General features: G+C 52.2%; 2 protein-coding genes across 9 annotated transcripts; one reads left to right on the top strand and one right to left on the bottom strand.

Moving 5' to 3' along the window:
• Nucleotides 1-13,627: 13,627 nt before the first annotated feature.
• On the top strand, nt 13,628-50,357 carry ADAR (adenosine deaminase RNA specific). 8 transcript variants are annotated; one of them, XM_084866707.1, is made up of 16 exons: nt 13,657-13,742; nt 28,514-28,687; nt 34,075-35,519; nt 37,417-37,600; nt 38,182-38,330; nt 38,858-39,002; nt 39,135-39,325; nt 44,325-44,550; nt 44,791-44,962; nt 45,529-45,622; nt 46,030-46,152; nt 46,402-46,532; nt 46,859-47,041; nt 47,332-47,444; nt 47,764-47,891; nt 47,992-50,357. In XM_084866707.1, exons 3-16 carry the CDS (start codon nt 34,792-34,794, stop codon nt 48,227-48,229), a joined length of 2,805 nt encoding a protein of 934 aa, XP_084722833.1. In that variant the 5' UTR covers nt 13,657-13,742; nt 28,514-28,687; nt 34,075-34,791; the 3' UTR covers nt 48,230-50,357. The 8 variants fall into 8 exon arrangements, 7 of the variants coding, with proteins under 7 accessions (XP_084722836.1, XP_084722833.1, XP_084722835.1 ...); XR_014793406.1 differs by lacking the exon at nt 13,657-13,742 and having other exon boundaries at nt 28,536-28,691; nt 47,992-49,766; nt 49,837-50,357; XM_084866706.1 differs by lacking the exon at nt 13,657-13,742 and having other exon boundaries at nt 28,536-28,691; nt 34,075-34,314; nt 34,441-35,519.
• Nucleotides 50,358-61,310: 10,953 nt separating this feature from the next.
• CHRNB2 (cholinergic receptor nicotinic beta 2 subunit) lies at nt 61,311-69,454 on the bottom strand. Its single transcript, XM_084865442.1, has 6 exons — nt 69,303-69,454; nt 68,067-68,212; nt 67,846-67,890; nt 67,109-67,218; nt 64,951-65,935; nt 61,311-61,630 (listed from the first exon to the last, which is right to left on the bottom strand). Exons 1-6 carry the CDS (start codon nt 69,367-69,369, stop codon nt 61,460-61,462), a joined length of 1,524 nt encoding a protein of 507 aa, XP_084721568.1. The 5' UTR covers nt 69,370-69,454; the 3' UTR covers nt 61,311-61,459.
• Nucleotides 69,455-69,760: the final 306 nt, after the last annotated feature.

The raw sequence follows: 69,760 nt of genomic DNA, 5'->3' as shown, positions 1-69,760 counted from the left end.
TCCGAGAAGGTCTGCCTGTCACAGCGCAGACATAGCGCTCCTTCCCTGGGGACCAGCATCCCGGGAGCGAGAACCCACCTCCCCGGAGGAAGCTAGCAAGAGGAGTTAGTCTAAGCATCTTCTAGAAACATTCCTAAATCTCTTCTTAAGCCAATGCTCGTCCCCTTTCCCCCCAACCGGAGGCACTCACCCCGAGGTGAGCGAGGAGGAATTGCGAACTGCGATCTCGGCGCCGTGAGTCGATATGTACCCAGAAACAGTTATGTCCTAAGTTAATGGCTTTAACCTGTTCATTGTAAAAAGTGCCTTGGACTTCAATCTAAAGAGGTCAGTATAAATATGTGTGTGTGACGTATGTAGGCAAATATTTACATATGTGTACATACCTAGGTGCACACACATGTACCCGCACACTCATATATGACGTATATGTGCATATATAAGCGCTTCATAATATATTCTATTGCTATTTGCAGCTCCATTTCTTTTTGTCTGGTTCTATGTTTATTTGTTTAGTGAGACCTTTGCATAGAGGGGTTCTATTCAGGACATCAATGTATTTTTTTTGTTTATTTTTTACTTTTTATTAAAAAGGTAAAGGATATTAAAAAAAAAAAAAAGAAAAAAAGTCAAGTGCCTGCAGGTTTTGAATGGGGTTGTGGCGCACTTCCTCAGGTCCACAGAGAGGAAGCCGGTTTTTCCTTTGGGAAACTTTTTCCTGTTTCAGCAACGATGGTTCCCCTTGGTCAAAGTGACTTGGAAATTCCATTATAACCCATTTTTGCGGTCCCCTTAACGCAACGGCAGAAATTTTGTTCCGTCTAGTGACTTATTGCTGTCACACATCAGCATCAGAAAGGCCTGCCCCTTCCATCCTGTGCTTGGTTTTGTCAGCACCAGGCAGACTCCATTCAGGGGAATGGGGTTTCGATCGGCTGTAAGCATTGCTTCCTCCCAGGAGAACAAATGGGACATTCCCTCCCTGGACCAAGTGGGAACCTGTCTTACGAGACCAGCAGGGGGCCCCAGGGAGCTAGCAAGGCTCTTGCAAGCTGCCTTTCCAGAGTAACACAGTCACCTGTATCAGCGGGGCTGTTAGCCAAAGGGCTTCTCTTTCTGTGGTGACAGCTGGTAAGGGACCAACCCGGCTGGTGAGAAGCCCTCAGACTCCAGGGGGCGTCAGCAGGCTCCCATCGCTCTGCTCAGGAGCTCAAAGAGGCTGCTTTGAACCAAAGCAATCGAACCTGGGACCCTCCAGTCCGCAGGCCGACGCTCTATCCACTGAGCCAAACCGGTTTCAGCAAAACAGGGATTTTAAAGGAGGGGATCTCCACTGAGACCGGAGACAGAGGCTCCTGGGAACAGGGACCTCCTTAGCGAGGCCAGAATGCCCGGGAGCCGAGGCAGCTGGCTCCGGAGACCGGCCCTGTCGACACACAGACACATGATCGGGTTTAACCCCGAACTCCGTTTGGACAACCGAGAGAGAAAGTGAGAACCGCTCCTAAGATGAGCAGCTGCTCACAGCAAGGCTGTGCAGACACGCCGAGGTGCGGAGGGCAGACTCACAGCCGTGTTCACATCAAGGCTCAGGCCGCTGAACACGACAGTCCTTTCATTCATCCGGGCAGAGGCCTCGGCCCTGGCTTCTCCCTAGAATCAGCTCAGAAGCTCTTGAAAACACCCCAGCCAGTGCCCTCCACCCCTGCAGACGCCGCAGGCAGAGGCGAGGTGGCCCTGGGCATGGTCCAAAGCTTGCTGAGGTGAGACCCCACCCCCAGCTCCCAGCCTGGCAAGTGCTCCCCAAAAGGTTTAAATGCCCTTCCTCCCCTCTCCTCCCCCCCCCCCCCAAGTTGGCAGGGAGCGGTGAGAGAAGGGAGAGTCCAGGGGCGGGGAGTGAGGTTTTTACAAAGACGGCGAGTTGCTTGGAGCTCCATCCCTTTTCCTCGTGCCCTCGTTTCTCTTCCCTTCTGGCCCCAGGAACCTGAGCTGATTTGCATTCAGGCTCCACACTTATTGGCAAACGAGGCTGCCGGGTCATTATTCACTCGGCATCTCTCTGCTCGCCGCCGCGGCCGCCCGCCTCCTCCCGGCGCTCTGTCGGCGCCGTGTCTCTCCGTGGCCTCTGCGCCGGGCCAGGGCGGGGAGCGCCATCCCGGCCTTCCCCATCGGGCAGCCGACGCCCAGCTCAGCCACGGCCCTGCTGGCAGGTGTCTCCCTGAACCCAACACGGAAACGGCCAGGGGGACCCGCCAGGCTGCTCGAGTGGATCTTTCTCTGACTGTGTCTAACCAGGAAATGAGGTGTCGCCTTCTGTCTTCGGGAGCAAAGGGCCCATCGTTGCGTTATGCACGGCGGGGATTGCGGGCAACGCAGGGCCGTAGAACCCAAAGGCGGGCCGGGCCTCGGAGCGGAATCGGTCTGCTCAGCGCAGGGCCCCTGAGGGAGCCACTCCCCGCAGTTCAGACATCCAGCCGCTCAGGGGCCGTGAACCTTCTCCAGCCCGGGGACACCCCTTTTTGTATGTCATGTCCCTTGCTTTACACTCAGGCCATGGGAGGCCGAGGGAAGGGATTTCCCCCAAACCCAGGGGAGAAAGGGAGCAGCAAGTGGGCGAACGTGGCCACGCCGTGCGGAGGATCCTTCCGCGCTGGCGTGGAGGCCGAGGCCTGCCCAGGGCCTCGCCGTGTTCTCCGGAGATTCATAGGGTTTGCAAATGTTAGATAAAAATAAAGGCCCCTGCTCCTCCCGCACATACACACAGGTACACACACACACACACACACACACACACACACGCACGCACACGCACGCACGCACGCGCGCGCGCACACACAGCTCATCAGTCTCTCACTGAAAACAAAGATATGCATATTATAAAAAGGCTAAATTAACGTGTCATGTATTCTATATTCTAGAGGTTTTAATCATTTTCAAATTTACGTGCCTTTAGTTTAAAGAATTTAGAGCATGCAAAGCTACCAAAACAAGCAAACAAGCAAAAAAAACCCACTGGTTAGGAAACATTAAATCACATGATTTAAATAACGCAATTCTATAGCCAGCATTACAGTGGATTATGCTAATGGCGGTCAAGGTTATTCATCTTTATTTCAGTCACGACTGAAAACAGTACATAAAGATTCGCCCACATTAGCTTAATCTTTTATTTATTTATTTGTTTATTTATTTATTTTCTGTAGCGTGAGTTTGAAAAGTTCCCTTTTTTTTTTTTCTTCTGGGGACACGTCACACCCGACAGCATTTCCTGAGATGCAATCCTGTCCCCCGGAGAGGCAGAGGTGGAAAACGCAGACGTGAGCACTGCCTACTGGCCATTTCCTCTTCCCTCAGGCAGATCTGCTGCTCTCCAAGCCTGCCGTGCCTCCCACGCCCAGCAGTGGGTACCGCTGCGCGCAATCAAGTATTTCTCCAGAAAGAACACGTTCCCACACCCGCTCACTCACCGGAGATGCCAGGTCTGCTGTGCGCTCCTGTGCCCCGTGATTCTTCACCTCCCACCCTGCTCACCTCCCACCTCTCGGAACGGGAAGGCAGATCCAGGGCTCCGTCAGAACGCTGGGAGGCAGGGATGCTGATTGACACGTAGGATTTCCTGGAGGATTTTTTTTTTTTCTTCTGAGAATGACAAGGCCATGTGTACTTGACTCACACGTTGGTGAGCCTGGGACCCCGCTTAGTTTGGGTTTGAATGAGAAAACAACCATCCAGCTTTGTTCTGACGTCTAACACCCGCAGTGCTCACGTCGAGACTCTAGTGAGAGAAAGCCACGGAGGACATTTCCTCACGACGTCTACAGCACCATGCCTCCGATTCCCAGGCAGCAAACAGTGTGTGGGTTTTAATTTATTTTTAATATATTGATTTTTCACAGAGAAGGGAGAGGGATAGAGAGCTAGAAACATCGATGAGAGAGATACATCAAACAGCTGCCTCCTGCACACCTCCCACCGGGGATGTGCCCGCAACCAAGGCACATGCCCTTGACCGGAATCGAACCTGGGACCTTTCAGTCCGCAGACCGACGCTCTATCCACTGAGCCAAACCGGTTTGGGCAGTGTGCTGGTGTTAATCTGGTGAGTTCCCGCTCCCTGGCCTCCACTCTGCGTTGGGGTAGGACTGATCCTGCAGGCTTAGGCCACTGAGGGAGCCCTGTCACCCCCCACCACGGACACATGGCCCCCACCGGGCCCACAGAGCAAATGCATCCGGAGCCCAGAGCCTGGGCAGCAGTGCCCAGGAAGGACGGCCTTCCCGGAAGTTGTGGAGTGAGGATGTTGGCAGGAGCGGATGGGACCGTTTTGTTTCGTGAGGGGAGAGGGTGGCGTGGGCAGGGGGCCGCCATGCAGCACACAAGGTGGAGGCCCAGACGACAGGAAACAGAGCGGGGAGGAAGGAAGACATGGGGACCTTGGTGGCATCTTCGGAGCCACTGCATCTAATGGCCTGAGCCAGTCGCTTTGCTTTCTGGGTCCGCCCTTTGGAGGTGGGCTTGCTGCCACCTGCAACATAGAGTCCCGAGCCAAAACCGGTTTGGCTCAGTGGACAGAGTCAGCCTCCGGACTGAAAGGCCCCAGGTTCGATTCTGGTCAAGGACATGTACCTTGGTTGTGGGCACATCCCCTGTGGGGGGTGTGCAAGAGGCAGCTGGTTGATGTTTCTCTCTCATCGATGTTTCTGGCTCTCTAACCCTCTTCCTTTCTCCCTGTAAAAAATCAATAAAAAATGAAATTTTTTTAAAAAGCGTCCCGAAGGAGAGAGAGCGAGCTTCTGTGCCCATGGTGCTGTTCTAGAGGAGCAGTCGGCGTGGCCTTAAATCCCACTCGGTCATTCTGACATTTAAAGTTCAAAACACAAAAACATCCATGGAACTACAAGGAGACACAGACAAACCCACAAGCATAGTAGGCAATGTTAACACACCTTTCTGATTAAGATAAAGCAGGCCAAAAAATACAGGACAAAAATTGGGATAGCATAATTAATCATCACAAGATTTATAGTACATATTTTTTCCCCCAGTACACAGAACATTAATAAAAATTGACCACTTAATGGGCCACGAAGCCAGTTCAGCAAATTTTAAAGGACTGGTACCGTACAAACAACATTCTCTGACTACAAAAGCAATATATTAGTATCCTACAAATCAGTAAAACTAAAAAGTGTAACAAAAATTCCTTGGGAAGTTAAAAAACAAAGGATGAATTAACATGTTCTCAAAGGACAAAATTCATTTAATAAATAATAGTTTTTAAAAGATTAATTAATTCAACACTAGCTAATTTTTTATTTTATTTTTTTTTTTAAAGAAAACTGAGCAGCCCTAGCTGGTTTGGCTCAGTGGATAGAGCATTGGCCTGCGGACTGAAGGGTCCCAGGTTCAATTCCAGTCAAGAGCACATGTAACTCAGATACCTTGGTTACAGGCTCAATTCCAGGCGGGGAAAGTGTGGGAGCAACCAATGTTTCTACCTCTCTCTCTCTCTCTCTCTCTCTCTCTCTGTCTCTCTCTCTCCCCACCTCTTTCACTCTCTCTACTAAGCAGTGGAAAAGGGTGAGTGTTAAAAAAAAAAAAAAAAAAAAAAAAAAAAAAGGCAAACAGATACGTCATGAACTGCCTGTGGAGAGGGTCAGGCACAGGGAATTGTGGGCAGCCTCTAGGAGCTGAGGGGGGCCAGTAAGAAGTCAGGGCCCTGAGTCGCACAACTGCAAGGAAGTGAATTCTGTCGACAATGAATGACCTTAAGAAAAAAGACCCTTCTCTAATGGAGCCTCCACGCACCCTGGTGAGGCTGAGTCAGTGACCCTGCTAAGCTGTGCCCACATTTCTGACCCATGGAAATCAAGATAATAGATGCGTGTTGTTTTTCGCCATTAAATTTGTGGTAATTGTTGTGCAGTAATAGAAAATTAATGCAAAAGGGAACTTCCTGAACCCAGTAAGTGGCATCTACAAAATATTATCTTCCTAAAACATCCCTAATGGTGAAATCCAGATGCCTGCTATTACCACCTCTGCAGTGGAGGCCCTCCCAGTGCAATGCGGGAGGGCCAAGGATCAAAACAGAAGAAAATTTTGCCATTATTTGCAACTGATATGATTGTCTGCTTGTTTACCCAAAAGCATCTGAATATAAATTATTAGAATTCATGAGACCATAGTTACTGGATACAAATTCAATAGATTAAAAATTAATTACATTTCTATACTCTATCAATAAGAAGCTAAAAAGTAAAACCATTTATTATAGCATGCAAAAAATATTAAAATCTATTGTAGCAATAAACTAACAAAAGGCATACTAAAGCTTTACAGAGAAAATGATAATTATTATTAAAGAAAAGGACAATAAATAAAATGAGGACATATGCACGTTCAGGATTGTAAATGTGTTTCTTCTCCCTCAAGCTAATCTACCAATTTAATCAACGCCAACCAAAATCCAAATAGGTTGTTTTTCTTTTTGTGGAAATTGACACGCTGACTGTAAAGCTGATTTTTAAAAAGAAACAAAAGGAGGCCTTGACACTTCTGAAGCAGAAAAGGTGGAAGGGCTTACCATAAATAAAAAATGTTTGTCAGAAAACTAGTAGCTAAGACAATGTGCGCTGGTGCAGGGAGAGGGAGACAATGGAACAATGGAGCACAGCAGAGAGCTGGCAGACTCATACATTTACAGAAACTCGATTTATTATAGAGCTGGCCTTGCAAATCAGTTGGGGGGGAAAAATGGACCATTCAGTGACTAGCACTGAAACAATGATACACAAAATTAATCCTGATTGGACTCAAAACACAAATGTAAAGAAAAAGTGCGACATTTTCCAGAAGACAATAGAAACTATTTCTTCAACAAGACTCCAAGAGCTCAAACCATGATTGACAAATTTGAGTCTATTAAAATGAAGACCTTTTATTCCTTTTTTTTTTTTTAAAGTGGAAAGTGAGTTACAACCCCTATACTTACAAAGTCAAGCGAGCCAAGAGGAGCAGGGAGGCGGAAACAGGCAGAAGACAGGGAAGTCCACAGAAAAGGAGCCACAGATGTCCACGAACATGAAAAGGTGGTCAACTTCATAAGTAACCAAGGAAATGCAGACAAATCGCAGGTTACTATTTCACACCCACTAGAGGGACAGAAAAAAATCTGAAAATCAGATAATGCCAGTGCTGTGAGTATGTGGAGATCCTGGAACCCTCGCCCACTGCTGGTGGAAGTATACATTGCTGCAACCACTTTGGAAAACAATTGGCATTTTAAAAAATATATTTTTATTTATTTCAGAGAAGAAGAGAGGAGGGGAGAGAGAGAGAAACATCCATGATGAAAGAGAAAGGAAGGAGGGGAGGGAGGGAGGAAGGGAGGGAGGGAGGGAGGGAGGGAGGAAGGAAGGAGGAAGCACTCAGGAGCCCTCAGGTGTGGGCCAGGCTCTGGGGTTCAGATCCAGCAGATCACACAAATGGGTTTTTCTTGAGAGACCACTGCTCCAGGCAGCAGGCGAGACTTGCCTGGAGGCGGCTGGAGGTGGGCAGCGTGGCCGTGTCCTCTCTAAGTGCAAAGGCCCCCAGCCTGCCCACCTCTGCCCCTCCATGGGCTACTACTAAGTCTTCTTTGGCTGCATTTAAAAGCCAAGCACACCTGGCCAGTGTGTCTCAGTGGTTGATTCCCCATCAAGGCACCTGCCCAGGTTGCAGACTCGATCCCCAGCAGGGGGCGTGCAGGAGGCGGCCGATCAATGATTCTCTCTCATCATTGATGTTTCTCTCTTGCTCTCTCCCTCTCCTTTCCTCTCTGAATGCAATACAAATATTTATTTATTTATTTATTTATTTATTTATTTATTTATTTATTTATAAAGAAAGCCCAGCAGGAGCATACCTGTTTGTTCTGTTTGGACCAGACAGGTGAGACCTGACTGCAGAGGAGAAATGGGAGCCACCGAAGGGAGGGGACCACCTGATTCACGCAGACTGGCAGCCTCTGCTTTAGCCGAAGTCGTCTCTCTCTCTTTATATCCTCTTCCTCCACGTCCCACCCCTTCTTCACAAATATGTAGAATAAAATCCGAGCTATCAGGTTTAATGTTTTATATAAAATTAGGGGAAGAGAATTGGAGGCAATTGGTGCCCGAGTGATAACTGCAGCACAGATTCTCAGCACAGCCTAGGCGGACACATCAGGGACTCCACCACTGCTGGAGCCCGGAGCCATCGGACAGGGGCTGGTTTAAAGAACGTGGCACGCAGCACGTGCTCAATAGTTTCGCTTCCCTCCTTTCTCTTTAAACAGAACCACAATCCTTTGCGCCAAGGACTCAGGTGAAACGGGGAGGTGGTTCCAGCCTCCTGGGTCGCTTTCAGCGAACACACAAGCTCTTAACAGGCCTTCCGGGACGGATGCCCCGGGTCCCAAAACCTCACCAAATTCACCCCCAAGAAGCCATCCTCCGGGAAGCACGTTGGAGAAAGGGTGGGCAGGGAACAGGGGGCACGATTTCCTGTGTTTCCCTCCTGGAAGGAGGTTCCCTCATTGCAGGAGGAAGCCGGTGCTTTCCCATTCCCAGGCAGCCGGGCCGCTGCTGGGGCGGGAGCCTCGACTAAATGCTGCCATCCTGTGGGCAGGAGCGAGACACGGTGCGTGACCACCTGGCCCTCCAGCCGGCCATGCTGAGTGCCTAGCACACACCAGGCTCCAGTCTGGGACCGGACAGGTCCAGGGTGTCGCCGTGGCAGCGCCTGGCCTGGGCAGCTCTTAAAGAGACCTGGAGGGAGGTGCCCGTTCTCAAGTGCCGGAGTAGACTCTCTTTACACACATAGTCTGTCCGCTGAGGGCAGCAGAGAATTTGCAGAACTATTCATAACTTTTCACCGAACAACAAATACACAGATTTTTTTTTTAAAAAAATAAGAACCTGAAAATGGAGTCACAAATAAATAAATAAATAAATAAAACCATTCAAAGGCTTCTTCTAAGGAGAGTCTCCTGATGGAGAACACGGGGTGCGGGTTCATTTCTCCTGATATGACAGACGCTCTCATTGATCAGCCGGGACTCTCATTTGTGTCTGTTCACACCGCATGGTTTAAAATCCTGGGAGGATGTTTCATTTTAACTCCGAATGCCATTCTTAGAGCGAATATAACTAACTTGAATTCTGTATATACCTAATTCAGTCTTTCAGAAAAATAAAGAAGACTCATCTGTCTACCGGAACGAGAAACTGGCTAAAAGGATGGGGGAGCATGTCAAAAAGGTTTGGAAGGCAGCTTACAGGCACTCCCAGTGAGTGGGCAAATCTAACAACAATGAAGGCATCAAAATAATGATTACAACTCATTGAATAAAATAGGAAACCTGAGTCTAAACTGATCTAAATAAATTAAACAGGAAATTTGATGAAGAATAGGATATTTTTAGCCCTGGCCAGTTTGGCTCAGTGGATAGAGCATCGGCCTGTGGACTGAAGGGTTCCAGGTTTGATTCTGGTCAAGGACATATGCCCAGGTTGAGAGCTCCATCCCGGGTAGGAGGTTGGTAGGAGGCAGCCGATCAATGATTCTCTCTCATCATTGAAGTTTCTATCTCTCTCTCCCTCTTCCTTCCTCTCTGAAATCAATAAAAAAATACGTAAAAAGAATAGGATATTTTTAAAATAATTTATTTTTACTGAGGTATAATCAACATACATTATATTAGTTTCGGGTGTACAACATTATGATTCAATCATTTATATACTGCAAAATGATCATTACCATAAGTCTAGTTAACATTTGTTACCATACATAATTATAGGATTTTTTTCTTGTGATGAGAACTTTAAAGACTTTGTTCGCAGCAATCAAATATGCAACACAATATTATAAGCAATAGTTGTACATTATATCTCCATGATTGATTGATTTTATAACTACAGGCTTGTATCTTTTGATTCCCTTAACCCATTTTGTCCCCACCCACACTCACACCCCACCTCTGGCAATCACCAATCTGTTCTCGGTATCTATGAGTTTGGTATCTATGAGTTTGGTGTTTTTAATTCTACATAACTGCAATGATATGGTGTTTTTCTTTCTGTGTAACTTATTTTACTTAGCATAGTGCCCTCAGGGTCCACCCATGTTGTGGTAAATGCCAAGATTTCATTCCTTTTTGTGGTTGAATACAATGCTTTGCAGTATAGTTTGATATCCAGTATTGTGATTCCTCCAACTTTATTCTTCTCTCTCAAGATTGCTGAGGCTATTCAGGGACTTTTTGGGTTCCATATAAATTTTTGGAATATTTCTTCCTGGTGCTGTTAGTACTTCGATAGGGATTACATTGCATCTATAGGTTGCTTTGGGTAGTATGAACATTTTAAGGATGTTAATTCTGCCAATCCAGGAACGTGGCATATGCTCCCACTTGTTTGTATCTTCCTCTATCTCTTTCTTCAACATTAGTCAAGCATTTTAGAAAGCTAAACTTCGCTGCAGTTGTGGAGAGATGTTCTGGAAAGGAGCAACAGTTAACAGGCGGTTTCATAAATCCAGGAGAGAAATAAGAAGGGCTTGGAATAAATTAGAATTGGTGAGAGAAGTGGGCAGATGGAAGAGAAGGAAGCAGGACTCATGGGATCAGTGCTTGGAGTATCCGAAGAGAGGGAGCGAGGAAATGTATTCCAACAGCCACTGACATGATAGTGCATTGTCCTACCCATGAATGTTTTATTTGTTTAATTCTTTTTTTTTAATATATATTTTATTGATTTTGTACAGAGAGGAAGGGAGAGAGATAGAGAGTTAGAAACATCGATGAGAGAGAGTCATCGATCAGCTGCCTCTTGCACACCCCCGACTGGGGATATGCCCACAACCAAGGCACATGCCCTTGACCGGAATCGAACCCGGGACCCTTCAGTCCCCAAGCCGACACTCCATCCATTGAGCCAAACCGGTCTTGGCTATTTGTTTAATTCTTATTGTCATTCAGTAATGTTTTGCCATTGTCTTCATAGAGGGCTTACATTTCTTTTGTTTATTCCTATATATTAACAAAAGTCTTGCTATTTTAAATGGTATATTATCTTGGTATTTTAAATGGCACCTTAAAGCCTCAATTCTTCTTCCCAAGCTGAAGGCGGGAGAGCGGGGGGGGGGGGGGAGGCAGCTATAAGCAAAATGGCCTGTTTTATAGTTGGGTCAGATGCTCAGTCGCTTTGGGATGCCAGCATTTAAAGAAAAAGACCCGCATGATCCAGGGAGGCAATCTAGTGGTCAAATATGTCCTCAGAGACAGCCCGGCACCACAGCAGCCCGCGGCAGGTGCCAGAGCTGTAGTCAACTGCAGGGGGAGCTCTCAGCACAACCTCCAAGGTGGGGGAGAAGAACCGCCAACACCAGGAAAAGAGCAGCTCCCTGCCAGACTTCTCTCCAGAAAGGAGGGCTCTCTGCTACCAGGCAGCTCATTAGCATCAGGCACTGAGGAGGCCTTTGGCTTTCAGCTGGTTCCAAAGGCAGAAGGGAAACACGTTACCTGTGGGTGTCTAAAACCGTGCCTAACGAGGTTTGTTGTGGTGATGGTTTCTTTAAGAAAACTAGCTGCTCTGATGAATCTGCATAGAAGTGACAGCCTTGTGTATGTATTTTAGTAATTAGGTGTATAAATTCTAGCAAATGAAGGAATTATTTTTAGAGTAGTTGGTAAGGCACATTCCCTCTTCTTATCTGTGATGTTGGATCTTGCTGCTAATCCCATGAGTGAGCAGGGTCAAGGTCAATAGTCCTGTGATGGAGATGTGGAAACAGGCTCAGAGAAGTCCTGTGGCCCACCTCAGGTCCCACAGCTGATCTGAAAGTGTGAGCCCTCAGTCTAGCTCAGTGGTCGGCAAACTCATTAGTCCACAGAGCCAAATATCAACAGTACAGTGATTGAAATCTCTTCTGAGAACCAAATTTGTTTTAATTTAAACTTCTTCTAACGCCACTTCTTCAAAATAGACTCACCCAGGCCGTGGTATTTTGTGGAAGAGCCACACTCAAGGGACCAAAGAGCCGCATGTGGCTCGCGAGCCGCTGTTTGCCGACCACTGGGTTAGACATCAGAGATGGCTTTTCGTTCTTGAGGCAATTGACTAAATTGTTCTAGAAACTTAAACTTGTGTTTATTAAGAAACCTCAAGGTAAACTATAAAACACAATTACCTCAACCTTGAAATGTATTCATCATGTTTTAACTTAAAAAAAAAAAAGAGCTTTTAGAAATTGTCTGTTGTTTTCCCAAAAAAACTTTATCTCAAATTCAGCATTTCTTCCACTTTCACTTCTAGTTTGCTTTGTTTCTACTAAATTTAGATAAAGGTCAATATAATACTTGTATTAGACAAGATTCTTTTGGATATAGATGACAGAAACTTAAGCAGTGAAAGGGAAATGGCTGACTCCCAAAATTGAGAGGAGGCCCAGGCTGCCTCTGGGTTCTAATGGAGCTGGGTGTGGATCAGAGATGTCCTAAGATTCCGCTCACTTCACCTGTCACTTTTATTTATCCCTCCGTGGCTTCATTCTCCAGGCAGTAACGCCCCACAGGGTGGTGAGCTGGCCTCAGGAAGGCCTCTCCCACACCATCCCAGGTTACCCCGGAAGGAAAAGCCCTCTTCCTCATTGGCTCCCCCTGCAAAACTAGGAAAGACTCTAATTGGTTCCCTGCATGTTCATTTGCATGCCCAGCCATCAACTAACCTGTACAAGAGTGGAGGAGGATTCTGATTGGCTAGACCTAGGTCATAAGACCCCCTTGAAGAGGGGAGGGTCAGCCTAAATTGACCAATCACATCAATTCCTCACAAGAAAGAGGGGGTTCTGCTACAACAAGAGGAACAGAAAGCACATGGGACAAACCAAAGCTGACGTTCAGAAACTTGTAAAGTTTATCTAAGTAGCAACTTAGCATGGATAAGTACTTTGAGCTCAAAGGAAGAAAATCTGCCCTGGTCGGTGTTCTCAGTGGTTAGAGCCTCGGCCAGAGTGCTGAAGAATCACGGGTTTGATGCCTAGTCAAGAGCATATATCTGGGTTACAGGTTGGATTCCAAACGGTGTTTCTCTCTTTGGCCCCCTCCCTCCATCCCTTCCATTTCTCTAAAAATCAATGGGGGTTAAATTTTTTCGGATGGCCGAAACCGGTTTGGCTCAGTGGATAGAGTATCATCCTGCGGACTGAAAGGTCCCAGGTTTGATTCCTGTCAAGGAAACGCACATTGGTTGCAGGCACATCCCCAATAGGGGGCGTGCAAGAGGCAGCTGATGGATGATTCTCTCTCTTCGACGTTTTTAACTCTCTATCCCTCTCTTCCTCTCTGTAAAAAATAAAAATAAAATAAAAATTTTTAATGACTGAGGAGCTGAATCAAGACTGCGCAAAAATGCACCCAAGTACCTACTCCCCATCGTGCCCACCGTGCCACTAACAGATCGGTAAAAACCCGAGGAAACCAGAGCGACGACGTCCCAGCCTCCGTGGGGCGCAGACAAAAGAGGCGGGACCACGTGGTGCGCTCCCACGCGCGGCGCGCCGGTGACGTCACCAAGCCGCGCCCGCGCCTTCGATTCCCGTCCGGCGGCGGCGGCGGCGGCGGCGGCGGCGGCGCGCGACGTGGTGGGGGCGGGCGGGGGAGCGCGGGCGGGCGGCCGTGGCAGCCTCCGCCGAGGGCCGCGTCCGGACACTTGCACGACCCGGTAAGAGGCCTGTTCCCCTTCTTCGCCATCACCTCCCCTCCCCGGGCCGGGCGCCTGGCGCGCGCCGCCTGTCCGGGCTCGGACTCTGATGGGAGGGGTGGCGCGAAGGCTCCCGCGTGGGCTCCCGCGCGGGCTCCGAGGGGGTCGCGGGGCCGGGGAGGGATGCAGGGTCCTGGGCTTGCAGCCTGGCGGGAGGCGGGCGCCGGGGTCCCGGACGCGTGAGCCGTGTGCGCGCCCGTGTGAGTGTGTGTGTGTGTGTGCGCGCGCGCGGCTGTGGGCAGCAGAAGCTGCGCACGGATGCTCGGGCGCGCGGGCCAGGTGGTGCCCAACAGTTGGGTACCACAGGCCCTTGCTTCCCCCTGGCCTCGGGGAGTGAGTGGATTGAGGGGCGCCCGGACCGGTCCTGGTGCGCGCCTTCCTGCGCCGCCGGGTCGCGCTCGCTGCAGAGGCCCGCGCCGCGCCGCGCCCCGGGGATCGCGCCGGCCGCCCGCCCGCGCCGCGCCTGACGCAGGGATGGCGTAGGCGGCCGCCGCGGGAGCCCACTGCGGGGTCACGGCTGCCGCGCTCCGATCGGGTCTGGCCCTGGTGCAGGAGGCCTCGTTGCGTCACCTCCCCTGCCTGCATCTGCGGGGCTTGGTTCTCGCGCCCTCCAGAAGGTAAGCCTGCCTTCAGGTGCTGCGAGTTGGTGTCAGAGTTGGGGGGAACTTGTCTTTCCGAAGGAGACACCTGTCGTTGCGTTTGGAAACGCGGTGGGTGGTTGGCTGAGGGAGCAGAGTCTGAGCAGCGAACGGAGGAGACAGGCCTGCGCCGTGGCCGTGGCCGTGGCCGTGGCCGTGGCCGTGGCCGTGGCCGTGGCCGGCGAGGGAGGCCGGTTTTGCTGGGATAGGTCATTGGAAGCAGAGAACACAGGAGCATTAAATGGTCGAGCAAATGGGAGTGATGATGCCAACTTCTTTCTTGACCAAAGAAGGCTTGTTCCCGTCGTTTCTAAGGTCCTGGAATATCCTTTTCACTTTTTCATTATTTGACAAACAGTTGAGTGCTTGGCTGGCGGAAGGGGTTGCGGGGACACAGCGGAAAGGGGCATGAACTTTGGGGTCGGTGTGCCCTCTACCAGCTGAGTGACATTGAGTGAGCCACTCTTCTCCTGCCTGGTCTTATCTACAAAAGGAGGATAATTCTATCTACCTTGCAGGGTTGTTGTCAGACTCTAAAGTGTCTAGCTATTATTAGTAAGGGCACAGTCCCCAGGCACTTGAACTTGCTCCCTCCCTCCGAAGGTTTCCCATTGTTACAGCTGCTTGAGAAACAGGGGGACTTTTTGCTATTTTGGATGTTTGCTATTCCGCTAGATATGATAACTCAGACTCGGCAGGCCAGGGGAACAGGTGGGGGTAGGTGGAGGGGTGAACCTCAAAACACATAATCTCTCTACTATAGACCGCACCATTTTAGAAATGGAAAGAGGTTAGGGCCTCACTTTATTCTTATTAATTATAGCTTCTTTTCATGGAGCGCTTGTTAGGTGCTTTACGCTGTACCAAGCGCGTTCCAGGTGTTAATTAATTTAATCCCAACAGCAATCCAGAGCAATAATTTTTATCCCCATTTTACAGATGGAAAAGGTGAGTCTTGGCCAAGACTCAATACTAGCTAATGGCAGAACTGGAACTTGCACCCAGGCCCTCAGGCTTGTAGTTCGGGGCTTGTTATTTTTCAGTGGCCAGGGTCCTGGAAATGTGGACCTCTGTGTAGTGGGGGAAAGGAGGCATAAGGGCAGTGATAAATTATCTTTTATTTTGCCCAGGGTTGTCCAGATGTGAAACCAGATTTGGCCTTTTCACCCAGAAAAAAAAAAAAAAAAAAAAGAGGAAAGGCCTATGGGCACAGAGTGCTGGGATCACGGGCACACAACAGGCAGTTGGTAAATACCCGTGGAAAGAAGAAAAAAGTCTTAAGGTGTTATTTCTGCCAGAGGGAGACCCATTTCTTAATACACAAAGGCTCCCTTAAGCCCAGCGATATGTAATATGAGCATCTTTCTGATGCGTGGATTTAAAGATTTGAAGCTGTGTTTGAGACCAAGATTGATCTTGTTATCTGTGACCAACTGATTAGAGTTTTAAGATGTGTGAACAACAGGACCTAAGCTTTTGGGCTTCCGTGGTGATCTCTTGAGATACAGTTGTTTATTTCGCTGTAACATCTGTTAGACTTGGACCACCATGGCTACAGCTGTTCGAGTTAAGCTGGAGAACACTGGATAAATGTTTGGTATCAGGGGTAAAGAGTTCAAAATACTAGTTGGTTGCAAAATTCAATATTTGGGCAAGGTCTGTGACTCATGGCACATTAATGTGGGAATGGCAAAGTGGGTTTAAATAGGTGATATTTTTAGTGTTTTTGATATTTTCTGTTGGCTCTGTGTGAAGATGACAGGCTGTATGGTGAATTATTGGGAACTCACAAGTTTATAGAACTCATCCATATCAACTGCAACTTACACACCAAGCTTTTGTTGCTGCTTTTATGTCCTCTCAGATGCCCGGAAGCCACCTGTTTCGCCATCTTCATCAAGCTTCATGGGAGAAACCCTCACTCAACCCATCCTCCCTTTTTTCCGTTCCCCACCATTACCACACGCACAGTGAAGGACTTTCCCCAAAAGGGGGTATATTAATCTAGTTGCAAATGGCTGAAAACCATTGTAAACTAGCAAGCAAAAATGGGTTGCCCTGACCCGCTTGGCTTAGTGGATAGAGTATTAACCTGCAGACTGATGGGTCCCGGGTTCGATTCCAGTCAAGGGCATGTACCTTGGTTGCAAGCACATCCCAGTAGGGGGTGTGCAGGAGGCAGCTGATCGATGTTTCTAACTATCCCTCCTCCTTCCTCTCTATAAAACAATCAATAAAATATATTTTTAAAAAGTGGGTTTTCCCCAATATATATAATTGATTTCAGAGAGGAAGAGAAAGGGAAAGAGAAATAGAAACATCTATGATAGAGAGAATCAGTGCTTGGCTGCCTCCTGCATGCCCCCCACTGGGGATTGAGCCTACAACCTGGGCATGTGCCCTGGCTGGGGATCAAACCATGACCTCCTGGTTCATAGGTTGATGCTCAATCACTGAGCCAGGCAAGCTGGGCTATTTTCCCCTCAGGGAGCATTTAACTAGGAAATACGAAGACGAGCTTCAGGCCTGGCTGGGTCATGAGGCTGAAATGAAATCATGAGGACTCTCTTGACCCTGCCTTTCTCTCCTCCTCTTGGTTTATTAGCCTCAGTCTCTTTTGCTGTTTTCACTACACATACTGAAAAGTCTGTCCTGGCAGCCCCCAGCCTGTGACCTCAGCGCTGCCTTCTAATCTAATCATTGTGGACAAGTAGTTACTAGTTTGTTGCAAAATTAAATACTTGGGAAAGATCTGTGACTGATGGGACAGGTCTGTGTCACAGGCCCACTCCTGGACGAAGGAGTAAACTGCCTCTCTCTAACCACATGGGATGGGAAGTACAGAAGTACTCAGCAGGCGAAAACAGCAGATGACTACACTAAGCATGTGTGTCTGCAGGCATACATGTGTTTGTATGTGCACCCACTTCTTTGAGGCCCTTCCAGAGCCTTCCCGCTGAAAGGAATCCGCCTGCCGTTGTTTGTCCATCACGCACTTGTCCTGTTGTGGCATCGACCGTGTTCTCTATCCCTTCCGTGCCTTTGCACCTGCCCTTCGGGCTGCCCTCTCCTTAGATGCCAATGGCTGTCTTCCTTCCGGTTTCAGGGGAGGCCTCTCCTTCCAGAAGCTTCCTTGGCCTCCATCAGTGAGTTAGGCACCCCTTCTCTGTGCTCCCGTAAACACCTCAACCCAACTCAGCCGGGGGTTTGATTTGTCTGGTCGTTGTCCAAACCGGTCAGTTCTCTAGACTGAGGGCCCTCAAGGACAGAGTGCTCTTTGCTTTGTGTCCCCCTCCCAGGCTTACCCGGTATGCTCTTCCTTCAGAGCACGTGCAGCCAGTTGACATTTATTTGCTTCTTGCCTGTCTTCTCACTAGAACATCAGCTTCATGAAAATAATAGGAAAAGAATTTTCATTTTGTTTACTGCTCTATCTCTAAGGCCTAGGACAGTGCCAGGCACGTAGTATGTGCTTAATAAATGTTACTAAACAAATGAATGAAAATCTGCCCACAGCGAGAAAATGCTGGCATGGTGTTGATGAGGATGCCGATCTACCTGGTGGCTCTCCCTGTAAAAGTCCGTGAACTCGGGTACCACGCGGTTCGTCCTGGAAGGGCGGAGCCTCTCCCCCAGGTGCATCTGTCTGGACCTGCAGAGGCTGAGGGTCAGGCCCCAGGAGAGGCCGCCTGGAAATTCCTCCCTTTCAGATGTTGGACTCCCTCAAGCCTTTACAAACTGCGATGGGTTGTAGATGAAGGCTTTTTCCATAGTTTGAGTCTTTTTCCTTATTTATGTTTTTAAAACATTTTCTTGAGCACTTATAATATGCCAGACACTGTTCTAAACCCTTTATAAATAACAGCTCATTCTTTGACCAGAATTTTTGGGATCAAAGCTTGTGCATTTCCAAACATTTTTCTTTTTAAGTACCAGAACACTCAAAAAATGTTATTATTATTATTATTATTATTATTATTATTATTTATTATTATTTCAGGTTAGAAAAATATAAAAGGAGACCTTTCTCCATCTAGCTCACCTCATCCTTCAGAGATAGAACTACTGATAATAGCTTGATGTGTGTCTCCTTCCTGATCTTTTCTTAGGATTGTTCAGTTACAGCTACTAATTAAGTAAAATATATATGTAATTTGGTTGTTGCTTCGTTTCCAAATGCAGCCACGTTCTACATGCTGATCTGCACTTTGCCCTTTCCCAAGCTGCCTCGGGGTGCTTCCGATGCTCCCACCACTGCTCCCCGGGGCAAAGCCACCCTGCTTGGGGGTGCAGAGCTGGATGCAGGGGCCAGTGGCCAGGAGTGAACTCTGTCCTTCGGCAGCCCTTCACGCTCTCCCAGGGAGGTCCAAACCTTATCTCCCACTCACCTCCACCTTCCTGGATATCATGGAGTCATGCTCACCTCCAACAACAACAACCAAAGGAGGTGGGGAATTCCTATTGGTTTCTTTTAACACAGAGAAAAGTTCTCATGGAAATACTGTAAAGACTCGAGGTGACACGCTGCTATTTACCCCCACACATCAGGCCTCACCCTCTCGTAGTTTTTAGGGAAGTCCTGATTGACTTCCCTAAAGTGAATGCCCTGTTACATGGCAATGCCCACCCATTCCACTGGCCCTCTCTCCCCCTGCCCTTTCCAGGACTGGGTATTTTAACTAAAAAAGGAACATTTTTGATGTTCATCATTGTAAGTTGCATTTTTGTTATGTTTAAGTTTGAACTCTTTGCATATGCCTATTAACCATTTTATCTTTTAATTTTTGTGTTTAAAATTTTTATCTGGACCCTTGTGTTATTTTTTTAAAATATATTTTATTGAATTTTTACAGAGAGGAAGGGAGAGGGATAGGGAGTTAGAAACATCGACCAGCCGCCTACTGCACACCCCCCACCAGGGATGTACCTGCAACCAAGGTACATGCCCTTGACCGGAATGGAACCTGGGACCCTTCAGTCCGCAGGCCGATGCTCTATCCACTGAGCCAAACCGGTTTCGGTCCTTGTGTTATTTTTATAAATTATACAAATTTCCTTAAAAAACATGAGTATGTGCTCATTATAAAAAACAAACAAAAAACTTCGCTGTGAATATTTTTCCAGTTTGGTGTTTGCCATTTAATTTTGGCTTTATCATCAAACATATATATTTTTCATTTTTATGTAGACATATTTTGTGTGTTTTTAAATTTTTCTTTCTTTGCTTGTAAGCTTTAAAATGTTTTTTCCGCCGAGACCGGTTTGGCTCAGTGGATGGAGCGTCGGCTTGGGGACTGAAGGGTCCCGGGTTCGAGTCCGGTCAAGGGCATGTACCTTGGTTGCGGGCATATCCCCAGTAGGGGGTGTGCAAGAGGCAGCTGATCGATGACTCTCTCTCATCGATGTTTCTAACTATCTCTCTCTCTTCCTCTCTGTACAAAATCAATAAAAATATATTTTAAAATGTTTTTTCCTCATTCTGTATTCTTTTTTTGAAAAATATATTTTATTGATTTTGTACAGAGAAGAAGGGAGAGAGATGGAGAGCTAGAAACATCGATGAGAGTCATCGATCAGCTGCCTCTTGCACACCCCCTACTGGGGATATGCCCACAACCAAGGTACATGCCCTTGATCGGAATCGAACCGGGGACCCTTCAGTCCCCAAGCCGACGCTCTATCCATTGAGCCAAACCGGTCTCGGCTCATTCTGTATTCTTTTATAGTTTGCTTTTTGACCTATTACTTTAAAAAGCTAATTTTCAGTTTTATTTCAGATTAAGACAAGATATTTGATGAAAATATTATGTAATGTTTACATAAAATCTATTTGAATTAGATAAAGGTCTGTGTTTCATTTTAAAGATCCTTGCATTAGTGCTACATGACATATTTTTCCTTGTTTAAATAACTGATCAAGCCCTATCTGTCTTGGCTCAGTGGATAGAGCGGCAAACTGAAGGTTTGATTCCAGTCAAGGGCACATGCCCGGGTTGTGGGTCAATCCCCAGGAGGGGGCATGCAAGAGGCAGCCAATCAGTGATCCTCTCTCATCGTTGATGTTTCTCTTTCTCACTCTCCCTTCCTCTCTGAAATCAATAAAAATTATTTTCTTTAAAATAATCAAAATATCAAAGCTTGCTCCACAAAACTGAGATTCAGATACATGTATACTTCTCATGTGATCTTACTGTTCTTAGCATTTCCATAAGTTGCTGCATGAAAGTGTTTATCTGTGTGTGTTGATCTGGTTTAAGGAGGTGTTCTTGTTCTGCTGAATGTGTGTGTTACCCAGATGATGAGTGGTGGCCAGGATGGTGAATTCAGCCTCTTCCGGTGCCCTTATCCCATTGTTTCCCTAACTCTTTTTGCAATAAATAGCACATCATTTATGTGTGCCATTTAGTGAGTTTTGACAAATATATAGTCTATCCATTTAATCAGCATTCAAATCAAGAGAATAAAACATCTCCATCACCCAGAAAGTCCCTCATGTTCCTTTCTAGTCACCACCATCCCCAAGGGCCACCATTGTTCTAATGTCAATCATTGCATGTTAGTTTTGCCTGTTCTAAAATTTAAAGTAAAAAGAATTGTTCTTTTATGCGTGGCTTCTTCCAGCGAGGTTAAACCATGTTGCAGATGTCAATATCTTGTGTGAATATACCTCAATGTCAGTTTTCTCTTTTGTGATGTCTTCCATTGCTGTGTAACAGATCAAGTCATACACAATGACTTTGTTTATTAGTGTTTTTATTTAAAATACTTTACAAATAATCCTTTAATCTGCTTATAATTTATATTGGCTTATTAATATAAGGCAAGGCTCTAAATAGATTTTATCCCAAAAAGCCAACCAATTAGCTCTCTGTATTGACTGACCTTTCTTTCCCTCCCTGCTTCGTTTGGTTCCTCCGTACCAGGCGTTAGATCCGTGCACACACTGGGGTCTATTTCGGGGAGTGTGTTGCTGCTCTGTTAGTCTGTGGCTCCATTCCTGTGTGATGCCAGTACTGCCTTCACTTAATCACATAGCCGTCCTCTTTTTAACAGAATATTTTGGCCATTCTTGCCAGTTTGTATTTGCACTTGAACTTTAGATTAATCATTTTTGTTAGGTGTCCACTCCTTACTTCCCTTATCCTTATTAGAGCTTGCAGTAAACTGTTTTTTAATTTGGCACTAATTGGCTTTCTAAACTATTTGGCTATCACCTTTGGGGCTGGTCTAGCCTATGTAAGACATTATTTCTCAGCAGTTTCATACTTTCCTACCGGCTCTTCACATTTCTTAAGATTTACATAGATGTTTCTCTTTTTTTAAAATGTTTTATTTGCTATTAAGAATATACTATTTTTCATATAAGGAAGTTGTTTTGTATATTTCTCTTATGTCCAGTCATATTCCTTAATTAATGTTGGTTTTAAGAGTTTTTTAGATAATCTTGTATTAATTAGGATAATGATCTGCAAATAATTTGGATTTTTTTCCCTTTTTTAATAGTTTATCTTTTATTTGTTTTGTGCTACAGAATATGCAAGATTTTCCAAAACAATGTTAAATGCCATGTTTCTTTGATTCTTAGACCATAAGCATGAGAACATGCTATCGATTTAGTAATAGCTTTTGGGGACTAATATATGAAATGTATGATTGCACATCCCAATATCATAAATGTTTGGAGGACACCTCAGAATTTAGGAAATAATAGAATAGTGGTAATGTTGAATTATTTTAGTGTGAATGCCTAACTATTCCATTTTAAATATGGCATTGGCTATTGGTTTATGATAGTCTGGTGTATGTAAGAATATCCCCCCCTTTTTTTTTCTTCCAAATAAAAACTCTAATTTTGCTGGCCATAGTGAGAAGGCCGTACTATTTGACTAAACTGAAGAGTGGAAATTGTAGCTGCGCTTGTGTCATCTAGGACAACCTGGTCTGTTTCAGCCCTTTCCCTTTGAAAGCCTCACATGCAGGACTGCCTGGCTGCAGAGCACAGCCTGTGTTAGCCTCGCCCTGCCTTCGGAGCTCCCTGGCCGCACTGCCTGTCAAGGATGCTGTATTAGTTTCACACAGCGGCAGTGACAAATTCGGTGGCTTAAAACAACAGAAATGTATTCCGTCACGTTCTGGAGGCCAGAAGTCGGAAGTCAGTATCACTGGGCGGAAACGGAGGTGTCACAGGGTTGCGCTCCTTCTGGAGGCTCTGTCTAGGGAAGACCATTCCTTGCCTCTTCCAGCTTCGGTGCTGCCTGCATTACTTGGCTTGTGGCCACATCACCCCAGTCTTCAAGGGCAGCATCTTCAGATCTCTCTGCACTGTCTTCATACGCCTTCTCCTCTGTGTGTGCAGATGCAATGTGACCTTGTCAGTGCTGAAGGTGATGCTTTTAAAGATATGTGTTAGGCCCCGGCCAGTGTTCCTGAATGGTTAGAGCACTGACCCGAGCACCAAAAGATTGCAGGTTCCATCCCCGGTCCCTCTTGGGGCACATGCAGGAGGCAACCAATGGATGTGTTGCTCACATCAATGTTTCTCCTCTCTCTCTCTTCCTTTCTCTCTCTTTCTCTCTTCCTCCCCTCTCTCTACCCCCCATCTCCACCTCCCGCCCTACCTCCCACTTTCTAATAAAAATATCAATGGAAAAAAATGTTCTTGGGTGAGGATTAACAAAACAAAACAAACAAAAAACAAAAAAAAAAGATTGCTGTTAGAAAGAGCAAAGCCTTGTTCATTCCCTTTGGAAAGCAGATTGTAGACACCTGGAAATGGCTCTAGGTCAGTTCTCGTGAATCAGTTCTACAAGAGCCCCTCAACCTCACCCCTTCTTCTGTCCCCTAGTCCCCCCTCCAGTGTCCAGCTCTACGGCAATAGGGAGACGGGCAGCGTACATTTCCTCTAATGCTCTGAAGACAGAATTGGAAAAAGGAAGGCAAGCTGGCTGGTGTGGCTCAGCGCTTGAACCAGAAGTTCCCTGGTTCTATTCCCCGATTCCCGATCAGGGCTCATGCCCAGGTTTTAGGCTCAATCCCAGTTGGGGCCGTGCAGGAGGTAGCCAATCAATGATGTTTCTCTTTCCATGATGATGTTTCCATCTATCCTCTTCTTTCCTCTCTAAAAATCAATAAAGGGGAATTTTTTTTAAATCCTAAAATGCCTTTTTTTAAAAAAAAAAAAAAAAAAAGAAAGAAAGAAAAGGAAGACAAAGACGAGCTGTGTAAAAAGTTAATTCAGCATACTGATTGCTTAGTGAATTGGTTATTTAGAGAATTGGCCATTTGGCAAATTGGCTTTCTTGCAGTTCGCTGTTGGTAAAAGCAGCCTGTTTCCCTAGAAAGCACTGCAGAGCGCGGGCTGCGGCTGCCTGCGCCAGGACTGCACGCCCCCCACTGCTTCCTGCAGGCACCGACGGGAGCACTGCCCCGGCAGGAAGGTGGGACTCAGCCCACCCACCACAGGCTGCGTCAGAGACAAGGGAGAGAAGGCAAAAGTGAGTGGGAGGCCCCCTTTGGACCCTGACTCAGCAGAATCCAAATGTGGGCCGGAGCAGAACCTCTCTGTGCTGCTCAGAGCCAAACTGGAGGGCAGTCAGTGGTCTAGGCCAGACCAGCCTAGCATAGGAGGGCAGGCGAAGGGTGTCAGGGCTTAATGCACAAAACCACAAGTTGCAGGATCATCTTGTGGGGTTGTTATGAGGCTAAGTGTACATTAACTGTTTAAACTTACATGTAAAATATTCAGCAGAGGCCTGTTAGCCATTGTTAGTAGTATTGTTTTGACATTATTGATAATATGATAGCTTTGATATTAATAACTAGAGGCCCGATGCACGAAATTCCTGCAAGAGTAGGCCTTCCTTCCCCCGGCTGCCGGCACCCGCTTCCTCTGGCCTCCGGCAGGCACCCAGGACCCAGGCTTCCCTCTCGGCCCCGGCTTTGTCCAGAAGGTCATCTGGTCTAATTAGCATATTAACCTTTATTATTATAGATATTATAGATACCTACTGTCACCATGCCTGGTGCCTATAGGTAATTATAAAATACCACTTTCCTTTCTTCATTTACCAGATAACTTGGGGGAGGGGCACTCAGCCGCTTTTGGAGACATGTTTCTTGTAGGATACCTGAGGCATCTCTTGTTTCCTGTGACTTCAAAAGCCAGTCAAAAAGGACGCCGTCTGATCATTAGCATCAGAGAGTGTACATATCAGCATAAATACAGCTGTGGAGCCCTGCTAGCCAATTAGGCAGCTCACTAGTCTGTCTGCAGAAAGCCTCACAGTCTCTCAAAGCAGATGGGTTACTGCGGGGAGGCCCTGGGACTTTGAAATCATGTTGATGGAATAAAAACCCAAAGATCAAGAAGCGAAAAGAAACAACAAAAAAGGAAGCCATTAAATTTGTCCTCGCAGCTCTACAAATTGCTTATTATGTATTTCCTAGGATTCAGGATAAGAACATGAGTTTGTTTATGTGCGTACCCTTTCTAAAACAATGGCCTAGTAATTAAAAATAACAGTTATTTTTTTCTTTTTTTGATAATATATTGCAAGTTTAGTAGCACCATTCGCAAGCACTACATTTCTGTTGCAGGATCGCTATACAGCAAATGTTGAAGGAGTTTGCAGACATCTGCGTTACCATAGGGTGATAGAGGATCCAATTGGACGTGGCCCATATGTGCAGGAGTCTGGTTATAGGAAATCGTAGACGGAAAAGACTTGTAGATCCTCATCCTGCACACAGTGCGATTAAACAGAAGAGCCACAACAAGCCAGACCAGCAGTTATTTATAGTGAAGAGGCGAAAATAGCAGGAATTGGAAACTAAAACCAGCTCAGTAGCCAGGTGAAGTCGTCCTCCGTAACGAAGGAGTCCAGGACCCTAAAGGCCAGAGCGCAGTGCTTTGCGAAAGCCTGATTGCCAGGGAGGGGCTTTTTGTGCACCCCTCATTCTAGATGGGGACGCTCAGCCATGTGGTGGTGTTGGTAAACAGCCCTCGGTTCCCTCACAGCTGGACGGGCGGCAGGCACTCCCCCTGGGAGTCGGTGGGTCGGTGTGTCGGGAAAGGAGCACCTGGTGCTGCTGGGCACGGGAACGCAGGAAGGGGAGGCCCAGATGAGCGACAGGGAAGGAACAGGGATCACTTTGACTGCTTGTCTGTATTTTCTGAAGTTTTCTCTAATCATCCTGTTACTTGTGGTGTAAAGAGCTTCACCCGATGCATCAAGTCCCTCCAGTAGAACAGCACAAAGGTCTATGTCACTCCCTCCCCACCCTGTGGGAGCTGGAACAGTCACTGGGGGTTGGGGTGGATGAAATGTTTATGAATAAGACTGTCCACAGCCACTTGAGCTGCTAAGATTAAATGACAAGAGTAGTTGTTCTTTCAAGGAACAATCTGACCCTCTGCTTAGGAAACAAATTTTCCATCTGCTTAGAAGGGATGGGGGCAGCAGCAGTGCACAGCAGCAGTGATTAAGACTTTTCTGGAACATTCTTGTAGGAGGATTAAGGGCCGTGGAATTGTTTAGCCCTGAGGCAAGGAAGGAAAGGCAAGACATAACTCATTTGACTTACATGGAAAATAGAAGGTGGGAACAGAGGCTAGAATGGTTGTAATGAGGGTTCTTGTTTTTCGCCTTATAAAATTGTGACGTACAGCTTAGAGCATATGTATATGACTGGAAAGCAACCATAGATGTAATCACCACCCAAGTCAAGAGCTAAAACATCACCAGCACCCAGCACATTCCTTCCCAATCAAACCCCTGCCCCTTCCTCCCTCCAGTAACCATCCTGTCCTATTTTTCTTTTTAAAATATATTTTATTGATTTTTTACAGAGAGGAAGGGAGAGAAATAGAGAGTTAGAAACGTTGATGAGAGAAAAACATTGACCAGCTGCCTCTTGCACACCCCCTACCGGGGATGTGCCCGCAACCAATGTACATGCCCTTGACGGGAATTGAACCTGGGACCCTTCAGTCCGCAGAACGACGCTCTACCACTGAGCCAAACCGGCTTCAGCCATCCTGTCTTTTATGCAGTGCAGACTGTAGTTTAATTTTGCCTGGTTTGGGACCTTTATATAAATGGAATCATATATCTATGATTTCTCTCCATATCATGTTTAGATGATTACTCATTTTGTTCCAGGTGGTTCTAGTTCTCCCATTTTTGTTGCTATGTAATACTAGGGGCCCAGTGCACAAATTCATGCACCTTGACAGGAACTGTGGGCCACGAGGCTGCGGTGGGCACGGGTGGGTCTCTGCCCATCCTCCACACCACCACTCAGCCTCTCCCCCCACTCCCACGCACTGATGGCGGCAGCCCCAGTCACACCCACTGCTGGTGCCAGCCCCAATTGCTCCCATCAGTGGGTACAAGCAGTAGCTACTGCCCCAATCACCCCTCAGGAGTGTGGGGGAGGGGTTAAAGAAGCCCTCAGGGGCGATCAGGGCTGGCAGTGGGTGCAACTGATGGTCTGGCACCGGCTGTGGGTGCGAGCGGCAGCTGCCAGCCAGGGGCGGTGGAGAACCCCTGCGGGATGATTGGGGCCAGCAGCTGCCGCTCGCACCCCGGTGCCAGACCAGGGCCAGCACCGGGCACCGGCAGCGGGTGTGATGGCGGCTCCGTGGCGGGTGAGAACGCAGCGTGTGGGAGCAGAGAATTTGCAGTCACCACCAGAGGCTCACCTGATGACAGCCACCGGTGCCCCGCCTTGGTCTGGTGCCTTGCTCACCTGCTCCACCATCCCACTGCGGCCAACGCCCGCCACATTCCGTGCATGCCCCCTGGTGGTCAGCACACGTCATAGCGACCAATTCAGTTTTTCCGCTGTTCGTTCTATTTGCATATTAGCCTTTTATTATGTAGGATTCCGTCGTAGACATTTGCCACCATTTATGCATTTTATTTTTGATAGACATTTCAGTTGTTAGTGGTGAAATGACACCAGAAGGGTACCAGACCTCGGTACAGTTTAGCAAAGAAAGAATTCAGAACCAAGAAACTAAAATTATAAGAGGAAGTTTATTTAGAAAGTCACATGCTGGGGATGTGGGGATGTGACACATATTCCCTGCCCAGAAAAGACTATACAGCTCTAAAGGCAGATATACAGCCCGGCCGGCGTGACTCAGTGAGTGAGCCTCAACTTATGACCCAGGAGGTCACAGTTCCATCCCGAGGAGGGAGCATAGAGGAGATGGATGGTCAATGATTCTCATCCTTGATGTTTCTTTCTCTTCTCTCTTCCTCTCTGAAATCAATAAAAATTTATATATATACATATATATATTTATATTTTTTTTAACAAAAGAAGACAGTGGAGAAGGGCATCTGCTGGTGATAATGCTGTAAAGGGATTGCCTTGTAAATCTCAAAAGTAGTGGGGATAAAATTAAACACAGAAAAGAGATTTTTCACAGGTGGGGCTTTGCTGAGCGATGGAATTGAGCTATAGAACTTGAACAAAGGAGAGCAGGTGCATAAGTGTGATCATGAAATCAGTTGAATTATTCCTCTGGCTAACACGGTGGTCTTTTAGAAAGAGCCCGAGCGAGTGTGACGGTGCGTTGTAACAGGAGTCATGCCTGCCCCGCAGCACTGCTGTGAGATTAAAGGGGTATGCATGGAGGGCCTCCTTCTGAACCACCGATTTACCCGCAGGAGAAAGTCTATAGCAGCTCTCTCTCTCCTGTTCGTGCCCGTTTATAATATTCAAGAAGTAGCAGTAAGGCGTGCTCCGCAGGGATGTCAGCCATTTGAACTTCGCCCGCCTCTTTCCTGCTGCCTTTGCCTTATCCCTTGGAGGCCTGAGAGGGTGGGGAGAGGCATCATGAGCTCGGTATTTAGCTGTTTTCCTAAAGAAAGAGCACCCTGCCCAGTTCTGGGAGGAGGCGTTAGGCTGTGATCCCTGGGAAACCTGCAGCTCCAGCTCCAGGCCGCGCTGCCCAAGCCCCGCCCCTCGAGCCGCCCAAGCCCCGCCCCCGACCAAACTTTCCGAAAGGGCAGTCCTTCTGGGGAAACGAAAGCGAAATTGAACTGGAGCCATTTCACAGCCCAGCTCACCCTCCCCGCCCAGGAGCGCTTCCTGTCCTGCTTCCTGTCCGGGCTCCCCGGACGCCCCCCGCACGTCCCCCCCGGACGCCCCAGCGCCCGCGAAGCCTCGAGCAGAAGGCGGACCCCTGGAACCCCACGGCCACCCGGGGAGGGTCGCGCTGCCTGGACATGCCTCGGGGGGCGCCATGGACCTGAGGCAGGTAAGGGCGGGCCGAGTTCACGGCGTGTGTGTGTGTATGTGTGTGTGTGTGTGTGTGTGTGTGTGCGCGCGCGCGCTCGCTCACCGAGCAGAATGGCTGACGACACCTTTCCGTCGTGGTGAGTAGCTGCCGTGGGAGCAGCAGGAGGAAGGGGTTTGTTGGGGGACAGGCACGTGGGCTGAGAGCAAGGCCAGAGCCCAGAGCAAGGCGAAGCCGACCCCGCTTTCTGCTTGCACCTCGGACCCTCGCCCGCACCCCTCCTGGGGCCCCACTTGGACCACAGGCTTTGTTCTAGCGTCCTCTGCACCTCCTGAAGGCGTTTGGGGAATGAAAAACCACCCTTCACCTGTAGGAGGGAGTTTATAGCAGCTTTATCATTGTCGCTAAAAACTGGAAAACCAAATGCCCTTCAACAGGTGATGACACACACAGTGGAATGCTTCCGCATAATGGACTGCTGCTTGGCCAAAACACAGGAGGGAAGGGCTGATACAGGCAGCAGTATAGGTGAATCGCAAACGCACTGTGCTAAGCAAAGAATGTATATATACTGTATTTCCCTTTCCCTTTACTCTGAGGAGAAAACCACAAAGATAAAAGGACAGCCATAGCAGTTTGACTCAGTGGATAGAGCATTGGCCCTCGATGGAATCGAACCTGGGACCCTTCTGTCTCAGGGCTGAGGCTCTATTCACTGAGCCATACCGGCCAGGGCTTACTGCCTTCATTGATTTTAGAGAGAGGAAGGGAGAGGGATAATGAGAGAGAAACAATACAGCTGCCTTCTGCAGGCCCCCAACCAGGGATCGATCCTGCAACCCTGGCATGTGCCCCGGCTAGGAAGCCAACCAGTGACCTCTTAGTTCATGGGTCAGTGCTCAACCACTAAGCAACGCCAGCCAGGCTTTAATCTTTTTTTTTTTTTTTTATAATATACATTTATTGATTTTTTACAGAGAGGAGGAGAGAGGGATAGAGTTGTATTACTTATTTGTATTACAACTGTAAGCCTACTTTTGCCCACCTTTTATATATATATAAAATACATATACATATATAAAATACATGTACATATACATGTGTGTATATGTATTTTATATATATATCTTAAAAGTAGAGGCAAATTTACACAGTAAAACTTACCCTTTTTAGTATATAATTCTGAGTTTTGACTATATAAAGTCAAAACACATAGGACCTTTTAACTATAACCATGATCATATGTGTGTGTATATATACACACACACACAAACATGTATATACATATATATCTTTTTAATTTATATTTTCTTTAAAAGAATTAGGCACTTAAGGAAACGCAGTTTTTTGCACATATCAATATATTTTTTATGGAGCCCATGTAGTAAAGGTGGGGGCTCTTCTCTTGATCCTCAGTAGACGAGACTGGATTGAAGTGCAGTTGTGTGGGGCAGTGGATGTTAAATGGCTTGTTACAGGGTTTTCCTAATGCACAGACCACAGTGGGTGCGCGGCGATGGAGGGATTGAGAATGCTCCGCCTGAGGTGCTTTCCCACCTTCTTGCTCTCGCTCCCATTCAGGTTCTGCAAATGGCTGTTCTCAAGTGGTAGTTTGTCGAGTAAGAAAACATAATCTCCCTCTAATCTTTCCCTAAAATAGCCATTGTTAACAAATTTATGTATTCTTTTTTCTGTACTCATTCTAGCATGTGCACACACACCCACTCACATATTCATGGATGTGTCTTGTGTTTACAAAACGGGGCGTTCTAGCATGCATGTTCTCTGCAGCTTGCCTTTTTTGTTGGTTAATTTAACATTTTATCATGCCTAAATTTCCTCCAGTGAAAATACAAATAGATCGCAACACCTTTTTTTTTTTCTTTTTTTTTTTTTTTTGAGTACTCTTCCGTAGCATGAACGTGTCATAATTTACTCTCCTCTTCTTATGTAGATGGACATTAAATGGTTTTACAGACTTTGGCCAAGTAGAAGCAGTTTAGACCTAGAAAACATTTGGCTAGGAACTGACTTGAGCCATTTTGAAGCAGTTATTTTACCAAGGTCGGTCCAAGAACCAAACAGGGAAGTGCTGAAACGCCCATAACTCGGCTTTTGTGAGCCCGACTCCGGCTCTGTGCCCGCACACCTGGGCCCTGGCAGTGCGCTGGGGGAGGGAGTGTGTGCGGCGAGAAGAGAAGGGTCGGTGTGTCTGGGGGTGTCTTGTTCGTGGTCATTAATTCCACATAGGTTTCAGGATCAGCTTTGTGCCAGGAGCTCTCTGAGGCGCTGGGAATGCAGAGATAACGGACACACAGTCCTTGTCCCAGGAGCTTCCTGTGGAGCCGGCTGCAGACGCTCCTCAGTACCACAGGGGAATATCGGGAGGGGAGAGTCGAGCATAATTTCTAGAATACCTAACATTGTTAATCGCCTTTCAGATGTACTACAATCTGCGCGTCATTTAAAAACCGATAGCTCTGATAAAAGCTAAAGTTAGCAGTGTAAAAGGTGCTGAGGAGGAGGAGTTCAAAGACGGGAAGCTGAGGGAGATGGAACTCAGAAGAAGTCTCCTGGGGAGCAGCATCTAAGGAGATCTGTGAGGACAGGTTGGACTTGTAACAGGTGGCCACAGAGGGAGAAGCAGGCCCATAGGGTCAGGATGTAGAGGCCTGGGAAGGTCAGAGGGGCTCTTACGTAGCCCAGTAAGAGGTGCCGAGGGGCTGGAACTGTGACACGGTTAAGGGGAAAGGCAGAGGTGGCAGACAAGGTGAGATGTGGCAGCTGCCTGATGTTTGGATGGAGGAAGGCAGACAGGCAGCAGAGATGACTCAGGTTTCTCACCTGAATAACCAAGAGCAGAAGGTGCCACTGTCAGTCATAAGAACAGCAGGAGAGGGGAAAGGTGAATTTGGTTGGAATATGCGGCATTGGAGGTCATGGTAGGATATCTAAGTGAACAGGTTATCTAGCATTTGGAAAGTCAAGGACAAGGTGGTGGCTGGAGGGGATAGATTTGACAGTTCCTGAAGAGGCCGGCTTAGGTTGAGGGAGTGGATGAAATCAGCCTGGGAAGGAAGAAGAGGCCCTTAAAACCTTGGAGACTCATATGGAAGGAAGGGACAGGGGCAGACGTGGGGAGGGAAAGGTGAGAGGCGGCTTTGGTGCTGTGTCCCCACACCGCAGGAGAACTTATCAAGAGCGCTCAGTCCGCAGTGAACCGTGTTGAACTGAACTGACCACCTAACTGATGTTGAAGAGGAGGAATCATGGCCCCATTGGCAAGAGGCATCGTCCTTCTCCAAGGAATAGGGAAAGGGGACCTCGGGCTTCAGGTGGAGAAGGAATCGGACCGTGGCACCCAAGCTGGATGGGGGGGTGTCACACCAGGACGGGCTGAGTGGGCCTGGCTGACCTGCAGCCGCTGTGGGGTCCCATAGCAAGGAGAGGAAGCTGTGCAAACGGAAGTTCTCATCAGTGCAGAGCAGGGTCAGCAAGTGCAGCTTGTTTTGTAAGTGAAGTGTGTTCCCGAACTCAAGGGGTGTCACAGAAGTGGTTGTCACAGGTGTTTCCTTGCAGCCAGTTACGGAGGCCAGGTCCCTATCCAAAGCTCTGCCTCCCCAAAGAAAGGCTCAGCCATGGCTCAGCCACACCGTTTGGTCCGTGACATAGTGATTTTCCTGTGCCCTGGTCTTCCGGGTTACAGTTACAGCTGCAGAATGCCATGCTGCATTTTAACATCCAGCAGGAATAACATTTAGAGCATCCTAGACCTTGAGACCCTTGTCCTAACCGTGTTCAAGTTGTGTGTGGCTGGTTTGTGCTACAAATGAAAGACTATCTGACCCTTTCCAGGAAAGGTTTGCTGACCCCTGGAAGGAGTCCCAGGGTTTGAGTTTGGTGGTGGCCCCGCTGGGGTAACAGTGAGACTGAGGGAGAAGCTAGGCGAGTGGTGGTCATTGGGGAACGCCACAGCCAGGAGACCGAGAGGGGATTGGCAAGGTGCTAAGATCCCCCGATTGCAACAGAGGATGTGGCTACTGAAAAGGTCCGGCCTGCAGGTCCTGACCCTTCAGGAGAGTCAGACAAGGGGACAAGCATGAAGAAGCATTGATCCCAGCTGCTGCCCCCTCCACTTCACATCCACTCTCTCCCTCCCTCTTCCACACACACACACACACACACACACACACACACACACACGTCTGCAAGCCCCAGAGGAAGGTACCAAAGTATGTTCTGTCCGCCCCTCCCTGGACCTCCCACCTCCACCCCACCAGGGGGAGAGGGGGAGCCCTGTGTGTGGAGGGGGAGGCGGTCACAAGTGCCCGGGGCCCTGGTCGAAAGGTGGCAGTTGGTGAGGACATGGTGTGGCTGTGCCCATGGAACTGGGTTCTGAAGGACACAGAAGGAACCATGGAAACACTGTTGGGAGGGAGCTGAGGGAGTGTGGGAGGGCGGGGCTGAGGTCTCCAGGAATGGTCCTGCCAGCTCCACTCACAGTTGAGCTGGTGGTTTGGTTAGAAACTAGTGCCAGTGCCCCTTCCAAGCCTGAGCACCATGCCAGGTATGAGCACATGGTCTGTTTTCTAAGGAATCCTCCATCTGCCCTAAAACCAGATTCTGGCAGTGAGGAGCCCATGAACCTGTGTGCTCCCGCTGCCCCGCCCCCGGGCGGGGGGGGGGGGGGGGGAGAGTGACCTCTGTCATAGCCTCACAGGACTGCTTCCACTTACATCACTTTTTGTTCTGATCACCCAGAGGGTAGATTTTAGACACAAGGAGCCTGTGCTGCAGTCCATTCCCTGGTCCCCTGGCCCCTTGCACTTCAGGTTATTGTTCTCTTTTTGTTTTATTAATATATTTTATTGGTTTTAGAGAGGAAGGGAGAGGGAGAGAGAAACAACAATGATGAGAGAGAGAATCATTGATTGGCTGCCTCCTGCACACACCCTACTGGGGATCAAGCCCTCAACGCAGGCACGGGCCCTTGGCTGAAATCAAACCTGGGACCCTTCAGCCCACAGGCGGACACACTCTATCCACTGAGCCAAACCAGCCAGGGCTCTTTTTGTTTCTTTTGGAAAGAAAAGGTTTTTATTTTTAAAGGGTAAGTGTTTTGCTGAGTGGAAGGTTCATTGTCAGCTCTCTAACATTCTGCCGAAGGGAAAAGAATGAGCCAGGTGCTGGAGCCGCCGTGCTGCTCCCGGGAGCTCTGCGTCCCCTTCCTGCTCCTCGCTTACCTCTGGTGGGTCAGCAGCAGTGCTTTGAGGTGGGCAAGCTATCCTGGCTGGGCCCCCAGCCACTGGAAAGCAGGGCACCCCCCCCCTCCCCCCGCAGGAGGAGGGCCAGGCTCACCCCTGCAGTCCTGACTCACTTCCTTCTTCACCTTCTTGTTGTGCAGGGGTGTTCTCCCGGCAGATACTACCCCGGTCCATTTCAAGGCTATGAGCACCGCCAGCGCAGACACCAGCAGCCGGAGCCCGGGCCTTACCCTCAGAGTTTCCAGCTTCAGCAAATAGCGTTTCTCCAGGGGCAGCTCCCAGAAGCACCCCTCGTTGGAAAGCAGACACCACCGCCACCCTTCCTCCTCGAACCCTGGCCGAGGTTTCCCGGACCACCTGCCAGAGGCCGGCCGCACGAGGTCTGGGGCGTCCCGAGGGGTGTGCCTCCCCGAAGCCCGGCCTTCCACCGGGGATTCCGGCCTCCTCCCCCGCGCGGCGGGGCTCTGCCATGGGGCGGTGTTGACTGGCTCTCCTCGCGTTTCCAGGCGCTGAGCATCAGCCGGGATCAGGAGCAGAGGGTCCTAGAGCTCCTGCAGGAGCGAGGCGAGGGGAAGGCCGCCACAGCACATGACCTGGCTCGCAAGCTCCAGGCCCAAAAGAAGGAGATCAACCGCGTCTTATACCGCCTGGCGGAGAGGGGCGCGCTGCGCAGGGAGGCGGGAACGCCCCCTCTGTGGAGACTTGCAGCTTCCGCTCCGGCTCTGAACCAGCACAACCGAGTAGTGACAGCCGACGGTTGGAGCCAGGGAGCTCCAAGCTCAGGTCCCAGTTGGGAACCCGCCGGCAGGAACCCCACGTCCGACTCGGAAGACGAAGAGCCCCCCGAGCCTTTCGACATGGCCGAGATCAAGGAAGACATCTGCAACCACCTGTTCGACGTGTTCAAGTCCTCCGCCCTGAATTTGGCTAAAAACATCGGCCTCTCGAGAGCCCGCGATGTCAATGCCGTGCTGATTGACCTGGAGAGGCAGGGGGACGTGTACCGGGTAGGGACCACCCCTCCCGTCTGGTTCCTGACCGACAGGAAGCGCGAGAGGATGCAGATGAAGAGGAGCACAAAGAGCGTTCCCGAAGCCGCTCACGCCGCCGTCCCCGAGCCCAAAACAGAAGCAGAGCTTCCCGCCTGTCACTCGCCCGCCTGTCTCTCCCCCCCGCCAGCTGCCTCAAACGAAGCGGCCCCGGAAAGCCTGGAGAATGGGCAGGAGCCGGTCGTCAAGGCAGAAAGTAGTCCACGGGTCCCCCCAGAACCCGTGAAACCGAAACCACCTGTTTGTGACAATGGCCCCTCGAAGCCGGGGTGTGTGGACTTTGAGAACGGCCAGTGGGCCACCGATGACATCCCGGATGACCTGAACAGCATCCGCACCGCCCCGGGGGAGTTCCGCGCCATCATGGAGATGCCCTCCTTCTACAGCCATGGCTTGCCACGGTGTTCACCCTACAAGAAGCTGACCGAGTGCCAGCTGAAGAACCCCATCAGCGGGCTGTTGGAGTATGCCCAGTTCGCTAGTCAGACCTGTGAGTTCCACCTCCTGGAGCAGAGCGGACCGCCCCACGAACCTCGGTAAGAGACCCCAGGACTCTGCGCGCCTAGGGTTGGGTCAGGCGCTCTTGCTGCTGACAGGTTGCTGACTCGTGAGCAGTGCTGTGGGGTGGCCCTGACTCTTCCCTCCTCCTCTCTGCCCTCCAGCTAACGCACCCCTGCTGGCCCTTCCTCTAGATCTGGGCTGGGGAACCTGTTGTCTGCCAGAGGCATTTGGATATTTATGGCATCATTTGCTTCATGTAATTCACTTAATATAAATTTGTCGCTATGAAAAGAGCTCCTAGATTTACTGACTTTCAAGTCCCGCCCATGGTCGCCTTGGCAGGGCCAGACCAAACGGTTTTGAGGGCCTTATACGGCCCGTGGGCCGGACGTTCCCCGCCCCTGCTCTAGATCTTGAGCGAGGAATGTAGACCTCAGACCAGCCAGCATCCTGGCTGAGCAAAGGGAAGGTCAAAGCTTCTTGGGAAATGGTTAGCTTTCATGCATCGATGTCACGTCTGCCTCCTAAGGCCAGAGGTAATGAAGACGTGACTCCCTTGCCCCCTCCCCATGGCCGTTCCCGCTTCCCCATCTAAGTCCCAGGAGGTCCAGGAGCAGGTGGGCGGGGCGGGCTGCACACGAGAGCAAGGGCGGCTTGTGCTGCCAGCAGCGGTGGGTTCCAGCCGCCTCGCCCCCTTTCCGCAGGGAAAGGACGGTGGAGAGCGCACACACTGCCTGCCTGCCTGCCTGCCTGCGAGGTGGGTTCTGATTCACACACCTCTGTGCGGACGGGTGGGCCGCACTTGCTGCTGCTCCTGAGCTGTGAAACCAGAAGTGACCTCACTCAGACAGCTGGCCGGCTCCTGCAGGCCACAGGCAGATGGAGGGAAATAGGCAGGCCCAGAGGGAGCTGTGAAGGGCCCGGCAGAGAGCTGAAGCCACTGGCGCCGAGTGGCTGCACTCCTGCTGGGGCGGACAGGAGAGGCTCACTGAGGCGGATGCTCGGGGCAGGATGCCCAGCTTCCCCATCCCCCTCCCTGTGCCCGTCTTACTGACTCGGCGACGGCGTTGCGGGAGAGCTGTTAGGGAGAGGGCGTGTGTCTGTCCAGAGTGACAGGGCCTGGCTGGCCGTCATGCTCTCGTCCTCCGTCCCTGGCCCCGGGGTTGGGGACAAGCAGTGGGGTTGGTGGCTAACCTTTCTTTGGCCTCCAGCTGTAAGAAACATTGATGCCAGAAGACCCAGGAAGTAAGAATCTGACCTACTTTTTCTAAATGAAATCCCAGGTTGAGCAGAGAGCTGAACAAATTCGAAAGCTTGAACAAAGGAAGTCTAAGCTCAGTCCAGAGGCCTAGAGCAAGTGCTTTTTGGTTTTCTACATAACAGGGAAATTCCTTTCATCCCAGGCTTCACATAGAGCTTTAGAGCGACTCAAAACCAGCCATAAGAGTGTGTGTCCTGTGGGTAGGCTGGGACAGAAACAGCCCCGAGAAGGGACAGGTGTTCTGGTCCCTGCAGGTGTCTAGGGAAGGAGACTGCATCGTAAGAGCTTCACTTGCCTTAGAGCTACCCTTGCTGTGGCCGGTCTGTGCGGCTGCTTTAGGTGAAGGCTTGGTTGCTAACAAGACTGTAATGTGGCTCTATCTCCTCGTTTTTATAGACTTTATCTCAGTTCATTGCTGAGAGATTGTGGGGGTCCCTGAACTGTGGCTGTTTGCTCTCATGAGCTGTGGGGAGAGAGTCGCTGGCTGCTTTTTTTCTGAAAAGTAGGGACAGGCTGAGCCCCCAAAGGACAGGAGTCCCTGGCCTGCCCTCCATGTCTCCGCAAGTCAAAAAGCCCTTCAGAGCAGTAGGAATTGCAGGTGCAGATCTCTTTGGAGAGGGCAGAAGGGAGACCTAGACTAGTGTTCACACATCTAATCACTTTCCATCAAGATTTAAATTCCAAGTTGTCATCAGCGGCCGAGAGTTCCCCCCGGCTGAAGCCGGCAGCAAGAAAGTGGCCAAGCAAGATGCCGCCACGAAGGCCATGACCATTCTGCTGGAGGAGGCGAAGGCCAAGGACAGTGGCCGGCCGGAAGAACCCTACTACCCTTCCCTCGAGAAGGAGTCAGAGAAGGTGGGTGTCCGCCCTCGGCCAGGGTCTCTGTTACCTTCCTGTCGGTGAGGGAGCAGGGCTTCAGCTGGCCTTCTAGAGGCATCTCGGCCTCGCAACTGACGCTGTGCCCTCAGCCACCCCCCTCACCAGTAGTTGAAAGAGATATGAAAGGTTACCAGTCCATTCTCCTCTCGCAGATAAGACTGGAGACTCGCCAGTGACTCGGGTTGAGCATCGACCTATGAGGTCACAGTTCGATTCCCGGTCAGGGCACATGCCTGGGTTGTGGGCTTGATCCCCAGTAGGGAGCTTGCAGGAGGCAGCTGATAATGATTCTCTCCCATCGTTGATGTTTCTCTTTCCCTCCCTCCCCCCACCTCTGAAATCAATAAAAATAAAAATAAAACTTTTTTAAGAGCCCCAGAACCTTTAGCTCACCCTTTCCCTGTGATGTTTAAAGAATCCCCACAGCCTCTTCCTTTGGAAGCCAGCCCTGAATGTGTAGTGACCGAAAGAAATTCTCCCTCCCCGTGCCCTCTGCGGTGATGGACTAGCCGGTGTTGTCTCACTGTCTGTGCTGTTTCTTCTCTCGTTTCCTGCAGACGGCAGAGTCCGAGCCCACCACCCCTTCAGCAGCGTCGTTCTTATCCGGGAAGAACCCCGTCAGCACGCTGCTGGAGTGTGTGCACAAGCTGGGGAGCTCCTGCGAGTTCCGCCTCCTGTCCAGAGAAGGCCCTGCCCATGACCCCAAGTACATCTCTTGTGTCCTGTCTCTCTGCTGAGCTTTTCTCAAAAAAGGAGAGAGATGCCTTTCTTCTTTGCCTCCTCCGCGATGGCAGCTATTTCACGGAGCAGTCACTCCTGCCTGTTCTCAGTGTGGAAGATGGGGGGCCGTGAGGGCATGGTTGCTGCTTGTGGAGCAGAGAATCTGGGACTAGGAATCGAAAGGGCGCGGCAGGGACCGAGCACTAGGGAGGTGCGCGTCTTGCTGGTGGGACAAACCGGTACGAGACCTGGGCACACCTGACAAGCCCTGCTCTGAGGCTCTGCAGACTTATGTGCTCAAGAGGAGGAGGCGGTGACACTAGGCTGATGCCTAAATGTGGAGCAGGGGTGGCCAGGCTCAGAGAGACGGGGGCAGGAGGAGGGAGAAAGGCACCGGCTCTACAAGGCAGAAGTGACTGCTGCACGAAAATGCAAGTCCTGAAGGACGACCGCCTGGCAGAGGCGAGGTGAGCCCCTTCCCGCAAAGCATTTAACCCGCTCGTCTCCTGCCAGGTTCCAGTACTGTGTCGCCATGGGAAACCATACCTTCCCCACCGTGAGTGCCCCCAGCAAGAAAGCGGCCAAGCAGATGGCTGCCGAGGAAGCCATGAAGGCCCTGCACGAGGAGGCCACCAACTCGGCGTCGTCTGATAACCAGGTGAGGTCATTCCCGACTCCAGATGCCGGTCACGTCAGCCACAGGACGGCTTAGGATCGCCCAGGTGTGGCTTAGGATCGCCCAGGTGTCGCTCGGTTTCCTTCACTGTTTACTTGGCTGATTCTCTTCCAGTCTGGAGACACCAGCACAGAATCACTTGAGAACTTGGAGTCCATGATGCCCAACAAGGTTCGGAAGGTCGGCGAGCTCGTCCGATACCTGAACACCAACCCGGTGGGCGGCCTGTTGGAGTACGCCCGCTCCCACGGCTTCGCCGCCGAGTTCAAGCTGGTTGACCAGTCCGGACCTCCTCACGAGCCCAAGTGAGTGTTCCTGTGCCGACTGCGGCGTGTGTCACGGGGGGTCTCTGTCCCCAGTGGGGGGTCCCCTGTAACCCAGGGAGAAAGGATGCGCACCAGCCGTGAGGGAGAGCAGGGAGAGCGAGTTGTAGGAAACAAGTCCAGCCGTGTCTCCGTGACCCCCTCAAACAGCGGTGGGGAGCATGCGGCCCATGGGCTGGACCATCTGGTTTGGCCCTGCCAAGGCAACCGTTATGGGTGGAACTCGAAATTTAATAAACCTAGGAGCTTTTTTCATAGCGACGTAATTTTTAAGTTGATAATTTTGTATGGCCCGCTGTTATAAATATCCAAATGGCCCTTGGCAGAAAAAGGTTCCCCACCCCTGCCCTAGGCGATCTATCTTGAGAGTATAGTCACTTTGCTAATGAGTATGAAAATAATATTCTGTATTTGCTTTTTAATTTTTTTAACTAATTTTAATTTTCAAAAAAATCACTCAAGCTGATTAAAAAAGTATGCAACGAAAGCTCTTATTTCTAACTCGGACTTCTAGTTCCCTCCCCACACTCCCCATACACCAGTGGTCGGCAAACTGAGGCTCGTGAGCCACATGGGGCTCTTTGGTCCCTTGAGTGTGGCTCTTCCACAAAATGCCACGGCCTGGGCGAGTCTATTTTGAAGAAGTGGCTTTAGAAGAATTTAAAACGTTTGGCTCTCAGAAGAAATTTCAATCGTCGTACCGTTGATATTTGGCTCGGTTGAGTAAAGAGTTTGCCGACCACTGCCATACACTATTACCAACTGATTGGGTCCCTCTAGAAATTTCCATGCATATATTAGCATGTTTTTCTTTGTTTTAAAAATAAGTATATAACTTCTCCTCTGTGCCATGCCTTGATTCCTTTCCTTACCAGTGTGTCTTAGAGATCATTACAAACCAGCGTGGATAGATCTGATTCCTGCACAGCTTCATAATATTCCATTGAATAGACGCTGTTAATAAACCAGAGATATGAAAGGTCTTTTCTAAAACAGATACCCATGCAGTTGACCTAATTTATGAAAGAGTATGTTGCTACTGTCAAAGCACCTGCTCTTACATAATTTATTTAACCAATTTCCAGTGGCATTAGGTTGGTTTTGATCTTACTGTTAAAAACACTCCTGCAGTAACTGTCCTACTGTATGTCTGCTTACATGTGCAAACATGTTTGTGGTACACATTTTCAGGAATTTCTGGGCAAACATGGGTCATGGATTTTTTTTTTAAGTTTTTTTTAATAGGTAATAGACTATCCAAATTTTAAAAAATTTAAATAAAAATATGAAGCTCATTCTCACCATTCTCCCTTTGGCCCAACTCTCACCTACACACACATACAGCCACCCAGCACACCCACATGTAATGACTTTGTTATTATGTATCCTTCCATAGTATCCTTATATAAATACAAGTATTGATCTCCAGCTTGCTTTTTATAATAGTATTACCTTGAAGAGTTTCCATGTTACTTTGTATTCTTTGTAAATAGCTACAAAATACAGTATTTCAGTGTCGCAGGTTTATCATGCTTTGTTCAACCAGTCCTTATTGATGACTACTTGGATTGTTTCCAAAATTTTGCTATTATTAACGATGCTGCAATGAATAACATGTTTATGTACGTACAAAATTTTGGCAAATATTGCCGAACTTTCCTCCAGTGAGAATTATACTAGTTTATGCTTACACTAACAATACAGAGTGGGCAAAAGTAGGTTTATAGCTGTGAGTACAGTTTCTCCTTATATTATTATTTTATTGTTATATTATTTCCATTTGAATAATTTCCAAACCTATTTTTGCCCCACCCCATATATAAAAATGGCTTTTCCTCTACACCATGACCAATATGGCATTATCAACATTTTTATCTTTGCCATTCTAAAATGTGAAAAATGGCACGTCAGTGCATTTCAAAGGTTATTCTACATTCAGATATTTATCATAATTTACCATATAAATAGATCAAAGGAGAAAAACCAATCAATGTATCTCTCACTTGGATGTTTCTCTCTCCCTCCTTCCACTCTCTTTGAAAATCAATGGAAAAAATATCTTTGGGTGGGGATTTGAAAAAAACAGACCTAGTAGTTTGACCAGCGGGCACCCCGCTATAGAACAGTCAGCCTTGAGGGGGCCAGGAAAGGCCCTGTCCTCAGCACGGGGCACTTAGGGCGTGTGACCGCCTCAGAGGAGAGGGGCGGGCCCCCGTTCACACCCCGTCACACCCCTCACACTCCCCTCGTTCTTTAACCTCCTCATCTGCGTCAGGGTTAGCCCATTTCCTCTTCCTCTTCTGTAAAACTTTCCACACAGTCCTTTCTGGCCTTCAGATCAGTCATCCACTCAACCTGAGAGCTCACTGTGAACTACGTTACAGATGCGAAAAGCGCCCTGACTGTTCGCAGACACGGAGCACAGCACGGGGCTTGCTGGAGGTGGATGCGAGGGACTGTGGGGACTCCGTGCACGCTGGGCAGCGGCCCCTGGGGAGTCTTGGAAGGTTGCACGAGGGGAGATGCTAATTTAGAAGCTACGTTTATTGGACGTCTGGTACAATAACACACATTACTTCCTCCTCACTGTGAACCATGCTGAGTCCTCTTTTTCCTTTCTAACCTCCTTGGCAAACTTCATTAATTTTTTACCTTTTTTGTTTGTTAGTTTTTATCCTCACTCGAGGATAGTTTTCCATTGACTTTTAGAGAGAGTGGAAGGGATGGGGGAGAGACAGAAACATCCATGTGAGAGACACATCACCCGGGCTGGGGATCAAGTCATGCACCTTGACTGGAACCAAACCCACAGGCCGACGCTCTACCCACTGAGCCAAACCGGCTGTGGCCTACGACTTTTAACATCGAAATGCTGGAGGCCTTTCAGAGCTCCAGCCGCCTCCGTCCAGCTGCTTGCGTGTCACTTCTGGACAGACATCTCAGAAGCAGCACTCTTCTTGATTTTTGCTCCCTCTCTGCCCTTGGCCTTTCTGTCTCAGTCAGTGACACCGCTCCCCATCCTTGAGTTCTGTTTGTTATGTTCACTGTTTCCATCCCAAATCCCTTCCTCGTCTTTCCAGCTCCAGTTACCCTCTAGGCTAAGCACTGTCTTCTCTCTCGTAACCCAGGGCAGGAGCCACCTGATCTCCCTCCCTTAGTCAGCCAGCCATTGTTTGTGGATACATCTTATCTGTTAGTGCAGGAGCCAGGGAGCAATCAGTAGTCACGTGAAGTAACGTGAGCTCTCATGTTCCATGTGTCTGACAAAGGACGCGAGTGGCATGTGCAGGAGAATCTCCATGCAGGACCTGACGGAGTCAGGAGAGGGGGGAGGGCTCCGCTGAGCGGGGAGGGAGATTGAGAGAGAAGTGGGGGCTCCAGGCGGAGGAGACAGCACAGGGCCTGGCCCGGGGGTGCCATAGGGCCTTGGAGCCACAGGGCCTTGGTCGGAGGCTTTGTGCTTTTGCCATCCAAGCAGTGGGAAGCCGTTGGAAGGTGCTAAGGGCGGGGCTGCCACTTGCCTCCACCCCCGTTCTCTTCCAGCCTTTTTCCTGCTGCAGTTCCACTGAGTTTTCTTTCCTGCTCGAGAAAACCATGTCAGACCTTTGCCTCTTCCTTCACATTTCCACCAAAATCCCTCTTCCTCACTCTAAAGTGGTGATCTTAATTCACACTTAATTGAGAAAATAGCAACAGTCATAGGACAAATACTTCACCTCACCATCAGCAAATCAGCCCCCCTCCCTGCATCTGTGCGTCTGTCTGCACCGCCTGTGGGAAGCATCCCTCCTCCTTCCTGTGCCTGGGCCCTTCCCTCCCTCCCTCTATCCCTCTATCCCTCCCTCTCTCCCTCCCTCGGCACCAGGCCCCGTGCCTCCGCCAGCCTGTGGACATGCCTGTGCCCGACTTAGGCGCCCCGCCTTGAGCCCACATCCTCTCTCTGCTCCCCTCCCGGCCAAACCTCGCAATTATTGGTAGTCTTTGTCTTCCCTTACTTAGCTCATTCCAACGGAGCTTCTGTCCCCAGTGTTTTTGCTAAAAAGGTTAACCACCAGCCACATGTGGTTACTGAGCATTTGGAATGTGGCTGGTGTGACTGAGGAACTGACTCATTAATTGTATTGAATTTTAACCAAAGTTAACAGCTCCCTGTGGCTAGTATCTGCCATATTGGACAGTGTGGCTCTAAGGATTCTAACTGCATAGTTCACAAATTTTATCATAGATACATATGTGATGTATGTGCAAACACATGAACAGTTGTGAAATTCTCCCCCTGGCAGAGGCCCAACATGGCCAGCCCCGCCCCCTCTCCTTCGCTGGACTCCAGCCCTCCGCCCGGCACACCCCTCTGGCATCAGCACGATAGGGTGACGGCGTTCAGTGCCTTGGATGAGCACGAAACAGCGAGAAGCTCAGCTCCCGTTAGCGCCTGAGCTGCCCTGCCTCCATCCCGAAGCCATTGGATTGGCCAAAGCAGGGTCCCCAGCCCGCAGGTTAGGGTGCTTGAAAGCTAGGATTCTTGAACTCTGGTCTGATAGACGCTCCAGCCATTTTGTCCCATCCTACTCTTCCCTCCGTGTGTGTGACCCCACAGGAAGGGCGGACCCCAGGGCCGGCGGCAGTGCTGCCCGCCTCCCTGCTCTGCTCGGGCCCTTTACAGGAAGCCGGGTCCCAGGCCACGGGGCTCTCCGTCCCTCGTAGCCACCCAAGGCTTCCAGGAATGGAAAACCAGCTCCTTGTGAAAGTTTGGTCCCTGGTCCAAGACGGGCTTGGCATTCCGGCCTAAGTGATGGTCAGGTTATATCTGAGTCTAGCAAAAGCCGCCTGCGACCCGGGACCGTCCAAGCCCAGGCACTGTTGCCCGGAGAGCGGTGGCGGGCTGGGGCCTGAGGTTGGCTGCATCTTAAGCAAAACCTGCATTTCCTACAACTGCCGGCACGTTCAGCCATTGTCTTTGTCCCCCGCCTCTCGTCCGAAGGTTTGTTTACCAAGCAAAAGTTGGGGGTCGCTGGTTCCCAGCCGTCTGCGCGCACAGCAAGAAACAAGGCAAGCAGGAGGCAGCGGACGCCGCGCTCCGCGTCCTGATTGGGGAGAACGAGAAGGCCGAGCGCATGGGTTTCACAGAGGTAACCCCAGTGGCGGGGGCCACTCTCAGAAGAACTTTGCTCCTCCTCTCGAGGTCCCCAGACGCACAGCCAAAGACAGTTAAGACGTCTACTTTTGTGCTATCTTCTTTGGGGGTCCAGCCAGCTCGTTTGGGCGGAGTTAGCTCTCAGTGCCAGTGTGTGATTACTCCTGGGCTTTCATGTCAGCCTCCCGGACGGGCACGGGCACCAGGCCCGAGGGGGCCGGACGGCTGGCTGCCGAGGGCGCGCGCCTCCCGCCCCCTCGGAGGCGCGGCAGCCGCACGGCCCTGGCCCTGACTCGGCCTCCGGTCCCCGCAGCTCCCGCTCACCGGCAGCACCTTCCACGACCAGATAGCCATGCTGAGCCACCGGTGCTTCAACGCGCTCACCAACAGCTTCCAGCCCTCCCTGCTGGGCCGCAAGATCCTGGCCGCCATTATCATGAAGAAAGACACCCAGGACCTGGGAGTCGTGGTCAGCCTGGGCACAGGTCGGTGAGGCTCACACTCACACACACACACACACACGCTCACATTCTCACACTCTCACACACTCAGACTCACACACACACTCACTCTCACACACACACTCACTCTCACACACACGCTCACTCGCACACACACACACTCACACATTCTCTCTCACACACACTCACACACACACTCTCTCACACACACACACACATTCTCACACACACACTCAGACTCTCACACACACACACACATATACACACACACATACACACAACACACACACACACACACACACACACACTCTCTCATACACACACTCACACACACACACACACACACACACACACGGTGCCTGCAGGGTGTCCTTGTCCTGCCCTCGGGAGTCCCGGGCGAGTTTAAGATGGGAACAGACGATTATGTCTCAGTTTGGCTCCGGATCATCGGGGGGGGGGGGGGGGGGGGGCGCGATGCCCGTCCCCAGGGAGGGAGCTGGGCGTCGGGATGGGATAAGCCAGGCCCTGAGGACAGCAGCCCCTCGTCGTCCTGTCCTCGGGGAGTGAGTGCCCGTCCCCGTGCCTTCCAGGCAATCGCTGTGTGAAGGGAGACTCCCTGAGCCTGAAGGGCGAGACCGTCAACGACTGCCACGCCGAGATCATCTCCCGCCGCGGCTTCATCAGGTGAGCGCCCGACACCGGGAGCCTCTGCACCGGGCGCGACACCGCGGCTCGGCCTGCCCGCTCTGCTTCCGGCCTTTTAAAAAGGCTCAGGCGGCCTGGCCCTGGCTCTGCGTGTGAGGCCCTCACACGGCCCCGGCCGGCGCTGCCTCAGTCCCCTCCTCCCACCAACGGGGCGGCCCCGGAGAAGCGCTGCTCCTGCCGGAGCGGGAGCTCAGCCAGAGAGGGCCTGACCCTGACCCACCCGACAGGCCGGCTGGGCTGAGAAAGGCCGCGGCCCGGGGGTCCCCGGCGCCTTTCTGCCCGAGACACTGAAGGGTCAGGTTAGGCTCCTCCTCCCTGGAGGTCGGATCACAGAAGCAGCTGCTCCCAGGATCCAGCCGTCTCCTCACCCGCCCTCCCCCCGGCAGGTTTCTCTACAGCGAGCTGATGAAGTACAACCCCCAGACGGCCAACGACAGCATCTTTGAGCTCGCGAAGGGCGGGAAGAAGCTCCAGATCAAGAAGACGGTGTCCTTCCACCTCTACATCAGGTCAGTGCCCGTCGCCGGGGGCTGCCATCTGCAGGCAGGTGCGGAGTGCTCTCCTGGTCCCGGACAGCCGGTCCCACGGCCCCTCCGCTCTGTGCAGACCTGGGGTGGAACGTCTCTGCCCGCCCACCCCGTCTCCCGGGACAGGCTTCCCTCGAAGTCCCAGCTCCCGCCTCACGGGACAGCTCCTGAGCCCGGGAAGGGAGGGGGGCACTGCACGGCGGGCGAGTGCTCACAGCGCCCGTCCCGCAGCACGGCCCCGTGCGGGGATGGCGCGCTCTTCGACAAGTCCTGCAGCGACCGCACGGTGGAGAGCACGGACCGCCACTACCCCGTCTTCGAAAACCCCAAGCAGGGCAAGCTGCGCACCAAGGTGGAGAACGGTGAGCGGCCCGCCGCCCGGCACAGGGCTCCTCCCGCACGGGGCTCCTCCCACACGGGGCTCCTCCCACACGGGGCTCCTCCCGCACGGGGCTCCTCCCACACGGGGCTCATTGCAGGGGCGGAGGGTCCTGTTTGCAGGCAGAGGGGAGGTCAGGGGTGAGGGGGCGAATGGGCGCAGGAAGGTGAGATCAGGAGGAGGCAGAGAGCTGGGCTGGAAGAACCGTGTGGGGGTCAGCCTCCAGTCATTGCCCTTCCAGCCATGGGGCCGGACAGGCCCCCACAGAGCGCGCCTTGGCCGCTGTGGGTCTGACGAGCTCTCGTGCAGGGGAAGGCACGATCCCGGTGGAGTCCAGTGACATTGTGCCCACGTGGGACGGCATTCGGCTCGGGGAGAGGCTCCGCACCATGTCCTGCAGCGACAAAATCCTCCGCTGGAACGTGCTGGGCCTGCAGGGGGCGCTGCTGACCCACTTCCTGCAGCCCGTGTACCTCAAGTCTGTCACCCTGGGTAAGGGCCCGGGTCTCAGACACCGCCTGCTCCGGTGCCCGGAGTTAGCACGACGTCTCCACTTCTCAGAGTGTGTTTGAGTCAGTGATTGGTTCTGCGCGTCCATCTGTCATGGAGGGAGGCTGGTTTAGGCAGCGAGCCCGGGTGAGGGACCTGCCAGGCAGGCCTCTTCCAGATGAGTCCCTGAAACTCCGCAGCCAGAACCGCAGTGTCTTCCTTTCTTGGTCTCCCGGCCCACAGCCTTTCCCGTCACTCCTGGTGCCAAACGTGTGCTTTCTCTTCCCACCCAGGCTACCTGTTCAGCCAGGGGCACCTGACTCGTGCCATCTGCTGTCGTCTGACGAGAGACGGGAGTGCGTTTGAGAACGGGCTGCGCCATCCCTTTGTCGTCAACCACCCCAAGGTGCCACAGCCCCGTCCGCTTCTCCCTCGCTTTTCTCCTTTCCAGCCACCTGTTCGCCGAGCAGACAGTCCGGGGGGGCCCGAGGGGGCCTTAGCTGGTGTCCCGAGAGCTTACCCTTTTCTCCCTTTGAATGCCAACAGCTCTCCTCCTCTCCTCTTAGTCTGGAATTAACTTCCATCCAAGTGGGGCTAGTGTGCCGAGAGTTTCAGCCACGTGGAACCCCAATAAGTGAGGGGCGAGGTCCCAGCCCTCAGCCCTTTGCCTCTGAGAGACCTGGTCTCTGCCGAACCTTTCCTGAGAGGTGTCCGTTCTCCCCCAGGTCGGCCGGGTCAGCGTCTACGACTCCAAACGGCAGTCCGGGAAGACCAAGGAGACGAGCGTCAACTGGTGCCTGGCCGACGGCTACGACCTGGAGATCCTGGACGGCACCAGGGGCACGGTGGACGGGTAAGGAGAGGGCGGCGTGCTGCCGGCCTCCGGCTTCCGAGCCCCAGGCGGCCCCGGGCCCCCGCTTCCGTCCGGCTGAGTGACGTTTCTGTCTCCCCAGGCCGCAGAATGAGCTGTCCCGGGTCTCCAAAAAGAACATTTTCCTCCTATTTAAGAAGCTCTGCTCCTTCCGGGGCCGCAGGGATCTGCTTAAACTCTCCTATGGCGAGGCCAAGAGAGCCGCCCGCGAATACGAGGTAGCCAAGAACCACTTCAAAAAAGGCCTCAAGGACATGGGCTACGGGAACTGGATAAGCAAACCTCAGGAGGAGAAGAATTTCCACCTCTGCCCCGTATAGTGCGCCGGCCACGGGCGGCGTTTCTCACGGGCGGCGAGGCAGGCGGCGTTCCTCCTGCTAGTCAAGGGGTCTCTTTTTTTTTTATTTCTCCTCCTCCTCTTCTTTTTCTCTTTTTTTAACGGAACCACAACTGGTGACACAGACCTCGGGGTTCCTGTTTGCCCTGCTTTGGGAATACAGGCCCGGTCTCACCAGGCCCCGTCTTTTCCCGAGCAAAGAGGTAGACGGGAGAGAAAAGGGTCTCTTTCCCACCAGCCGGAAGCCGTCCCCGAGCACCGCAGCCCGGCTCCTCATCACTTCCGTTTGGGGGTTTCCATGTCCTGCCCCTCGGGGTGCGACCCTGGCCTCCTGAGGTCTGGGTTAGGTTCCAGGCGGCTCGTTTGCGGACTCTGCAAGCCCCTCGCCCCTTCGAGATCCTCCCTGAGGTCAGGTTTCTCACTTTCCTCCGCGAGGGGGAGAGCAGGAGAGCCCTGCGGCCCCGGAAGGAGCAGAGCTTCTTAGAGACGCCGAGGGGGGCGCGGCGAGGCCCCTGCGGGGTGACAGGCCCCAGGCGAGCCCCGGCTGCCCGCTCCCGAAGCCTTCCCAGGATGTGCCTGCGGGGGGGGGGGGGGGGGGGGGGGCCGCGGGCAGAGCCTCTGCTGGGCCTCGGCAGGAACAAGGCAGGCAGTGACGCGGTCACAGCACTCCCCCACCCGGCGGGTCTCCCCGAACGGACACCCAGGGGAGCGCTGGAGCTGCAGGTGAGCTGGGAGTGTTTGAGAGGAGCCCGTAAGAGTTGAGTCTTACTGGCCGTTGCTGCAGGTAACTGTAATTGCACAGACTTAGATTCAGAGGTACGTGATTTTTCAAGTGCGCTTCAGAAGGCCGTGGGGGCAGGTCCCGGAGCCGAGGTCTCCCTCCTGCCTGTCGGGTCTCAGGGCTGACAGAGGACCGCAGCTGTACATGGAAGGGCAGGTTCTGAGGTGGAGCCCAGGTCTACCCCTCACGCTGAGGAGCTGTGGTCGGGGCCTCTGAGCCTGGCTCTGGGCCCGTGTCGGCGGATGTACATGCTCCCGAGAAGCACGGGCCCCGCCACCCAGGCCGGACCCGCCTTCCCTCTAGAGCAAGCATGTCAGACGCGTGTTTACGAGGCATGCGCCCCATGGGCCACGAGTTTGACGTGCTTGCTCTAGAGGCTCCCTCTGCCTGTACCTGTGAACATGCTGAGCCAGCAGCCTCACACGACCTTTCACCCTCCCTCGCCCCCCACGCTGCTGACGAGTGGACTCCCATCGGTCCCGCCTCTTCAGCAGTGGAATCATCCACATCCACACTTTTCCCGTGGCTGCTGTTCCCCCGGAGAGACCAATGCGAAGGCCCAGGTTCTGTGGGTGCGCTAAGCCGTCTCCATGGGACACCCGGTGTCCGAGGAGCCGGCAGGGAGCAGTGCTGTCCCGGGAGGGAGGCGCCCGCCCGCCCCACCCTCTGACTGCCGAAGGCGCGTGGGTCAGTCCTGCCTCGAGGCTGGAGGGTGGCGCCCCCTGTGCCTCTGAACACGGTCCCGCTGGGCACTGCGGGCTCCTGCCGAGCTCCGGCTCAGCTTTAACCAGGAGCACGGCTCTCCGGAGACCGAGCCCGCTAACCCCGGGCTCCTGTCCGGCAGCCTGGCAGTGTTTGGGTTCTGCTGTGGGAAGAGAGAAGGCGCCCTGACCCCGTGTCTGTGGAAACAATGCCGTCAGGCCCTGCACGGCCCCACCCCGTGCCCCTCGGGGTCACGCACACAGGAGGCAGAGCCCTCGAGTGGCCGCACCTCCTGTCCAGTCTCCCCCCTCCCCACCCCTTCCTTTTTTAAACGATCTTTGTAGTTGATTTGTCTGAACTGTGGCTTTTGTGCATTCCTGAGTAATCACTTGTAAAAATCGTCACTGCTTGACGCTGTTCCCTTCCCTCACCTGGAAGAGACTCTGTCGGGTTTGGGGTCGTAGCAGCGACTCCAAGAGCAGAGTGGGCCGAGCCCGAGCCTGGCCCTGGGTGCCATGAGGCTGCAGTCAGTTTTTAAATCCCGCTTTTATGTGTCTCCCTGATACGTGACTAACATATACATTCCTTCTAAGTAAATAAAGAAATAAAGAATCTGAATTGGTAGAAAGCTTCACGTGTTGGTTTCCTGGGGGAGGTGGGAGCAGACGAGGCATTTCTGGCACCAGCACCAGCTGCACCTGACCTTGGGGAGAAGGCCATCCCCATGCAGAAGGTGCCATTTCAGTGCACCACCTGGGAGCTGAGCCTGTCAGGCAGGTGAGGTACATCAGGTGTTCCCCCCACCCCCATCAGAGCACCCCTTAATTGTCTTCTTCCCAGAGACCTGATAGGCAAAATTCCAAAGCCCAGGGTAAGAAAATACGCCACAGTATCTCAATTACCTGCAGAATTCCACCTCTCCCGGTGGCTTTCACAGCCCCTCCCGGCCACACCCCGCCCCACACGGGGCTTTGCCTGCAGGGATGTGCCGCCTGAACCAGGACTGGTCCGGTGGCCGTCTCAGGAGGCGGGCCATTTACTTCATAGCTGGCATCCAGAATATTTCTTCGTCTTGAATTTCAAAGAGAATGCACCACTTGCCACACTGTAATTTAGTCCAGAATTTCTACAAGACTCGTGCTTGACCTTTTAAGAATGATGAGCCAGAGGACACGAGGGTGAGGCTGTCCCAGTAAAGCTTCCTTCCTCACCCATCACACAGGAGCCGCAGCTGAGCCGGGCGGTGGAGGCGGGGCTGAGGACATGGTTATGTTTGGGGCACAGGAAGGACCGAAGCGCTCTGGGTGTTGCTCCATCTGTTGAAATGGTGCTGGGTGAGCTGACGGCTTTAAACACAGGGAAGGGTTGCATGTCTGCTGCCAGGATGTGCCAGGAACCCCGAGCGCCACGTCCTGTTCTCAGGCAGCCCCTGGCTCCTCCTGGAGAGACGGAGTGTCCGGGGCTTGGAGAAGGGGCACTTTCCTGCCTACCTAGGGCGAGTGCCAGGGGGTGGGCTGTCCTCCCACCCCACCTCTGTTAGGCGGGAAAGCTGGCCTCCCTGCGGGACCAGGGTTTCCTTAGTGCTGCTCTCCCTGCCTTCCATTTGGAGGCCCACAATGTGACGCATCTCCGGGATTTGGGTCCAGATCAAACCAGTGTTCCGAGAGCAGGTGTGGCCTCCACGGACTACAGCCCTGACTTCCGGGAGCACAGGGGCTGTGAGAGGCGGCCCCAGCCCCGCCTCTGCCCTGCCCTCCAGGTCCTCCCAGGAGCTATCTCTGGGCTCTGTCTACCACAGGCCTACCCATTTGGTCATTTTATTCCCATCGAACCAACAGACTTGGAAGGCAGCAGATCACACTAATGGCACAATTACCACTGAACTTTTCTTCAGGTTCTTCTGTCTTGAACCTCATGACACTTTTTTCCCAGCATTCTCTGATTTTCCCATATTTGCCAACCCAGGTCCTCCCTGCCCCCCAATATAACAGACAAGATGTCTTTGGAAACAACTTGTCTTCACAAGAATCTTGAGTTTCTACAAGGACGTCCGCTTTCACCACTCTTATTCAACATAGTGCTGGGAGTCCTAGCCACAGCAACCAGACAAGAAATAAAAGGCATCCAAATTGGAAAGGAGGAGGTAAAACTTATTATTTGCAGATGATAATATTGTACATAGAAAACCCCAAAGATCCCATCAAGAAACTACTAGATTTAATAAATGAATTTGCCAATGTAGCAGGTTACAAAATCAACACGCAAAAATAGCTTTTTTATACACCAATAATGAATTATCGTAAAAACAGTCCCATTTACCATTGCAACAAGAAAAAATTAAGATACTTAGGAGTAAATTTAACCAAGGAGGTAAGAGAGATAGAGGGAGCTATAAACAAATGGAAGAATATACCATATTTATAGATTGGTAGAATGGGCATCATTAAAATGTCCATACTATCCCAGGCAATCTACAGATTCAATGCAATCCCTATTAAAATTCCAGCAGCATATTTCACAGATCTGGAATACTCCAAAATTTTATATGAAACCAAAATAGATCCCAAGTGGCTGCAGCAATCTTTAGAAAGAACAACAAAGTTGGAGGGATCACAATACCAGATACCAAGTTACACTACAAAACCACCGCAATCAAATCAGCGTGGTACTGGCATGAGAACAGGCATATAGATCAATGGAACAGAACAGACCCCAGAAATCAACCCAAACCATTATGCTCAATATTTGACAAAGGAGGCAATAACATACAGTGGAGACAAGATAGTCTTCAATAAATGATGTTGGAAAAATTGGGCACATCCATGAAAAAAAAAAAAAAAAATGAAACTAGACCACCAACCTATACCATACATAAGAATAAACTCAAGATGGATAAAAGACTTAAATATTAGTCAGGAAACCATCATTTCATAGAAGAAACCATAGGCAGCAAATCTCAGGCATCTCTCATAGCAATATGTTTATAGATACATCTCCTAGGGAAGGAAACCAAGGAGAAAATAAACACATGGGGCAACAAAATTAAAAGCTCTGCACAGCAAAAGAAACCAACAAAATGGAAAGGGAGCCCACTGTCTGGGAGAACAATGACACATCTGAAAAAGCGTTAATCTCCAAAATATATAAGAAACTCATACAGCTTAACAAAAGGAAGACACCAATCCAATAAAAAAAAAAATGAGCAAAAGACCCAAACAGACACTTCTCCAAAGTGAACATACAGATGGCCAAGTGACAAATGAAAAAATACTCAGTCACTGATCATCAGATGCAAATTAAAACGACGACGAGATGTCACCTCACGCCTGTCAGAATGGCTGCCATCAACAAATGACTGCATGGATGTGGAGAAAGGGGACCCTAGAACACTGCTGGTGGAAATGCAGACCGGTGCAGCCGTTATGGAAAACAGTATGGAGTTTCCTCAAAAAACTAAATATGGAACTTCTGTTTGTACCAGTGATCCCACTTTTAGGAATATATCCCAAGAAACCTGAAACACCAATCAGAAAGAATGTATGCAGCCTTATGTTCATAACAGCACAGTTTACAAAAGCTAAGATCTGCAAACAGCCCGAGTGCCCATCAGTAGACGAGCAGATAAAAAAGCTGTGGTACATTTATACCAAGGAATACTAGGCTGCAGTTAAAATGAAGGATCTCTTACCCTTTGAGATAGTATGGAGGGGCCTAGCGGATATTATGCTGTGTGAAATAAACCAGTCAGAGAAAGATAAGAATCACATGATCTCACTCATATGTGGAATCTAATGAATAAGCTGATGAACGGAGTAGATCCAGAGACATGGAACAGAGTGCAGAATCTCGGAGAAAGGGCGGGGGAGGGTAGGTGGGTGGGAAGTGATCAAACAAAGAACTTGTATGCAAATATATGTAGTAACCTATGGACTCCGACCATAGGGTGGTAAAGGCCTGGGGCAGGAGTAGGGGGGTGGCTGGAGGTCAATGGGGAGGGAGGGGAAAGATGGACATATGTAATACTTTCAACAATAAAGATGTTTTTTTTAAGTTAAAAAAAAAAAAAAAGAATCCTAAGTTCCTGCCGAAACCGGTTTGGCTCAGTGGTAGAGCGTCGGTCTGCGGACTGAAAGGTCCTGGGTTCAATTCCGGTCAAGGGCATGTACATTGGTTGCGGGCACATCCCTGGTGAGGAGTGTGCAAGAGGCAGCTGGTCGATGTTTCTCTCTCATCGACGTTTCTAGCTCTCTATCGCTCTCCCTTCCTCTCTGTAAAAAATCAATAAAATATATTAAAAAAAAAAAAAAGAATCTTAAGTTCCTAATGAGTCTGGCCTGGAGTGGAAGGGAGGCCACGCAAGGCATGCTGGGGAGATGGGCACCAAGGGCAGATCAGTGAGGCGTCCTGGACCTACAGCCCCTTCGGAGCCGTGTGACTCTCACCCTGACCTCTCGGACCTGTGGGGATGAATACCAAACTGTTCATGCCTGGCTTTCTCTCCAGCTGCGATCAAGCACCCGCTCTCTGAGCGTGGAGGGCTGCTCTGGATCACATGGCGTCTGTGAGCTGCACATGCGTGCTGCCCCCTCTCTGTGGCCTGTTATTACATGGGAGGCCCAGAGGAACCTCGCGTTGCCACGGGCGCTGAAAATCAAGCTGAGGTGAAGAGGGAACACGGAAAGCTATTCTTCCTATGATATTTCAGAGGACGTGAGAGTCCACCCACCTCCCGGGGACTGAGGCCAGAGAGAGAGAGAGAGAGAGAGAGAGAGAGAGAGAGAGAGAGAGAGATTGGAGAGCCGTTAACCGAGCTCCTGCCTGAAGGGAAGACCATGCTTCAGACAAGGACACACGTCTCACGCTTCAGGGGAAGCACCGGAGGAACGAAGAGGAGCACAAACTGCCTGCAGCGCCGGCTTGTCCGTCATCGGGAATCGGAGGAGGGGGAAGCCCTGTTGAAAAAGCCTGCCGGTGGTAGGTACCCCGACCTCTGAGGGCAACAAAGCCAGACTCCCCACTGGAGTGGGCCCCCGAGTCAGCTCCTTAACAACCTAACGCCTCCGTTTGTCAGAGGCTGCTTTTCTTCCTCGGTGTGGGTACAAATAAGCCTGTATTTACGTTAAAAACAAAGCAGGTGACGGCTGGTCCTCTGTCCAGTCTGGGTGGGCGGGTGGGAGGCCATGACGCCAGCCGAGAAGCAGGGGTGACAGCAGGACCGGGGCCCACCCTGGCTTGGGATGAATTCAGAAAAGACCCCGAGGCCCCCCCCCCCCTTTCCTCCTCCCCATCTCAGCCGCGGGAGCACGGACTCCGGGGCCCCGAGTCAGGTTCCGGCCCAGCCCCGCTCGGCAGCTGCCACCTGCCTCTGAGCCCGGCTTTCTGTCCCAGGCCCCTCCCGCAGGGCTGTTGTGAGGAGTAAGGTCAGTGCAGCTGAAGCGCGTGGCACAGAGCAGGCCCGTGGTCAGCAGCAGTGAATACTGCAGCAGGGAGGAGACCGAAGGCGGTCAAAGCTCCCCAATTCCCGAGGGCACCCCTCGTTCCTCGGAGAGAAAGGCCTTTCCTCCCTCCGCAGGCAGCCTTGCTCTGCAGAGGATGCCAGCTGGGGCTGCCCGTGTCCCGTTAGTGTTTACATTCTCAGTAACGTGGCACCAGCTGTTCCGGCATTAGCCCCCTCTCGGCCAGGAAGCTGCCGTCCCCGAGCTGCAGGGCCAGCGTCAAAGGCAGGGTCTGCAGGCGCTCTTTTCAGACACAACGGCTCTCAGGTCGCCTGCGGTCTTGCCGTTTCTGATGGAGACCAGCCCTCCCCGTTCCCGCACTGCCCCCGCCCAGGCCACCTCACTCGGGTCGCAATCCGGTGTCTCTCCCTCCCTCTCAGATGTGGGGCTTCTGGTGCGTGCCCAGTGCTGAGCCGGGCACCTGGTTCTCTCTACAAACAGCCCCACCAGGGAAGGGGCAGGGGCTGCCCAGACAGCACCCAGGGCAAGGACAGACCTGAGAACGGAGAACCCGGCTCTCCATAGCTTCCCGTGGCCTGGGGGCTCAGACCCTGTAACACCGGCCCACACAGTGGCGCCCTCCTCTCCCTGCCCTCCCCTCCCCTCCCCTCCCCACTGGGATGGTCCCCGCTGGGATGGGAAGCCAGCGATGGCGGGAATGGCACTGCCCAGGGACCCGGCCTGGTTAGCCTCTCCGCGTCCGCCGATCCCTCTTCCTTGCTGCAGCCCCCAGCCCACTCTCACCCGGTTTTACAGACGAGGAGGAGGAAGGTGCTTGCACAAGGTCAGGCAGAGAGTCTCCAGACCTCGGTTTCCTCATGTGCCCGGAGGGTCCCCCCAGCACCGTCCGCTGGCTTCCCCGGACCACGGCCCCCGAGGGGAGGATAAAGGCGAGCGCGGCCACCAGCAGCCGCTGCCGGGCCAGGAGCCGGGGAGAGCCGGCAGGGCGGGCCCCAGGCCAGCACCTGCCCTTCCAGGGAGACACCGGCCCTGCAGACAGAGCTCCTCTCCAGCTGCGGTCCCGGTTCCGGGAGTTTCCTCGGGGCTGTGGGTTTGAGGAGAGGTCAGGCCTCACACTGGCAGCGCTCCATGTGCTGTCCTAGGACAAGCGCGTTTCCATGGAGCCAAGACACTAACTACGCCCCTGAGGGCTGTCCGAAGCCTGTTCTGGCCGGCGGGTGAGAGCACTGGGGACACCTCCCGCACACCGCCGGGAAGGCCCCGGTCAGCGGGAGCCCTGAGCACGCCTGCAGCAGGAGGAGCTGGCCCAGAGGGAGGTCAGGGCCAAGGCCAGTTCCAACCTGAAGATGCTCCAGAGAGACCCGCCCGCTAGCTCATTCGTCAACAGAGCCAGATGTCAACAGGACAACGACGGAAATTTCTTTGGAGAGCCACATGTTTTAATTTTTTTATTATTATTATTATTGATTTTTTACAGAGAGGAATAGAGAGTTAGAAACATTGATGAGAGAGAATCATCGATCAGCTGCCTCTTGCACACCGCCCACTGGGGATGTGCCCGCAACCAAGGTACATGCCCTTGACCGGAATCGAGCCCCGGACCTTTCAGTCCGCAGGCCGACACTCTATCCACTGAGCCAAACCGGTTTCGGCGAGAGCCACATGTTTTAAACTTAAACTTCTTCTAACGCCACTTCTTCAAAAGAGACTCGCACAGGCCATGGTGTTTTGTGGAAGAGCCACACTCAAGGGGCCAAAGAGCCAAATGCAGCTCTCGGGCCGCAGTTTCCCAACCCCAGCACTGGACTCCCAGAGCATTCCCTCCAGCTCTCAGTTCCCCAGACACGGCCCTGTTTGGGGCGACCTGGTTTGTTCCAGAGAGAGATGGGGGAGAGGAGAACCGGATGTGCTGGCTGGGGCCTCAGACTCGGCTGAAATCCCCCAACAAGCTGCAGCTGGGGCACCGTGCCCCAAGCCCATCCATCAACGCCGCCTCCCACAACCACATCCAGATCACAACCGAAATGCAGAACCACCACGGAGGCTGGCTGAACGGAGGCCTGCTTTCCACCACGGCCAGAACGGTGACGGTGACGAGGAAAGCACTCTGAGACGGGGAGGGACGGTGGAGGCGAGGACCGGCCGGCTCACCCCCGGGTGTGCTGTTTTTTAATCCGGAGGGAGGGTGTCTCTGGGGAGGCGGCCCATGAGGACCAGGGGGTCCCAGCCCCACACCAAACCCCAGCCCAGAGCCGGAGCCGGGAAGAGAAGTCCACGCAGCTACAGGCTGTGAAAACCATCGGACCGGGGCTGAGTGGCCCCGAGGCTGCGGAATCCCAGGTGTGAATGGCCGACGCACACTTACCTCTGAGCTCCAGACGCAGGCGGGAGGAGCTGGGTTGTCTGGCAGCAGGGCAGGAACTCGGGGCGGCTTTCTCTCAGACAGGGTGCTCCTAAGGGTCCCGGTCCCGGTGCTGGGACCTCCCCTGTGGCGGGGCTGACCAGCAGACATACTGGAGTCTCCATCAGCCTGGAGGACACTGTTTGCTCCGCCCTCTCGTTCCCTGAGGCCCCGCCCCCTCCAATTTGCAGGATCAACCTAAGCTGTTTGCAGCAGCTTTTCCCTATGAACAGCCTGTGCTGCCTCAGGCTTCAACCAACTGCAGCTGGGTGCCCCAAACCCTTCAATAAAAGGCTCTCCCACTGTTCTCACAGCGGGTCCTCACAGCCAATTGGCCTGGTGGTCAACTCTTCCTAGAGATGCCAACAGCAATCAAAGCTTAACTACGAGACCATGCACACAGCCCACACAGGGATGCACCTTGAGTAAGGTGACCAGATGTCCCACTTTAAAATGCACGGGATGCGGGACAAATTGTTAAAAATTGGGACTGTCCCACCAAAAGCGGGACATCTGGTCATCTTAACCCTCTATGCCCACTCAGGTGACGGGAGGCTGAGCCACTGGGCCGTAAAGCACCTACTACGCAAGGCCACTCCACCCACTCCAGGAGACATCGCAGCTCTATCCAACACAGAAGCAAACACGGGGAAGCAGCCAAAATGCAGAGACAAAGAAACATGTCACAAACGAACAAAATGGAAGCAAGCAAACTACTAGACACAGAGTTCAAAATCGTGGTTCTAAGGTTACTCAAGGATCTTCATGAGACTTTCAAGGATCTTAGTGAGAATGTCAAAGACATGAAAAAGTTCCAGTCAGAAATGAAGCATACACAAACTAAAACAAAGAACAATTTACAGGGATTCAACAATGAGTAGAGGATTCCAAGAATCAAATAAATGATTTGGAGTATAGGAAGCAAAAAAGCACCCAATCAGAAGAGAAAAAAGAAAAAAGAATCCAAAAATATGAAGGAGCCTCTGGGACAACTTCAAGCATACCAACATTCACATTATTGGGGGGGGAGGGGGGGGGGGCGCGGCAAGAAGGAAAAGAGAGAGAGCAAGATATTGAAAACCTATTTGAATAAATAAAGACAGAAATCTTCCCCTACCTGGTGAAACAAATAGACTTACAAGCCCAGGAAGCTCAGGGAGTCCAAAACAAGAGGAACCCAAAGAGGCCCACACCAAGACACATCATAATTAAAATGCCAAGGGCTAAAAACAAAGAGAGAGTCTTAAAAGAAGTAAGAGAAAGGTGATTAGTTACCCACAAGGGAGCACCCACATGACTGTCAGCTGATTTCTCAACAGAAACTTTGCAGGCCAGAGGGAGTGGCAAGAAATATTCAAAGTGATGAATAGTAAGGACCTTCAACCAAGATTACCCAGAAAATCTATCATTTAGAATTGAAGGTCAGATAAAGAGTTTCAGAAACAAGAAAAAGCTAAAGGAATTTAACTACCAAACCAGTATTTATGAAACTAGAGGCCCAGTGCACAAATTCACGCACAGATGAGGTCCCCTGACCGGGAGGGGATGGGGGTGATAGGGGGGCAGGGATGGCCGAGGGGAGGGGCCGAGGGAAGTTGGCCAGCCCCACTCCCTGCTTGAACTCCCAGTCAAACTCCTGGTCAAGGGGATGATTTGCATATTAGACTTTTATTATATAGGATGTTGAAGGGTATTATTTAAGAAGAAGGAGGAAATATAAAATACATGAACAATAAAATAGCAACAAATACATATCTATCAACAATTAAATCTAAAAATCAAGATGAACAAGAAATCTAATGAACATAATAAACTGGTGAATAAAACAGAGTCAGAGGCAGGGAAGCATGGAACAGACTGACGAATCTCAGAGGGCATTGGGGTGGAGGGCAGGAAGAGATTAGCCAAACATCTTACCTACGGACACAGACAAAAGGGTGGTGAAGGCCTGGGGTGGGGCAGGAACTGGGTAGAGGGGACATCTGTAATACTCTCAACAATAAAAATTTTAAAAAATAAAAGTACATAAAGACTAAAGAGAGAGAGAGGGTAAGGGTCTAGGGGAAGACTGACATGACAGGTGACCCCACCACCTCTGACTGCCTCCGACTCCACAGTAATAGACTCTCCACCCTGTGCCCGCGAGAGCACTGGGCTTTTCGACAAACATCCCTTCATCCTCACAGCACCCCCTAAAGAGGGCATCACTGCCCCCATTTCAAAGGTGAGGAACAGAGACCCAACAGGGCAGAGACTGCTCGAGATGGCTACATGGCAGCAGAGCTGGGACCAGAATCCAGAATGTGACCCCTGTTCAGCGCTCTGCATACACCGTGTGTCTCCTCTCCCCTCCCTCCCCTCCCCGCACCCCAACCTGTGCAGGGTCTGGAGACACAGGAGTCCAGCTGGGCTCAGAACAGCATGGTGTGTGGGGGCCAGGCCCCTCAGTGCACTTGGCAGACTGACCCCTCTGTGGCCGGCCACCTGCTGGCCCAGCACGGAGCACAGGCTGGGACCATAAATCAGAGCCAGTCCGCAGCAGGGATGGGGACAGAGAGGTGTCTCCTGTGCTGACAGGCCAGGTGGCCCCCAGCTGTCACCTGGGCGCGGTGTCAGAGTGCAGCCTCCACAGCCCCCCAGGACGGGTGCCTTCCGGGGAGCTGCTGGCAGCAGCTGGCCTGTCCCCTGCACCCTGGCTCAGGTTTGGGTGGGCGGGGTAGGAGGAGGGGTGAGAGCCGGAAGAGCAGAGCCCTGAAGAGCAGGGCAGAGCAGGAGCAGTGCTGATGTGGCCACTCCCGGAGCCGGCTCTGCTGAAGCGAAGTGCCTGGGTCTGGCCCGGCCCCTGTGGCCCAGTGGTTGAGAGTTGACCTATGAGCCGAGCAGTCATGATTCGATTCCCAGTCAGGGCACATGCCCAGGTTGCAGGATGGATCCCCAGTGTAGCATATGCAGGAGGCAGCCGATGGATGTTTCTATCTCTCTGTCCCTCTCCCTCCTCTCTAAAATCTCTAAAAAACATATTTAAAAATTTTTTAAAAAGCTGGGTCTGCTTACAGCGAACATCCTTCCTTTACTTCAAACAACCAGTCAGTTCAACTGGGGGTAAAAAACAGCCTTCTCACAGTGTGTGTGCCCAGACCTCAGGCTCCACGCAGGTCACGCAGAGACTCCAAACTCAGAGGCTCCCGACCCCCAGCCTTGGCCATCACCCTGGCCGATCAGAAAGGAAGGGAGCCCGGGGGATGTGGAGAACGCCTGGCCAGGGGAGCTGGGGCCGTGGGCCTGGGCTGCAGCTCCCTTCAGGAGTCTGGCCACTGCAGCCCACACACCCTCTGGGCGGAACCCGTGTCCACGGCGATGCCCCCCAGCCCAGCAGGAGTTCACCGGCCTATGGCAAGCATCAGCCACACCCAGGCCCCTCTCCTCTGCTCCTCCCTCTGAGCTGCCATGGTGTCGGCCAGCCCAGCACAGAGCTGAAGCCCCTGCCCCCCTCCCCTCCTCCTCCACACCCTTCCCATGACCAGGAGGCAGTGGGAGGTTCTGGAAGGTTCTGGCCCCTTCGTGGGCCTTCCCCTTCACACTCTCCTCAGGCCGGAAGTCACTGATCTCTCCATCCTCCTCTTCTCAGCCTTCATCCTCCACCAGTGACACGATTGGTGCAGGAGGAGGCGAGCGGCCGGCCCAGCTTCTGGGTGCAGCCTGCTGTGTGAGGGCCCAGTGTGTGTGTGTGTGTGGGGGGGGGGGGGCTCTGGGGTGGAAGGATGGGTCTTGTGGGCAGAGCCCCTCTTCCCGGTGGCTCATCCTCTTCCACCTTTCCATTGTGCAAAGGAAGGCAACGGGGCGAGGGCCCTGGAGCTGGGGGGGGGGGGGGGCTCACTTGGGGCCGGGGGCCGAGTGGTCCACGTGGGGGGCGGTGGCGGGGGTGTAGTTCTGGAAGAGAGGCTGCAGGAACATCCCGATGGTGCCAAAGACACAGACGAAGACAAAGATCCAGAGGAACAGCCGGTCGATCACCATGGCGACATACTTCCAGTCCTCGCACACCTGTGCGGAGGAGACAAATGATGCCCAAGTATGTCAGTCACATGAGGAAAGATGGGAACGGAATGGGTATGAGCAGGTCCCCCCTTACACACACACACACACACACAGCACGCCTCTCCCTCATGACCCCAGAGTGACCTTTCCAAAGCATGCTTAAAAGCTTCCAGCAGTGGCCCCTCTGCCTTCAGGACCTCCCCAAACTCCCAAATCCGGAATCAAGACCCACCCAGTCTGAGCCTACCCCCCATCCTCTTCCATGCTACGTCTCGGATTTACCGAACCTCACATGTTCTCTCAGTTCTCCATGCCTTTGGTTTTCTTTTCTGTCTAGAATGCCTGTCCTCCCTGTCTCCACCTGGTGAACTCCTACACATCCTTCAAAGCCCACATCAAATGTCACCTCTTCTATGAAAGCTTTCCTGATGCCCCTGATAAGAATGAACCTGGGTCCCTTCTGCGTTCCTTTAACACTGTGTACACATTTCCAGCACAGTCTTTTTACTGCTCTGTGTTACCATTCCAGTTTGCTACCTGCACCCCACCCCCACCCCTACCTCTTCCTTCAGCTCCTAAGCTCCAAGGGCCCGTCAGATTCATCTTTGTAATTCCAGCACATGGAGCACAGAGTATCAGTAAATGGGTGTTCAATTAGTAAAGGAATGGCTCCCTCTGCTCCTTACGTGACTGCCTGGGGAGCCCCACCCAACAGTCTCATCCTGAGCACACAGGCCCCAGACGGGGAGGACTGAGTCCCAGAGGTGAACAGACCAGTCAAAAAGACCATGTCCTCTGTGGCTCCCTCAGAGCTGCTCCACTCCAGCCCGAGCCGAGGCCTTAGCCCACCTGTGCACCTTCATTTAGTCGGCCGCTGAATAATGACTCATTCCTGTCACAGGTATGCCTACTGTGTGCCTGGCACCATGCTGGCACTGGGGCTATGACGAGAGCGAGACAAACATATCCTGTGGGTTACAGTCTACTGAGGGAGATGGACACAAAATAAATTAAAAAAAGAGAATTACACCCTGGCCGGGCTGCTTGGTTGGTTGGAGCATGCACCAGAAGACTGCAGGCTCCATTCCAGTCAGGGCACACACCCAGGTTTCGGCTTCAATCCCCATTTGGGGCACATACTCAAGGCAACCGATCCATGTTTCTCACATCAATTTTTCTCTCTTTCTTTTTCTCTCTTCTTCTCTCTCCCTCCCTCGCTCTCTCCCCCTTCCTTTCTCTCTGAAACCAATGAAAACAAACCCTCAGGTGATGTTTAAAAAAAAAAAAAAAAAAAGCAGCCTTGGCCAGCATGCTCAGTGGTTGGAGCATCACCCTGCGCAGGTTCAATTCCTGGTCAAGGGCATGTACCTGGGTTGTGGGTTCATTCTATGCAATCAATGTGTCTCTTTTACATCAGTGTTTTTCTCTCTCCCTTCCTCCTTCCCTCCCTTCCATTCTCTCTGAAAAAGCAAAGGAACAAATATTCTCAGGTGAGCATGGCTGGTGTGGCTCAGTGAGGGTTAACAAGGGGAAAAGCACTCGGTGTGGCTCAGCTGGCCGGGCAGCATCCTATGCTCTGTAAGCTGTCAGCTGGATCCGCGTCAGGCTACATGCCCAGGCTGAGAGTTCGATCCCCACAGGCAGCGTGCGCGAGGCAGCTGATCCACATGGATGTTTCTCCCTCTCCCTCTCCCTTCTTCTCTCTCTCTAAAAAAGAATCAATAAAAATATACGTTTTTAAAGAACTACTCCGGAAGATGAGAGTCACTCCAGTTTTTGAGTCTGAACCCAGCAGGTGGAAGGTGATGATTTTGCTAAAACAGGAGGTGAGAAGAGGAGAAGAGGAGTCGGTGGGTGTAGATGGAGCACCGTTTGGGACACTGGAGTTGCCTGGCAGGCAGCCAAGTAGGTCACCGCATCCTCGGCCCCCCGCTGGGTAAATGACATGATGTGCTGTGGACTGCGGGAGGGGCGGAGCTGAGAGCTGGCTGGACCCCTGCACCCCATCCCCACCCGTGCAGCCTCGGCTTGGCCTCTGCTGGCTCGGAGGCTTCCACCCCCTCCCCTCCCGCCTGGACAGCATCTCTTTTGCCCTCAGGACCAGCTCAGATGCCAGGCTCTGAAGTCCTCCTCCCCCTCCTCCCCCCAAACAGGAGCTCGCCCTGCTTCACCCTCAAACTGGAGTGGCAGCACCCCAGCAGAAACCTCGCTGGTCACCATGGCAACAGCTGAGCAGCTGCCTGGAGCTAGCCAGGTGCCCAAAGACTGAGCCCGGGGGGCACTCAACGTAGGGGCATGTCAACTCTTCACACTTGGCTTGGAAACCATGGGAGTCCCTTTCCGGGAGCTGCCAGGAAAGGCCAGCTGTGCAGGAAGCTGGGGGGCGGGTCTCAGAAGCTCTAACCCCCCACACACACCCCACCCCTGCCTCCTTAACCACGTCACCAGGCCATTCCCCCGGACCCAGACGAGCAGAAACAGTACATGGATCGGGACTGTCTCCTCCACCAGGAGGCCCTGGGAACCTCTGAACACCCACCCCGCACCCCTCTCCGCTCCCCTCCGCTGCCTCTAACTCTGCCTTCCCCGCTCCCGTGGGCACACGGAGAACGCAGTCTGGGTTTGCGCTGAGAGCTGAAGATTAACAACTTGGACTTGGGAATGCGAGCGGCGGCGGGTGCAGGCCAACAGCCAGCTCGGAGGCCTCCTCCCCTTCCTGGCCGCCTCCTGACAGGATCGATGCCCACCCGGGGCATCTCCCCACTGGGAGCTGGTGCTCGGGGAGCCGCACGGTCATCCTGCAGGCCCCAGCTTGGGCCGCGCCTCATCCCGAAGCCTATCCAAAATGCTGGCCAGCAGAAACCGGTTTGGCTCAGTGGATAGTGCATCGGCCTGCAGACTCCAGCGTCCCGGGTTCGATTCTGGTCAAGGGCATGTACCTTGGTTGCGGGCACATCCCCAGTAGGAGGTGTGCAGGAGGCAGCTGATCTATGTTTCTCTCATCGATGTTTCTAACTCTCTATCCCGCTCTCTTCCTCTCTGTAAAAAATCAATAAAATATATATATTTTTTAAAAGATTAAAAAAAAAAAAAAAAAAACCGCTAGCCAGCACCCCAGCCCCCAGCCCCCAACCCCCAGCTTACTCACATTTTGCATCCAGCTCGACCAGCTTTGCGGGTCTCTACACCACGTGACAGCTTTCCAGATCCTGCAGCACCCACACCCTGATCCCCCGTTCCCCCACCCCCACCCCGCACCCACGCCCTGAGTCCCCCATCCCCCCACCCCGCACCCACGCCCTGAGTCCCCCCACCCCCGCACTCACGCTCTGGTCCTCGTCCTCGCTGCGCATGTGGTCGGCGATGAAGCGCACGCCGTCCACCGCCTCCCGGAGGCCGCAGCCGCAGGGGCCCCGCAGGCGCCGGGGGACAGGGATGGCTGCGGGCGCGGGCTCCGCCCCGAGGGCCCCCGCCAGGCCCTGCACGGAGGCGCGGTTGACGAAGCAGGTGCAGAGGTCGGCGCTGGGGGCCCCGCGGGGAGAGGGGGCCGCGGCGCCCTCGCGCTCCCCCTGGCGGCGGCACAGGCGCTGGCGCAGGCGCTGGCGGGCGCCCCGGCGGCGCGGCGGCTGCAGGAACAGCAGCGCGGGCAGCCGCTCCAGGAAGAGCGCCCGCACCCAGGGCGCCATGGTGTGCGTGCCGGGCCCGCGGTGGTGCACGTTGAGCACGCACACGCTGGTGACGATGGAGAAGGTGACGAGCACCATGGTGAACATGAGGTACTTGCCCACCAGCGGCACGTCCAGCGAGGTGGGCGGCACGATCTTGGAGATGAGCAGCAGGAAGACGGTGAGCGCCAGCAGCACCGAGATGCACAGCGTCATCTTCTCGCCGCAGTCCGAGGGCAGGTAGAAGACCAGGATGGCCAGCGAGGTGATGAGCACGCAGGGGATGATGAGGTTGATGGTGTAGAAGAGCGGCTTGCGGCGGATGATGAAGTCGTAGGTGATGTCCACGTACGTCGAGTCCTCGGGGTGCTCGTTGCGCCGGCCCGGCAGCGCCACGATGTCCCACTCGCCGCTCGGCGTGAAGTCGTCCAGGCTGGCCACGTCGCTCTTGAGCACCAGGTCGATCTCGGTGCGGTCGTAGGTCCAGGAGCGGAACCGCATGGTGCAGTTCTGCTGGTCGAACGGGAAGTGCTTCACCTCGATCTTGCAGGCGCTCTTGTAGATGGCGGGCGGCAGCCAGAAGATGCTGCCGTCGTAGGACACCACGGCGTTGGAGTAGAAGGACACCTCGTACATGCCATCCGCGCTGCCGCCGAGGGGGGAGGAGAAGTCAGCCTCGGCCTCGGCCTTCCTCCACCCCCACCCACCACCCAGCCCTCCCTGGGAGGAGAGGAAGCCCAGGTCCACAGTAGAAGGCGGCAGAGCAGGAGCTGAGCGAGAATGGTATGTGGGTGGGTTTGTGGGGAGGAGAGATGCTCTCTGAGGAGATCCAGGAGGCCTCAGAGATGAAGAACTGGATGATGGCCGAAACCGGATTGGCTCAGTGGATAGAGTGTCGGCCTGCGGACTGAAGGGTCCCAGGTTCAATTCCAGTCAAGGGCATGTACCTTGGCTGCGAACACATCCCCAGTGGGGGGTGTGCAAGAGGCAGCTGATCAATGATTCTCCCTCATTGATGTTTCTAACTCTCTATCCCTCTCTCTTCCTCTCTGTAAAAATAAAATAAAATAAAATAATTTTTAAAAAAGAACTGGATGAAGGGGTGAGGGCCACGTCTGCTACGTGTCATGCATTGTGTACCTTTGCTTCACATGTGGAGGGGGAGATGGAGGGGCCAGGGAGGCCAGAATAAGGCTCCCCTAGCAATGGAGGGGGACAGAGGCAGGTGGGGGGAGAGAGGGTCCCACCGGTGGTTTTGGATCTTGGGGGTAAGAGGGATTATTTATTATTTCAGGAGAGGGTATGGAACCTCCATGTCTCTGGTCCTGCCTAAGCCTTCAGAAAAAAAGTCTATTCCATATATATATATATATATATATATATATATATATATATATATATCAGCGAGGAAGGAAGAGGGAGAGAGAGACAGAAACATTGATGATGGGAGAGAAACATTGATTGGCTGCCTCCTGCATGCCCCCGACTGAGGATGGAGCCCACAACCCAGGCATGTGACCTGACCGGGGTCAGTTTAGGCACTGAGGGCTGTCAGTCCTTATCTGTATCCCACTGCAGCTCCAAACACAGGGACTCCTGACTGGCTGAGAGGGGGCTGGCCAGGGCCCACGTCACCTTGGCCGTCCATATTATACATCTGTGTCTGGGTCTGTGTGTCTGGGTAGTGACTGAATCTGTGCCAGAGGAAAATATTTTCTCTCTACCCAGCAGGAGCTGACTTACTTTCCCCAAGACCCCTTCCTTCCCTGAGCATCCCCATGGTCTCCCCGGCGCTCCCCATCACTCCAGGGTCACCTACTTGTTGTACAGGACCACATCCGGGAGCCAAATGTGTTTGGAAGGGAGTCGAACTTTCTTCATGTTGTCGAACTCCTCAGGATTCCAAGCAAGGCGGTAATCCTCCCATTCCTGAGGCAGGGAGAGAGGGAGGCAACATCAGCCTCTGCCCTGGGAAGGGCTCAAGGTCAAGAATAGGGACAGGAGGGGGCCCACCTGGCTTGAGGAAGCTTTTCAAGCCATCACCTTCCCACGGTGACTTCTCTGCCCAGCAAATGTCAACCGTAAAATACTTTCTCACTTAATTCTAACAGCTAACCCAAGATATTAGAATCCTCATTTTACAAGTGAGAAAATGAACCTTGCAGAGTTTAACATGCTCCTGTCACAGAGCTTGTGAAAGGAAGAGCCAAGATGCAAATCCAGTTCATTGGGACTCCAAAGTCTATCCCTTTCTGCCTCTTTTCCAGAGATTAAAGCAGGGATCCTCAAACTTTTTAAAGTGGGGGCCAGATCACGGTCCCTCAGAGAGCTGGAGGGCCGGACTATATGAACTACTAATTCCTACTGTAACACCTCGGCTGCGCTCACTGCCCAAAAAACCTGGCGGGCAGGATCAGACTCCCCTGAGGGCTGCATGTGGCCCGCGGGCCGTAGTTTGAAGACCCTTGGATTAAAGGATGGGAAAGACATGTGAAAAGAAAGGGAAACGGAGGAAAGAGAAGACCAGGTGTGTGTGGGAGGGAGGGAGAGCACTACCTGGGTCAGCCAGACATTGGTGGTCATGATCTGCTCCCGCTCGTGCTATAGGAGAGAAGAAAAGCTGCTGAGAAGGCCCCCTGGCTGTTCAGCCCACCACACCCGCCCATGATTCCTCCCCCACCTCCCAAGCCCTGGGAACCCCAGAGGAGTAAGCACACACATGAACACATTCTGGCGTGCTGATTTCAGCAGCTGAGCATAGAGTTTGGGGCACTCACCACACTGATGAGCTGGGCCAGGGACACCATGAGCTGCACTGTCACCAGGTCAGAGCCATTGGTCGCTGGGCGGATAAGCTTGTTGTAGCGGGAAGGATCCAACAGATGCTCCACCAGCCGCTCCTCTGTGTCCGTCCCCCAGACTCCTGGGCAGTAGGCGGAGGGGCAGGAAGGAAGGAAGTAGGCAAGAAAGGCCCATCCAGGATCCTACTCTCCCTAGGCAAATGGGGCAACCCAGGCCCAAACAGGAGTGCAGAGTCCTAATTAACCGGATAATTAAACAGGAGGCTATAGCTTCCCAACGCCCCACCCCTAAGGTCTCACCAAAATGCTTAGGTTTCCCCATGGAGGCCCCTCAGAGAGAAATCCCTCCTTGGCATCACTGACCAAGCTGCCCAGACAGCCCAGCACACCGATTCCTCAGACTAAGAAGCCATTCTGCCAGCATCAGGGGAGGCCTGCTCTTCCTGCAAGGTCTCGGAGGGTGGGTCCCAGAGAAACCCATGTTTCCATGGCTCCTCCTAGAAGACACCTACAATCCGGGACGGCTTTGCAGGCTGGCCAAAGGGAACAGTTATCCATGTCCCACCACACACCCTTCCCCTCACTCAGCCACATTCTGTGCCCCACATGTGGGAGTCTCATGAGGTTGTACATTTCCTTTGTACCTGCCCTTCACACACTCTCTCACCTTCTGCAACTCGGCATAAACACACCCCATCCCCTCAGAGTGCTCCTCCGTGGCCCCAGCCTGGCAGAGCTTATGCCCTCCCAAGTCTTCTGTCCTGCCCTGGGAGAGCGTTGAAGAGTCACTTCTCTCCCCCTCCTGCCTCGCCCCTGGGGAGAAACCAGAATCAGGACCCCAATGGGTGGACAGGGAATGATGGGGAGACAAAGGAGGGTGCTGAACCAGGTAGATTTCCTGATAGAAGGCTTCCCGTGGCACCTCAGCTGCAGAGACTGCCCTCCTGCTGGCCTAGAAAGCCTGGGGAGAATCCCTCCCTCCTTCCTTTGTGTGCCCACACCCTCCCCAGCACCACTGCCCCGCTTTCTACCTCTTCCCTGCACCACTGACTCCTAGGGTCTGTCCTCCTCCCGGTGCGGTACCCCGGGGCCTCCCCGCAGGCCCAAAGGTCTGTCCCCTGGCTCCCAGCACACTCCTGCAGCTCTAGGAATCCCCTCCTTCCACCTTTGCGCCTGACGGGGGTGAGACGGAGCGCGGGGACCTGTGATTACCTGAGCACAGCCCGAGGAGGCCCAAACCGAGGAGCAGCAGCGCCGTGGGCTCGGAGCTCCGGGCCATGCTGTGGGCATAGCTCGCCGCCTCGCCTAGACCCGCGGGAGCGCGGAGGGCGGAGGGCCGCTGTCCGTGGTGCTGAAGCCGCTCCGGAGCCCGCCGCCGCTCCGGGCTGGGAGCCGGGCCGGGAGGCCCGGTAATTCGGGCGCGTTCAGCGGGCTGAGAGAAGGCACCGGCTTCTGAGCCGCGGAGGCTCTCCCGGCGGCTCTTGCAGGGAATACAATCGGGACCGGGAGGGGGAGGAGTCTTCGCCCCGGAGGCGGAAGCGCCTGAACCCAGTAAAAAGGGGTCTGGGACGGGAATCTTCTTTTGCTGGTCCTGGTGAGTGAGGGTGTGTGTCAAGCAAAAGAAGGGCGGCTCGCCGACGGTGGAGTCCGGAAACCCAGAAGTCGGGGCA

This window comes from Pipistrellus hanaki (genome assembly GCF_964339955.1).
Source record: "Pipistrellus hanaki genome assembly, chromosome: 18".
NCBI lineage: Eukaryota > Metazoa > Chordata > Mammalia > Chiroptera > Vespertilionidae > Pipistrellus > Pipistrellus hanaki.
This window is presented reverse-complemented; position numbering and strand designations above follow the sequence as displayed.

Coding starts and splice junctions, on each gene's coding strand:
- ADAR (XM_084866704.1), top strand. Junction 39,003..39,134: donor CGGCGTCGTCTGATAACCAG/GTGAGGTCATTC, acceptor ATTCTCTTCCAG/TCTGGAGACACCAGCACAGA. Junction 47,042..47,331: donor CCTCAAGTCTGTCACCCTGG/GTAAGGGCCCGG, acceptor CTTCCCACCCAG/GCTACCTGTTCAGCCAGGGG.
- CHRNB2 (XM_084865442.1), bottom strand. CDS start 69,369: ATGGCCCGGAGCTCCGAGCCCACGGCGCTGCTGCTCCTCGGTTTGGGC. Junction 68,213..69,302: donor CCTCCTCGGGCTGTGCTCAG/GTAATCACAGGT, acceptor CCTACTGCCCAG/GAGTCTGGGGGACGGACACA. Junction 65,936..67,108: donor GATGTGGTCCTGTACAACAA/GTAGGTGACCCT, acceptor CCTCGGCGGCAG/CGCGGATGGCATGTACGAGG.